This window comes from Neolamprologus brichardi, chromosome 14 (assembly GCF_056152115.1).
Source record: "Neolamprologus brichardi isolate AB-2024 chromosome 14, ASM5615211v1, whole genome shotgun sequence".
Lineage (NCBI taxonomy): Eukaryota > Metazoa > Chordata > Actinopteri > Cichliformes > Cichlidae > Neolamprologus > Neolamprologus brichardi.
In genome coordinates this window covers 5,256,768-5,328,856 of record NC_142117.1, presented here as the reverse complement: position 1 = coordinate 5,328,856, position 72,089 = coordinate 5,256,768, and the positions used below count along the sequence as shown (strand labels likewise).

The window sequence follows — 72,089 nt, the reverse complement described above, 5'->3', positions numbered from 1 at the left end:
TACCCAACTTCATGAGTTCATGTTCAGTTCATGTCCACTTCAGGACATGAACTGATTGCCGGCCATTCTCCTTCAGGATTTTCTGGTAGAGAGCAGAAGTCATGGTTCCATCAATTACAGCAAGGTGTCATGAAGCAAAGCAGTTCCAGACCATCACATAACACCACCATGTGTGACTGTTGCTATATGTTCTTTTTATGAAATGTTGTGTTAGTTTGATAAAAGATGTAACGGGATTCAAAGCTTCCAAAATGTTCATCTTTTGTCTTGTCAGTCAACAGAATATTTTCCCAAAAGTCTTCAGGATCATTAAGATTTTTTTTGGCACATATGAGAGGAGCCCTTGTGTTCTTTTTGGTCAATGGTAGTTTTTTCCTTGGACCTCTCCCATGGATGCCATTTTTGCCCAGACTTTTTCTTATTGTTGAATAATGAACTCTGATCTTAACTGAGACAAGTGAGGTCTGCAGTTCTTTAGATGCTGTTCTGGCTGTTCTCTTGTGACCTCCTTGATGAGTCGGCAGTGCGCTCTTAGAGTAATTTTGGTAGGCAGGCTGCTCCTGGGAAGGTTCAGCACTGTTTTAAGTCTTCTCCATTTGTGGATAATGACTCTCTGCAGTGCCAAAGCGATGGAAATGTCTTTGTAACCCTTCCCAGATGGATAGATGTCAATGACTTTGTTTCTCATATTGTTTTTGTAGATTGTGAAGCTCTTTGGCTTTTTGAGATCTTTTAGCCTTCTTCACTTTGTCAGACAGGTTCTCTTTAAGTGATTTCTTCATTCAGCAGGTCTGTAATAATCAGGTATGGGTGTGGCCAGTGAAACTGAACTCAGCTTTACAAAAACTGTTAATTGATGATTTAACAAGAGGGGGCAGTTACTATTTCACACTGGACCGGGTAGGTATGGATAGCTTATTTCCCTTAGTAAATTTTGTATTTACTCATATTATCTTTGTGTAATATGAAAACGTGTTTGATGATCTGAAACATGTGAGTGTGATAAATATGCAAAAAAATAAAATAAAAAAAACTAAGAAATTAGGAAGGGGGCAAATACTTTTTCACACCACTGCATGTGTTTTATGATCCAGGTGGGAGAGGGCAATATGCTGAGCTAATGCTATTGCATCATCTGTGGATCTTTCTGGCCTGTAGGTAAACTGAAACTGGTCGAGCAGGCATTGAAGATGTGATGTGAACTTTGACTATATGCTCAAAGCACTTCATAACAATGGGCGTAAGTGCTCTTGGGTGACAGTCACTGAGTCAGCTCACATTAGGTTTCTTCAGGACGGTGGTCCTCTTGAAGCATGAGGGGACTATAAACAAGAGAAAAGTCATCACTTTACCCAGCTGACTTATCTAATTATAGGCTAATCTCAAACCTTACTTTTACATTCTTTAAAGAGTACCAGAATGCTGAATCTGTTCATCTGGACATACTATTTTTAGTGATTTTTAGAAATGTTTCATCCCCAACTGGTGAATTCTTCAGTCTCAGCCTACTGCAGGTTTCCCCAACCTTATAAACAGTACATTTACATAATGACAGAAACTAGCATCAACAATGGGCTGTGAGGTCAGTTCCATGATCATTAGTATCCAATTTGTCATGACCATTGATCAGTGGCCATGAGAACTGATGAGGCCAGGGTGTATGTTTAAGAACAATTGTTTGGATGATCAATTTGGTCACCTATAACATCTCAACATTTCTGTCTTCTGTCCACAACCCATTTATATGCAGCTCCAAACACCACATCCAGAACCCTTTGGATTTTGTTGAGAAGGTGAGAGATCATATATGGCAGGCATCTTTGCACAGACTGGATCTAGGGTCCTGCCTGGTGTGGTAAACACCAGCCTCTACTGGTCTTGCACTTGGAGCCCTGATTAGTGCTTCATCCTACAAGGGTTTGTCCTTCCATGATGCTTCCTGCTCCACCTCCTCCTCCTGAGGTTTCAGCTGCTTGAACTATTTACTAAGCACCTAATCACTTGTGTTTATCTTCCTGATGCACTGATGATTAGGGATGGGTATCGTTTAGGTTTTATCCGATACCAGTACCAAACCGGTACTTTTGAAATGGTGCCGGTGCTTAAACGGTGCTTGAACCGGTGCTTAAAGAATGGAGAACACACACTTTGTCCAAAACCCTCTCATGTTTAGCTGTTTTTTTGTAAAAAGATAAGAATGTTAGCCGTTTCTGCAGCTATAGGGGATTTATGGCATTACTCTTGGCTGGAAGCAGTGCTTAAACAATGGAAAAAAACACAAACTTTATCCAAAAACCTCTCATGTTTAGCTGTTTCCCTCTTTTTCTTTGGTCATTTTAGCCTTTGGCCAGGGTGAAGGGAGTATCTGCCATCAAACAAGAAGACAGCCGCATGTAAATATGATGGTGTTTGCTAGTTCACCTTACGTGCATTAATTTTATAACGTGGTTAGCGTACTCAACGTAAATTACACACGAACAACAACAAGGCAACGAGTGTTGCCCAGCCATGACAGATGGTGTCATAAAGCAGCTGATTTCATGCAGGATAGGACCCAAACGCAAACTCACTAGGGTGAAATGTGAACTTAAAATACAGCTTTATTACTGAGCACAAAAAAGTCATACAAAACCGAAACTGGGAAAAATAACATGAACTATAATGGGAGCCCTAAATACATGAGGAAGGACACAGGGACACGCACATAGTAAGGAGGGAGGAAGCAACACAGGACTGAGGGAGACACTGACCTAAATACACAGAAGGATAAGAAGGAAGTGAGAACACACAAGGAACACAGTAACACGAATAACCATAACGAGACAGGGGGAGCAAAACTGAACAGAATGAACATGGAAACACAGGACCTTCACAATAAAATAGGAAAACTGCTCTTGACGAAGGCGGTCGCACTTTTCTCCTCTCCTCTATTATAATAGATAATAATACATATAATATATATAATATAAAGGATTCCTAGAGCAAAATATGAAAAAAGAAATGCTTAAAAAATTAACCATCACACAGTCAAGAGTTAATAAAGCATAACTACAGTATATATTAAGTGCTAGATTAAGTAGTTTAGTCATCTCAGTATCACTGAAAGTGGAGTTTTAAATTTAACAGAGTTTTAAGGATTTATCTATGGTCATGTTTTGAAACACTATTTTTAATAAAAACTACAACAATGGGTACCTTCCAACTGTCAGCCAGTCAGAATACAGAACTTTGTTATGTAACACACAATCTTTTTAAAAAAAAAACCGTAATTATAAGGACCTTCTGCCTGCCAGCCAATCAGAACACAGAATTGTTTTATGTAACACACACTATCTGACAAAAACCGTAATTATAGGGACCTTCCGGCTGTTAGCCAATCAGAAGCCTTAAAAAATACACGTTGTGTGAATATTCATGACCAGGTGCAGTACCCAAACCGGTCTACAGGGGAGCTGTGTTGATACACAGATTATACACAAAAGTTGGGTAATTGTGAATAGTAAGGACTTTTTTTCGATTTCGCTGAAATTTTGAATTTAGGCTTTTGACACCTATTTAAGCACCCTCACATCGAGTTTTCATTCCATGAATTGTGAGGACATCGGCCCTGTCCTCATAATTCCAAATGTCCGGACAGTGTGGCGTGTATTCTTGTGAAATGTCCTCATAAACCACCTTTGCGCACACACACACACACACACACACACACACACACACACACACACACACACACACAGCAGATGTTTTGCAAATATTCTTTTTTTTCCACTCTTAAAGTGATTTAAAGAATAGGAGATTTTGGCTTATAGGTAAATGATTCAGTGTATTTCTGTTAAATTTAACAAGCTTCCCAAATATTTCAGCAATTACAGGATTTCAGCTCAAAATCAGCATTCGCACTGCCTTTTCATCAGGAAATGCATTCTCCAGTTATATTATGGTTTACATTTGGGATAAACCTATTTACATGGCCTTTTCTTCACTTTACTGTTTGTGTAATTACTGCTTTCTGCCTTTGTAGGGCAGCATTTTCATTTTCTGAACTCTAACTTTGGACTACATGAACATGCTAGATGCCTTAAACTGAATACTTTAAAGGCTTCAGTGACTGTGAACCGAAATTGCCCTGGAAATACCGTACTTATATTGAAATCGAGTCGGCATCAGCTTCCATCTGCTAAGTTCAAAACTGTATTATTGTTAGCTCAACTTTAATCATTAAAATGCATCTACGCTATTTGGATTTAGATAATTTCTCTTCTAAATTGCTTCTCAAAGCACTCGGTATATATATTCTGAAATGTAGAAAGTAAAGGTAACTGAATACGCCTTGATGTGTCGGTCGGGCTTCTTGCAGACACGCAGGACTAACATTCTTTCCCGCACAGACTCTTACATTCTCTCTCATTCTTTCATCAATCCATTCATTCTTGTTTCCTCTCCTGCTCCGTGTTTGTATGAATAAGCCTCCGGGGGATCCATGCTTCGTTGTTGAATATGTTACAGCTCTCTGCTTTTCAGCACCTTTCCACTCTTTGCATTACTTTGTGTAAGTCAGAATACAAACAGCCCCCCAAAAGGACAAACCCTCCACCCCACACAACACGTCCAAGGTAGGAAGACAGACATGAGAGTGACAAATGTAAAACTTCCTCCTAGATAGGGCGAGGAAATGTGCACGAGTGTGTCTGCCATTACAACTGTACACTCACATTCACATCATGAGAGACAAAAAGAAAACATTAACGGCCTCAAAGAATCTACCAACTTTGTGAGACACAAGCACAGGAAATGTGTCTCTGTGTTTTTAGCATGGAGAGTGGTGATAAAGACCACATCCAACCTGTTATGCAGTGTGCTTCTGTGTAAAAGAAGGAAAACATTTTGGTGACTAAACCAAACATGAAAATGAAAGTAACTTAAGACACAATACTGTGCATGCTATTTGATATTAGTCAAAATCCTGTGAGTACCATGCCACTAAAAAAACCCTCATCTGGGCATAGCGTTTTCAGTGGGAGAAGCGTTTTCTCATCATCCCAGTGAATTCTTCAGACTCACCTCACTACAGGTTTCCCTAACCTTATAAACAGTATATTTGCATATACTGCATATACTGAAACCAGCACCACTACCCAACAATGGGCTGTGAGGTCAGTTTTTCAACTTAAAGAAGTAAACATAGTTCAGTAGAGTCATGCTTGCCACAACAGAGAATGTTACACGTGAATAAATGTCAGATTTAATGAAAGAAAATGTAGCTACATGTCTTATCAATGCAAGTTCTTACTGATAATGTGAGTTCTATTAAATTAACCTGTAAGACCCAACCCATCAAAAAATAGCCAGCAAATTATTATTTTTTTGGAACTGAGATGTTTATTAACCCTTATAACAAAATCCACATTTTTTGGTATATCATTTTGTGTATAATATAGTTTTATTGTATATTTATTATATATTTTTTGTATCACATTTGATACATTGGGCGTTTTTGGCAAGTTTTTGTTAACAACAATGTTAATTTTAGACAAAAAAGAGTTTTGTCCATAACAAGTATTGATCATATTGATGAGATAGAGGTCTCAGAAACTCATGTATCAAATATGATACAAAGGGCGTTATAGGGTTAAAGAACATAAAATTGGTCTTCATAACAGGATATAATGCTTTAAGACCCCTCAAGAAAATTTCTTGTTTTAAACAGATTGACTCAAATGGGGGTGCAGAAGACCAGCGTTGGGTTTAAGCTACCAAAAGATATTAATTTGATCCAGGGGAGCATGTGGTTGTGTTGACAGGCAAGCAAGAGTAGAAGGGCTGGCAGACCGGACAGGATCAGTAGATAGTGGACCCAGAAAAGGGAATCTGGAGTCCAAACAAAATAAGAGAGCACTGGCAAATACAGGCTTTGAGTGTGACGAATGAAAAATTAGCAGACGTCTCACTGTTTTAGCTGAAGTCTTACCATTAAGAGTCTTCTTGAGTTCAAAAGGCCTAATGTACAGGGAGCACTTTTTTTGGAATTAGTTTTAAATGTAGGGTTGTTTTGTTGTCCATTGTTCAGTGGTGGTTGGAAAATGTTTTATTACTGTTGGCAGTGTGGAGCAGAGCGACTCTGGTTTTCCAGAACTCTGAGCAGCGGCTGAAGGTCTGCTTAAGCGTACATTAAACTCTATTAGAGACACTGATTGCTGAAGACCCAACGGCCGAATACTCATTCCTGTTCTGCTTCCTTGACACCTACTTGATATCCGTCATCCGTGTAGTTGTTACATTGTAATTTAAATTCTGTGGCTACACTTGATGTACACCTAATGGGCTCTGGGTTTGTTTGCTAACATTATCATGCTAACAGTCTGATGACAAAATTTATATGACTGGGATCTGAGCTGACGTAGGGGACTGTGGATGTGGAAAGCATATATGCTTTAATTTGACCAGGCTGAGTGTAGGAAGCTTCCGAAAGTGAGCAACTTCAGAAGAGTGGTCAAAATGGATAAAAATAGTCATATCGGTGTCCAAGGGAGGAAAGTACACACACACACACACACACACACACACACACACACACACACACACACACACACACACAGCTCTACTGAAAAAGTGATCTGTGCTAGATCACATGAACCACAGTGAGTGTGTGTCAGATCTAATTACTGTAGCACAGCCACAGAAACGAAAGCTATTTCCTGTCTTTTATGTCTGACTGTTTGCACATTTATTTATTACAATGGAAATGGTTTAACAGTGAAGATTAAAGGATTTAGAGACTTTCCTGTGACCTTTTTTTCCCCTTCAAAGTGCTTGGACACACCGACATCCTTCATGTATGAGCAGCAGATAAGCGAGTTAGTAACACAATATAATGGATTCAATGCTAACGATCAGATTTTATTTTTATGTCAGCGTTTGTGTCACTGACAACATGCTGACAACAAGCTCTGCAGGTTTATTTTGAAAGGTCAAAGTAAGCGACTATGAGTCACACACACACACACACACACACACACACACACACACACACACACACACACACACACACACACGCACACAGATATTCCTTTGGGGCAAACCGCAGAAAGCTTTATAAACTAAAAGAACAATTTTAAAGGGAATTTTGTATCAAACTGGGAGCTGGTGACAAGACTTCAATGTTGGGGTAATATGTTCAGTAAATGTAGTAAATGTCAGAACTCTGGCTGTTGCATTCGGAACAAACTGAAGTCGTCCTACTGAATGCTCAACAACAAATACAGAAAATAAAAAATCAGAGACATGTAATTACTTCATAAATATCAGCATATATTTAATTTGAAACCTGTTTTTCTTTTCCTGACGCTTTTTGTGACGCTAAACTCAGTTTTCAAAATTTTGTAAGTGCTTAGCTGGTCACTATAATGCATCTTTTCCTGCAAGGATCTTAAAGTTAAAACAGGCTGAATTCAAGTATGTTAGTAGCAAGATCAGACATATCTGCTCTGAGGACATCAGAGAATGCAGGGCGGGCTGAGGTCTTATTGGGATTACCTCTACAAACGTTGGTCATGTTTAATATTAAACACATAATATGCCCACTTGATTTAAATGACCATAAACTAAAAACATGTTTGTTTTGTTAGAATTCCTGAGCCTCATTTTTTACACTGCAGTCTGAGCACCTTTAACTGTTACGTTTCCTCTTCATAAAGATCTGTGCAGAACATGCAACGACTAACTCATCTCACTCACTCGGTTTGATTCAACAAATTCAACAAAGAGTTTTGACCTTTGGTGCACACACACACACACACACACACACACACACACACACACACACACACACACACATGCGCACACACACACATGCGCACACACACACACACACACACACACACACACACACACACACACACACACACACACACACACATGCGCACACACACACACACAAACCAAGACTACACAAGTCTGTAATGATTTCATCATGTAGCAGGATATCCTACCACCATTATATAAACACTCCAAGAAGGTGCAGAGGTCTCCTCTTACTTCCCTACCCTTCCTCACCCCTCTGTATCCCACTCTCCTCATTCACTCTCTCCACATATCCCTTACCTCCTGAACCCAGACCTTTTGGGGGAGGTGGCAGCACGGCAGCAGTAGCTGTCTGGTACCTTTGTTTCTTCATTTTGGTTACACAAGGTGATGTTTTACTTTAGTCCAAATGGGTGAGGAAATTCCAACATCTCTTGACACCACTTTACTGTTTCCTTTACAGCGTCCATTGTCATGTAGTAAATAGTTTTTTTTTTTATAAAACTTAAACCCTGTAACGTAATGTAATAAGACCTCTACATCATCAGTGTGGTTTTTTCCTGAACAACCTGAATAAATTGCATGATACATTTTCAAGCAATAAATTACAGAAAAAAGATACAAATTAAAAGTCACATGTACAAATTAAGATTTAATTTCTTTCAACGAATTGTCAAAATGTTCATCAACAGCTCAGTTAAAACAATTAAAATTTTCTGGAAATTATTTTATGGTTCAGGTTTTTCAGGGTTTGGGAGTTTTTTGTTTTGTTTTCTCCCGGTCACCAAGTAGTGACTGGTGGTCACAAAAACAGTAGATTTCTATAAGAAAAAAGATCTCAGCTTATATGATGGGATCTCTAACGAGGTTATGTTCTTGGTCACTGGAGTCTTTTTTTTTTTTTTTTTTATAAAACTTGATATTCATTCAGTAATTAATAATTAAGAAATCAGTTCACAATCAGAATAAAACAGGCATTAACCTCCTAAGACCTGAACTCTTCCACTGCATGCATTTTTAATTTCTCTTTGATATTCGGGCATATTGGGGCCCGATGAATGTAAAAACAAAGAATTACCAGATTATTATTATTATTTTTTTACCTTATTTTTGTTTTTAAGAAAAATAAAAATAAAATAAAATAATAAAAATAAAACAATTTGTTTAAAATTTTTCATAGAACAGTAGCAGTATAATGTCCTTGTAAGTGGATATCAGGCCCTTGTAGAGCAAAATTGAGTATTTTGGTCTAAATAACCCAAAATGTGATGTCCACATATGTGGACGCCAGGTCCTAGGATTGAGATTGAGATTCTTTTTAACTAACAGAAGTTAGTTAAAAACAATTACGAGATTGGAGGTGCAGTGTTTTATATAATAAGATGAAATGTGATTTAGGAGCCACTGATTCTCGATTTGAGTTGGATGTTGACATGAACTGTGATTTATAAACCGTGCTGGATGAATCTAAGTTGCAGATAAAGTAAAGCTAGCATTAGCAAGCTTGCAGTTATTTTTATAGGCATATGCTTGCGCCAACTAAAAGGTGAAAATGAAACAAAATCTGTTCACATTAATAGCGATGTTGGTTGCAAAGCTACTGTAATTGTATTTATGAGGACTATTTTTAATGCTTTTTGGTTGGAGCATCTCATTGGTTGCTGTAACAGCTGTGTAACTAACAAAACTTAAATGCACATTAAAGTGAAAGGAATTCTACCTGCAACAATATATGTGTCCAAGCCATCAAATCATTATTTTCTCACCTAAACAGAATGGCAATGGCAGTTTTATTTATTAGCACATTTGCTTACATGCAAACTCAATGTGCTTATCACAGAAGATAAAAACATTAAAACCAGTCTAGATTTAAATTACTTTAAGGCACAGTTTGCATATTCTTCTGCAAAGGGCTGAGATGTAAATTCCACACAATTGTGGGCAGTGAATGGTTCTTACAAATTTCAGGTCTTAGTGTAGCTCTTGGTGTGTAGGATCACAGACTTGTTGCATGCTTAGATCTAACAGTGTAATGTTAGGAGATGGTTTGTATTGGCCACCAGTGTGAATAAATTACTAAGTGGTCCCATTCCTTGAAGAGAATCATCTTCCACTCTGCCAGACAGAGAGGGCCTCACACACTTCCTTTGTGTGAGTGTGTGTCCCTCTTGGATTAACACCTCCAGGCAGAGACAGGATATTGATGTCAGTTTCATTTTTTAAAGATTGACAGTCTGTTTCTTTTCTCTTTTTTGTGTGTTTGTGACAGCTGGTGTGATTTTTAGCATTTGATTTTGGAAATAATGGCACTAACATTCTGTCTTAAAGAGTGGAAAAACTGTAAATACGAGTGCAAATAATATGTTTAATGTAACAGCAAAATGTTCTGGTCTTCCTGGACCTGGAAAAGGCATTCGATCTGGTCCCTCACGAGCTGATTTGGCGATCGCTACAAACCCACGGTGCCCCAGAAGCTTATGTGAATCGGAATCTAACTGCTCTATTGCAACGTTACAAGCGTGGTCCCATGATCGCCAGCCTTCCCAATCACTGTCAGCATCCACCAGGCCTCGGCCCTCTCACCCCTATTGTTCATCTTCTGTATGGACACTGTGATGGCTGACTTGCAATCACCACACCCATGGAGCCTCATGTATGCAAATGACGTGAGCCTATCGGAAACAGAAGACCACCCAGCCCTGCAAACTCGAACACAAGTGTGGAAAGATCGGCTCCTCGAATGCGGCCCCCAGACTGACGGCACTATCACCATCAAGGGCGAGCCACTGACCAAAGTCACCAATTCAAATACCTTGGGTCCCTCATCACCTCGGACTGCGAAACTTTACCAGATACAGCGTGGATGAAGTGGCGTCAGGTCACTGGAGTCCTGTGTGACAATGTCAATCTACCTCAAGGGGAAAGTCAACAAATCGATTGTGCGCCCAGTGGCACTCTACTGCTCAGAGTGCTGGCCAGCGATGACCAAGCACGGGCAAGTTCTTCGCACCATGAAGATGACGATGAAGAGGTGGCCCCTGGGTCTCACATGACTCGACCGAGTGATGAACGAAGACGTCAGGAAATGATGAGGAGTGGCGCCGATCACGGAAAAGATGCGAGTGTTGAGTCTCCGATGATACGGCCATGTTGTCCGTTGCGATGATAACGCCGTTGCGAAAACAGGCCAACGATTAGACCGGGGGCAACAACAGGCCACGAGGAAGACCAAAAAAGCGCTGGATGGACCAAATCAAAGACGATATGAGGGCTGCGAACATCACACCGGAAGATGCTCTGGATAGGAAGAAGTGGAGGAATGTGTGCAAAAGAGCGGACCCTGCATCCAGCAGGACATGAACCGCTAGGAAAGAAGAAAAAGAAGAATATAACAGTAAAATGTACAGTAGGAGGCTTGGCATTGGAAAATGCAGGGACCTCTGTATCTCCAGAACCGCTGTATCTCTTTTAGCATGTGGCATGTGCACTAATGCACAGCCATTTTGTCATGACTCCCACCCTGCTCTTTAGATCAGAAGTTGGTCATATGATGAGGAACTGCTGATGACAGCAGTTGCCTAAAGAAAGACTGAGTTATGTGTTTAAGAGTGCAACATAAAGGGACACCACAGGGATAATTGCTCTTTGACCCCTTGAAGTCGACTCTTATTATCATTGTGAAACAGAATTCATCAAGCAAAGCATTGCTCATCCACTAATAATATAAATAACATAAAGTGTGTTTAGGACAGGGGTATCAAACATAAGGCCTGGAGGCCAGATTTGGCCTGGCAAAGACTCCAATCTGGCCGACTGCATGACATTGGTAAATGTGAAGGGAACTATTTTCACATATTTTACACATTTTCTCACCATACACCAAAGTAATTAAATGATAGATTTCTGTAATTTCCAACTTTACTTCTTACAATTTAAACCCCAAATGTCATGCTGACAGCATCTGCCAGCCTCAAGGACTGCTGCACACTGGCTGTACAAGCACTGACAGCAGCCCATTCACTTATTTTCATTACTGACACTGGATTGCCCAATCAGACCAACCCCTCCGCTACCTTCAATGTGCGCTCACGGAGCTTGTAGAATAAATTTAGTGTAGATCAAGTGGTGAAAAGTTGGAGCTGAAAATCTGAAAATAGATGCAGCAGAATGTGTCAAATTAACCAACATGTTAACTGCTGCACTGTGAGCAATAGTACCAGCAACAACTAGTAACAACTAGTAACCAGGCCTCTCAGTCACAGGAGGCTGTTGCTGCTAGCACAAGCTAGCAGTGAGGAAGAAACAGAGGAAGATGAAATTCATGTGGTAAGAAAATTCAAGAGATTCAAGGATTCAGGCAAAATGAAAGGCTACTTTGTAGCTTTTAATTGTCGGAACAACTAACTAACCGAACAACAGTATCAATATGAAACATATGACTGTGACTTGATCCACTACGACTTGATCGCGATGCTACTGCTGTCGTGAAGCAATAGCATCATTAATCAGGGTGGTCTGAGGGATTGAGGTCACAGTTTTACATTTCACTCTCGTTGCCTTGTTGAAAAACAATGGATAGTTTGACGAGAAAGCAAAAATGTGTGACTGTTTAAATAAATGTTGCCATTTATCTGAACTGAGAATATCTAGCCCAGAAGAACAGATGAAACCTCTTGCCGTGGCTTTGCTGTAAGCACTGCTAGTACATGTTGTCTGCTTCTCTTTATCTTCAGCATCTCCACTAACTCTCCATCTCTGAGAGCACCCAGCCATAACATGGAGACGTCCCACATGAAAACTATGTTTTTGTGTGGTTGCTAGAGTGTGCGTGTACACACAGAATGCTTATTGCACAGACAGCCGTACCACACACACATAAAATTACACACGTGACCCCTATTTACCTTTCAAATGTAGCAGTTTGACTTCTGAGCCTGCAGATTGACTTTATCTTCACCAGAACAGGATGGCAGGTCAACAAATGCAACGGAAATCTGGGGAAAAAATAACAACAAAAACCAAAAAGATGAGGTAATTCAATTCAATTCAATTTTATTTATACAGCGCCAAATCACAACAAAAGTCGCCTCAAGGCGCTTCATAGATACAGAGAAAAACCCAACAATCATATGACCCCCTATGAGCAGCACTTTGGCGACAGTGGGAAGGAAAAACTCCCTTTTAACAGGAAGAAACCTCCGGCAGAACCAGGCTCAGGGAGGGGCGGCCATCTGCTGTGACTGGTTGGGGTGAGAGAAGAAAAACAGGATAAAGACATGCTGTGGAAGAGAGACAGAGGTTAATAACAGATATGATTCAACACAGAGAGGTCTGTTAATACATAGTGAGTGAGAAAGGTGACTGAAAAGGAAAAACTCAATGCATCATGGGAATCCCCCGGCAGCCTACGTCTATTGCAGCATAACTAAGGGAGGATTCAGGGTCACCTGGTCCAGCCCTAACTATATGCTTTAGCAAAAAGGAAAGTTTGAAGCCTAATCTTAAAAGTAGAGATAGTGTCTGTCTCCCGAATCCAAACTGGAAGCTGGTTCCACAGAAGAGGGGCCTGAAAACTGAAGGCTCTCCCTCCCATTCTACTTTTAAAGCAGGTAACTGTCTCTTATTTAATAATAGTAAGAATAATAAATAGATTAGGGGCCGATCCCAGCTGCTACTGTGAGGTCAAACTACAGAAACAACAGCAACCCCTACCTGCTATGTTCTTTGATCCAGCATCCTGTGAAAGAAAAGCAGACTGCCACATACGTAACCTGAAGATTTTTTTAAATATATAATTTAGTTGTGCATGTAAGAAACTATCTTGTTGTACATGAACTCCCTTATATTAGCATTCATCTATAATATCAAGTTTTATTTTAACCACTTTGGTGGCTTGGATAAAATCCTTTTTACAAAAAGTTACAGTTAGTGAAATTAAACGACCACCACAAAACAGCACTGAAGTATTAATTGTACAGGAAATGATTTTGGTTTTTTGTTTTTGTTGTTGTCTTGTTTAAGTTTGTTATAGGTAATCAGGTTTACATGGATGCCCTTCCTGACACCAGGCCAAAGGGATTTGGGTATCTGGCTGGAACCAGCGACCTTTCACTTGGCAAGTAAACATGTAAACACGGCACTATAAACCACTCTGCAGTAGTCTCTGATAACCATCATGAAGAACTAATAGGCTAAAATGTGACAAGTTGGGAGTGAGACTAGTTTCACTAAAGCAAACTAGTCAAAGCTGTTGGTGTGTCTGCATATCCCTGACACACCAACAGTTTTGACTGAATGGACTCATCGATCACGAATCAATAAGCTGAAATACCATACATAATACCATATATTAGGGATGCACCGATACCGATACTGGTATCGGGTATCGGGGCCGATACTGTAAAATGTGTGTGTACTCATACTCATAAAAGTTAACCGATACCAACTTATTTCATTAATCAGAGGGTGGCTTGTCATTTCTGTTGTAGTTTTTTAGATTGGCCACTAGGGGGCCAATTATTATTTTATTTATTATTTATTTTATAATAATTATTTTGTTTGTTTGTTTACAATATGGACACTCTGCAATAATTTAAAAGTTTAATTTATTCGCAAACCTAATTTGTATTTATTTTATTCCAAACAGAAGTGTTTATTTATTATTCTGAAAGCTGGAGACAGTGCCAATAGTTCAGTGATATTTTGTAAAATTACAATGTGGAGACTCTGCAATAATTTAACAGAAGTGCTTATTTTTCACTTGAAATTTTTTTGTGGTCATTTTTATTAAGATTTTATTTTTTATCGGCAGAGAATATGATAAAACCTGTCTTCCAATTAATTGCATTTGTGTGTGTGTGTGTGTGTGTGTGTGGTAGAAGTATCGTTTTTTGTACTCCGTATCTGCAAGTACTCAGATCCAAGTATCGGTATCGTATCGGTTTGAAAAAATTGGTATCGTTGCATCCCTACCATATATACTTTTTAACACAATTACTTTTTTGTTTCACAAACTACTACTACTAATAACAATAGCTAATAAGTACAATATTACTACTGATTTACATATTATTTATAAATGTAGCATAATTGTTTAAATATGTTCTAAGGTTTAAATGACGACCAATTTAGTGGTAAATGGTAAATTGGTTGAAGATAAATTATTAGCCTACAATCCATAATTGCCTTTTCAAATAGAATCTGGTTGGTTAGATTTTTTATCCTTGGAATATCAAAGTCTATAAATAAACCTTATTACCGGGTCCTTAGTCTGACCTTTCCACATTTTTGAACTTTGAGAAACTATTAATAAAAAATAAATGAAAAATTACATTGCCAGTTTGGACAAGGCGATTCACTAAAGTGTTTTGCTATGATATGAAAATAAGAATTTTGCAGTTAGTTGTGGAAGAGTAGACTAGATTCATTTAGTTTGTGTGAGTTTTCTGGCCCACCAGACAATCCGGACTGTGTCACTGCCCAACCAGAACCTACTGGCCTATTGTTTGTATACCACCCAGCCAACTGACCGGACGTTTACCTCCATTACCTCGAGATGTTTACCTCCACAGTCGGACCAGAATAACCTGTCACTCAGCGCTTACTATTCACCCGTTTCCTCCAATAGCGTGACTCTGTCCTAAGAGGGGGGGGCTGGATTAAAACAGGATAGAACGAGGAAAACAAGATGTGACAGAGAGGAGGGTTTCACAAAGGACAGGAAACACAAAGACATGTCAGAGAGAGCAGGATGGAGAGATGGAAGGACAGATAGAAAGAGGATGGCTGAGAGGGAAATAAGGGAGAAATGGTGAATGTGGGCTTAAGGAGTTAAATGTATGAGACAGAGGTAGAATATAAGAGAGGAGGAGGAAGGAAACTGGAAGGAAAGATCAAGAAAAAAGAGGAAGAAGGTCCAGATGATTTAATGAAGAAAGAAATAAAGAAAGGATAAAGGCAGCCAAAAATATTTTCCTACAGCTTTGAAGTCCACTTTTAGTTCCAAAGCGGTTTGTTGTGATTATGATATGATTCGATAAACAGCGGTGGCTTGCGGTGCGTGCCCCGGCAGATAAAGCGATGAAAGTTTTCTAAAACAGAAGTGACTCAGAGGTTATGGTTTTTAGCAGCGTTAGTCAGCAGACTGACAGACGCAGCTTTGATCAGCATCCAGGTCTGATGAAAAACGTCAGAATATTACACCCTTAAAAAACAACTGGAAGTAAACAAATGTGTCATTATCTGAATATTTCTTTAGAAGAATTAAAAAGAAAATAATAATTTAAAGATTTGACTTTTGACTTTAGGATTTTGTAGATGTATGTTTCATAGTAAGTATAAAAGGCAGGCAGGTTCACTGTGAGAAAAGAGAATTTATTTAAAATATAACCAACAAAAGACAAACGAAAAACATTGTCTCAATGATGTTTTGTGACTGATACCCTGCTAGTGTCTCAGTAAGGTGCGTCTGTGTTCTTTCTCTTTGATTCTTACTGATTTTTCTCATTGTTGATAATAGTGATGGACGTAACTGATTTTGGGGGTTTCTTTCATCATCTTTACGACTGAAGTACAATTGGGTTGTAAGGATAAGTAAACAATTATTTCTGCATGATCTGGTCTCACTATAAATTTGAAAACATGGGAGATCACTGTCCAAGACAATGTTCCAAAAATCAGACATTCGGTGAGCCCGAATGCTCTACCGATGGGGGCGACTGTGATCCCAGGAGAGAACAGTTCCAAAGATAGGAATGCTTCATCACAGAGGTCACTGAGACCTGACAGCAAAACACCCTGCACAGTGTTCTTTTCCTTTATTCTGTCACACTGCAGAACCATTGATCTGCAACACTGGAGTGGCCACAAATATCAAAAAAAGAAAACACTTAAACTGAACTTATTACACCAATTTTCATTTCAAATCATACATGATTCCAAACATTTTTTTTACAAATAAATAACTGCAAAGTGGGTGTGCATAATTATTCAGCCCCCTGAGTCAATACTTTGTAGAACCACCTTTTGCTGCAATTCCAGCAGCCAGTCTTTTAGGGTCTGTCTCTACCAGCTTTGCACATCTAGAGACTGAAATCTTTGCTCATTCTTCTTTGCAAAACAGCTCCAGCTCAGTCAGATTAGATGGACAGCGTTTTTGAACAGAAGTTTTCAGATCTTGCCACAGATTCTCTTGGTTTTAGATCTGGACTTTGACTGGGCCGTTCTAACACATGGATATGTTTTGTTTTAAACCATTCCATTGTTGCCCTGGCTTTATGTTTAGGGTCGTTGTCCTGCTGGAAGGTGAACCTCCGCCCCAGTCTCAAGTCTTTTGCAGACTCTTGGAAGAGGTTTTCTTCCAAGATTGCCCTGTATTTGGCTCCATCCATCTTCCCATCAACTCTGACCAGCTTCCCTGTCCCTGCTGAAGAGAAGCACCCCCAGAGCATGATGTTGCCACCACCATATTTGACAGTGGGGATGGTGTGTTCAGAGTCATGTGCAGTGTTAGTTTTCCGCCACAGGGTGGGCCATTTATATGGATACACCGTAATAACATGGGAATGGTTGGTGATATTAAAGTCCTGTTTGTGGCACATTAGTATATGTGAGGGGACAAACTCCTCAAGATGGGTGGTGACCATGGTGGCCATTTAGAAGTCGGCCATCTTGGATGCAACTTTTGTTTTTTCAATAGGAAGAGGGCCATGTGACACATCAAACTTATTGGTAATGTCACAAGAAAAACAATGGTGTGCTTGGTTTCAACGTAATTTTATTCTTTCATGAGTTATTTACAAGTTTCTCTTTGTGCACAGCCATCCAGCTTGATAGGAATCCAACATTCTGTCCAACATACGCACACACAGCAGGGTGTTTTACTCAAAGCGCTCCACAGCAACATATCTGTGTGTGCCAGTGGAGGGATACAGAAATGGGATGAAAATGTTCTGTCAGCACCAGCAATAGGCTTTCAGTGAGTTTGGAGTTTGTTTGTTCGCTGTGTCAGCCAGTCAGCTGACAGACAGAGCTTTGAAGCTGAGGTTTCAGCTCTCAGCATCAGAGTGAGGCCTCAAGACAGACTTGGAAAGAGAGCTGAGAAAACTTGTGCTGCTTTGCGTTTTACTTGAAGTAAAGATTGTTTTGTCTAATATTGGCTTGAAAAGGACACCATGTGACCACAGGTACACTGTAAACTCAACAAATACAGCAAGATTCTGCGTTTTAGTTCAAGGTAACAGCAATAACCTTTAAAGTGGGCAAACTGTGGAACAAAACGGTGACAGGAGTAGTACAGTGTTAAATGTACTGTAATAATAATAATCATATGAATTATTATTATTAATATTATTATTATTATTATAGTAAGATATACAAATGAGATTTCAATATTATTAATATGCTAACCACGCATGAAAAGCTTTTTTATTTAGAGGTATACAAGTAGAAAAAAATAGTCACTGTGCAATAGCAATGTGAATAAATGTACTGTTATACTGGTCAGGACCTGTAAAAAAAATCTGAAAAATAATGGATAAAGTGTGGTGTTTAAACTTTAAGGACCTATATGAACCCTATAGCTCAATAAAATGCATCTAGATGTTTGCAGTAATTTGCCATTTATTCCTTGAACTTATCAGTAAATGTGGTGCATATCTTGCTGTCGCCACACACCATGCAAGTTCACGGTGCTGCATGCAGAAATGTTCAGCATATGCAGGTGATGATGGTAGTGCAGGTTACCATCATCAGGTAAAAAGCAGGGAACAGCAGACAGAGACACAGTGGCACAGAAATAGTAAAAGAAAGGAAGGGGGAAGACAGACGACAGGAGAAGACAAGGATACAAAACGCAGTGGAGCAGGAAGGAGAAAAAAAACTTTTAACCATGAAGGACCTTTAAACACCTTAATAAATAATATAGACTGTTGGAATTACTAAACAAACAAACAAACCCTTTGTCAAATATAAGAAGCAGTTTGCACCCAAAAGGCTCACAAACACAGCAAACATTTTAGTAAATCTTTTACTGGAAATCTAACATCACAGTAAGAGCCGAAAACTGAAACTCCAGCTTCACAAAACGGATGGTTGATGGCCAGAGTGAGCTGTGAGGTTATTATAGAAAAAGCACAACTGGTAGCTTATCTTGTGTAGTACAAAACTCGTTGTATTACAGTCCAGTGACATGCATCTGAGGTTAACAGGTGATTCTAAATGGTTGTCTGTCTCTGCATGTCTGACACACTGTGTATCCTGCCTCACAACTGCAGGGCGACACTCCAGTCTTCATTCCTAAAAACAACAGACAACTTTTTACAGTCTGTAGTTGTGACCTTAATATTTTTTATGTGTTTTTAATACAAAACATTTATTTAATGCCTATATATAATCCATCAAAAATATGATGATGGACATGCTTCAGTTTAACCTTACACTGCTGTGTCTAAAGTGGCAACAAATAAAATAAAATAAAATAAAATAAAATAAAATAAAATAAAATAAAATAAAATAAAATAAATAAATAAAAATGCAGCTCTAGCATATAAAAAGACTTTGGGGCAAAAATACTTTCTTTTTTTTTTACACACAAAGCCTGGTAAAACTTTACTAATGCAGTAGTGTAGTAATGCAGAACTTCTTTCAGTTCTTAACCTTTTAACCAAATGCATAAATAAATCTGGGGGATCAGGAGGAGACAGTTCAGCTAGAAATGTAATATTTTCTTCCATTTGTTCTTTATTCTGATCTGTGCTATTTAATTAAATATTGAATAATTTTTCTTCTTCTGACTTCAGAGAAAGGCACTGAAATGTGCTGTTTACATTGCAGACATCTGACAAATGACAGTGGAAAACCAACCACAGATGTGATGTTTGTCTTTGAGCAACACCCCAAAATATTCATACCTGCTGGTTTAATCTTCAGAAATAACAAGAATTTTATAGGGTTATTTAAAATCTGACCAAGCAGGTAGTACTCATAGTGTAGTGGTTTAAACTCAACAAGCATAAAATCCCTGGTTTGCTTCCAGAAGGAGATACAAATCTCTAACCCTAACCCCATAAGGAAGTGTCAAAATCTGCCAAATAAATTTGCTGAGTTAGCCACCACAGTGATCCCAACACAGTGAATAAGGGAGCAGCCAAAAGAAACTTTAAAAAGCACAGTAACTATTTGCTGCTGCAGAAAATGCAGTGCTCTAAAGCAGCGGTCCCCAACCTTTTTTGCGCCACGGACCGGTTTATGCCCGACAATATTTTCATGGACCGGCCTTTAAGGTGTCGCGGATAAATACAACAAAATAAAACTAGTACCGGTACCGAAAAAAAGAAGATTTATTCATAACACACGTGAAAAGACCAAGGAAAACCGAGTAAACGATAAAAACGATAACAAAATAACGCTGAAAACCGATAAAAACCCTGAAAACTATACATTTCACACCTGAGCCTCAACTCTCGCGGCCCGGTACCAAACGACTCACGGACCAGTACCGGTCCGAGGCCCGGGGGTTGGGGACTGCTGCTCTAAAGTAAAGCGAATCAACGAGTATGTGAAAATTCTTCTTAAGTACATTTTGAATAACAAGCTAACGTTACTTTGTTTCTGCTATTCGTGTTTGCTTTTGGCCAGAACCATGTTTACCACTATGTAGCATCCTGTTATCTATACAGCAGTCAAAATAAGTTTAAAAAGACAGCACAGTCACAAGAGTGCAAGTAAGACAACACAACTTTTGTGAATCACTCCTATTAGCGCTATTTGGGGATTGCTCTCATTTGCCATTTTGCCCTGTTTAGGAAATCTGGCCCATTGTGCGGATGGCAGCATGTATTTACCTTTCAGCGCTGGTGATAAAATATTACACATTATTTTCAGCCTATAGCACCACTTAGTCTTCTGGCCTTTTGTTGTCCCTCTCCCAACTTTTGAGATATGTTGCTGCCATCAAATTCAAAATTTGTAATAACATGTTTCAGTTTAAACACTTCTATGTACTATTGTATATAAAATATGGTTTTATGAAATTTGCAAGTCATTGCATTGTTTTGTTTTTTTAACATTTCACACACTGCCCATTTTCACAGGTTGTTGGCGTGTCGTTACAGAGGGATACTATAAAAACAAAGAATTCAGGTCTTTTTAACCTCCCCAGATGCATTACAGCATTCTCCATTTCAATATGTGAGTGCCGACATCAAAGAGACTGTTGTTCGTTTCCACTGCAATACAGCCACTGAAAATCAGAGGCGACGACTGACTGCACTAATCTCAGTAGAGCACTAGCACGTTAGCTAGCCTCTGAGGAGAGCACACTGTTTCCTTTGGGGAGCTTTGAAAACTCCACAGGCTGAAACGGAGATTCAGTGAGCTTGATGTGAATGACGGGTAAGCAAAACATCTCAGCTAAACTGAAGCCAAGAGAACACATGCAGACTCACGCTTGTAACACAGCAGGAGACAAAGTTAACCTCTTAATTCAGTCCGTTGCATTGTTTTCATCTCCTTTTTGCCACCTGAGAACTTTCGACTGGTAATTATCAATTTTATCAACATCTCTGTACAGTGTTCAGCACAACATCACTCCCTTTCAGCTAAAGATAGTGTACTGAACTGGAATACAGCAGCATAATGAATTGTATGCATCCATCCTCTTCCACTTATCCAGTTCTCATTTGCAGAGTGTGGGGGCTAGAGCCTATCCCAGCTGACGTGGCTGAAAGGCGGGGTACCCCCTGGACAGGTTGCCACAGAGATTTATAAAATTTTTATCTTTATTAATTTTAATAACAAACAAAACTATAGAAAGACTTGATGAGAATAAGAAATTCTTTGATCGTTACATTAGTCTTTAAAATATTTTCAGTCTCACAATTGAGAACAAGATGCAACACAAACCTTACGACCACATCAATATTCAGACCAGTCTTCTTCCTCCCGAGCAGTTCATATCCCGCGATGCAGGGTCCGCTGTTTTGCATGCCTTCCTCCACTTCTTCCTATCCAGGGCGTCTTCTGGTGTAACATTCGCAGCCTTCATATCATCTTTGATTCGGTCCATCCAGCACTTTTTTGGTCTTCCTCGTGGCCTGTTGCCACCCAGATCTAATTGCTGGGCTGTCTTTGCGATGGAGTTCTTATCGCTATGGGCAACATGGACGTACCATCGGAGCCTCGCCTCCCGCATCTTGTCTGTGATCGATGTCACTCCCCATCGTTTCCTGACATCTTCGTTCCTCGCTCGGTCTAGTCGTGTGAGACCCAGAGGCCACCTCAGCATCTTCATCTCCATGGTGTGAAGAGCTTGTTCGTGCTTGGTCGTCGCTGGCCAGCACTCTGAGCCGTAGAGTGCCACTGGGCGCACAATCGACTTATAAACTTTTGCCTTGAGATAGATTGGCATTCTCTTGTCACATAAGACTCCACTTACCTGACGCCACTTCATCCACGCTGTGCTGACTCGGAGTCTGGCGTCTGGTTGAGTTTCGCAGTCCGAGGTGACAAGGGACCCGATGTACTTGAATTGGGCAGCTTTAGTCAGCGGCTCGCCGTTGATAGTGATGGTACTGTTGGTCTGGCGGCCGCATTCAAGGTACTCAGTCATCTTGATGTTCAGGCGCATGCCGTTTTTGGAGAGCTGATCTTTCCGCGCTTCTGTTTGGGTTTGCAGGGCTATCAATATTCAGACCAGTACTCCCTAGAATGTACTTAGAGCCCTTGCACATGCAATCTGTCTACAGAAAAACACCTGCATCGTGGTTGGCTCAGTCAGATATACTCGCGATCCTTACAACATGATCACATACACTACCACCCAATTTTTTTGGAACCTTTTTTTCTCTTATCACTAAAGTGATAAAAATGAGTGTTAGAATTGTCAATTCAATTTTATTTATACAGCGCCAAATCACAACAACAGTCACCTCAAGGGGCTTTATATTGTAAGGTAGACCCTACAATAATATATACAGAGAAAAAGCCAACAATCATATGACCCCCTATGAGCAAGCACTTTGGCGACAGTGGGAAGGAAAAACTCCCTTTTAACAGGAAGAAACCTCCGACAGAACCAGGCTCAGGGAGGGGCGGGGCCAATCCTAAATCCCCTTAATGATTAATTTGTCTGTGTACGTCCCTTTTCAGCATCTATTAATTGTGTTCTGTTACCAAATTTGTCCTGGTAAAGGACTGAAGGATCAGTAGAAAATTTTTTCTGCCTTAGTGTCTGGTACCTCAGCCCTTGAGAATTAGTTTAAAGGCAAAAGAAAAAAGAAAAGATGAACTCGTCCTAAACTCATGTGAATATTCTTGTACATTGCAGCTCTTCCTTGTGGGAAATTGTAAAACAAAAAATCAACAACAAACAGACCAACAAACAAACAGACACACAGGACAAGTAGCTCAGGCTTTTAGAGAAACAGATGCCTTGTAGCTCCTCCACAGGCGGCTGCGGTATCCATACCGTCAGACTGTGCTGGTCTTTGAAGTGAAGTGATGCACGAAAGCAGCTCATCATGCTTGTGTCAATGTTACTTTACTTTACCCATGTCTAGAAAGTTCTAATGCATTTCCTACAATGTTCTCTTTACACAATTTAACTTTTTACAGACACTGTAATTTAAATCTGCAATCTCATACATTTCCATTTTTGAAAGGGAATGCATGAAGGAGGAAGAAAATAGCAAAATGATGAACGAGAGGAGGAGCATTCATTCATTCACACATTTATGCACACGGGTGTATTTGATCCTCTGAAATACAAGAAATACAACAAGGACCTAGCTCAGGACCGCAGTGAGACTCTCTTTACTGTATCAGTTAATGACAATCCCAATAAAATGAAACTTAATGAAATGCCTTTAGACCAGAAATGGCTCCCCGAGGCCCAGGAATCATCATCATTTCTCTGCATGATGTCATTTCCCTCTGTCAGAATACACCTCTACCCAGCCCCAAGCTGTGTCGCCCGGCAGAATACAACTCATCTGTCACTAGATAATGAGGCCCAGATGTGGTACTCCTCTGGTTACCCCGGCCCCTACCAACTTATCCTTGTTAGAGCAATACAGTACCCAGAATCATGCTGTTTATTGTACTTGTCCCAGTGTCCTGGAGACTTTTTGGAGCTGAAATAAAATAAGAGAAGGTAATGATGTAGAGATGGACAAACATTATTTGCTTATAGACTATACGGCTGGCTGTCACTTACATTAGCTGGCAGTAGGGCTGGACCATATCATACCATTCACGGTAATACCGGTATAATGTTGGGCAACAATAGAAAAATGAAATATCGTGATAGAATATGGGTAAAACGTGCATGCGCAGTGCCTTTGTTTTTATACGCACACGGCGGAAAAAGCATGGCGGCGAAAGCAGATCGTTTAATGAAGCGGATGGACCAGAATCGGTTTGTAAAAATGCTGCAAATTCAGTGGTGTGGAACTGGTTTAGCTTTCATCAGATACACAACAAAGCACTATTTTTGGTAGCGCATGCTAGCGGGCCGTCGTTATTACCGTGTTTTTGGAAAATACGGCACACTTATAATCAACCCTTTGATTTTTCTGAAAATCAACAGTGCCCCTTATAATCCCGTGTGCCTTATGTATGAATTCTGGTTGTGTTTACTGACCTCGAAACGATTTTATGTCGTACACGGTGCTCGAAAATCTGTCAGATGTTTTAGTACGACTTTGCTAAGCTACAAACCCGCACAGCTTGATGGATTGTCGGAGCATTACGGCTATCGTAGTCAGGAGCCTCACGGAGTGATACGTACTGTGCTTCAACATAATGTTACCATATTGTGTGTGTATAAGCTCTTTTTCAGTTTTGTGGATATTATACATGGTTATGCTGAGGATATGTCGGCCAATTTCCACTGGAAATGCCTTTTGGTTAAACTGTCAGTGAGGAATTTGCATTTGCACTGTTAAATTTTTATATAACTTTAATGCACATAAAAAACAGCTGCTTGTTTAAGTAAAAATACATTGATGGTTTGTGGGTTTTTTTTCCACTAATAAAGTTGTGGAGTTGTAAAGTATTTTGTCTAGTGTCAGTTATATCGTTATCGCAAATTTTTAAATGTATATCATGATAAATATTTTTGGTCATATCGCCCTGCCCTAGCTGGCAGTCTTTATTACTAAATTGTTTTATCCTATCATGTTTTTTGGTATCATTTTGCATATTATTTCCTTTATAGTCTTTTTGATTTTACACTGAACAAGTTGGGGGTTCCTCTTGCATGTTTTTAGACCTAGTACCTCACTTCTAGATGAAATCTGGGTGTTTGGCCCTCTTGTATTCACTCGAGTCGAGTATCCACCAGGACTAAACCAATGTTTGAAAGCATGTTTACATTCTAGTAGATATGGAAAAACAACTTCCTAACAACCTTAACGTGTGTGAATTGTTTTATATCATTGATCTCAGTGCTAGAGTTAGTGGTGTGCCTGATTTAATTATCAGGTTTTCCTGAAATAATGCAACCTGCTGTCCACTAAACTTATTGACTGTGATTCTCCCGTCAGTGCCGGTTGGAGCATTTTTAGTGGAATTACCTGGAAAATAAAAAATCTGGCTCGCTATGTGGAGCAGACATTTCAGACATTTGGTCCAAAAGTAAAAAAGTGGACTTGAGACATTTGAAGAAAACCGTATAGTGATGTTCACACTAAATGACAAGCGAGGTTTCACCACCCATTACTGATTTGAATACAGTCATGTTGGAAACCCATGAACATTCAGCTCAGCAGCCAACAGAACAAGGAGGTTGTAGTAATGTATTTGTTTTAACTTATGATGAATCCTATGAATCTGCTCACTTCTCTCTAACTCCCACCTTGAGAGCTACGCAGATTTTTCACCCAAGTTGAAAAGGTTTGACACGCACAAGTTTGTGTCATACTAATAAGCCATATTTCACAGACTGTGTATGCAATCACGTGTCACAAAAACTTTGCATTTGGTGAACATACCAAGAACCTCGTGCTCTGAACGTTAGATAGCTGTTGTGTGGCTTCAAAACTATCACATCACTTGTTAATTTCATACTGTTAATGTATGTCAGCGACCTTACCCCCATGATTAATGTTTTTCATGGAAACATGACAAAACATCAATGCTTGTGGGGAAGAGAAGAGTAGACGTACGGACACATTTTGCATTTGATGTCAAGGAAAATAAGAGGCTTTGTAAACACTTCATATTTAAGTAAACTGAATCAACTTTAGATTCAGTCAACAATAATCTTGTGATACTAAATCAACTAAAACTTAAAGAATTTAAAAACCAACGTCAGCCATTACCCTAAACTAAACTAAAATGTTCAAAACCTCTCAGCGGATCAAAATGAGAGCATATTTCTCCCGTTCTATTGCCGCATTCTCTTCATAGGCTCTCTGTTAAATCCAGAATTGAATTTAAAATCCTTCTCAATGCACACTAGGTCTGGAATAATCATGCCCGATCTTATCTTAAAGACCTAATATTATCATATTGATCAAATAAAGAACTTCAATTCAATTCAATTCAATTTTATTCATATAGCGCCAAATCACAACAAAAGTTGCCTCAAGGCGCTTCATAGGTACAGAGAAAAACCCAACAATCATATGACCCCCTATGAGCAGCACTTTGGCAACAGTGGGAAGGAAAAACTCCCTTTTAACAGGAAGAAACCTCCGGCAGAACTCAGGGAGGGGCGGGGCCATCTGCTGTGATTGGTTGGGGTGAGAGAAGGAAGACAGGATAAAGACATGCTGTGGAAGAGAGACAGAGGTTAATAACAGATATGATTCAATACAGAGAGGTCTATTAACACATAGTGAGTGAGAAAGGTGACTGGAAAGGAAAAACTCAATGCATCATGGGAATCCCCCGGCAGCCTACGTCTATTGCAGCATAACTAAGGGAGGATTCAGGGTCACCTGGTCCAGCCCTAACTATATGCTTTAGCAAAAAGGAAAGTTTTAAGCCTAATCTTAAAAGTAGAGATAGTGTCTGTCTCCCGAATCCAAACTGGAAGCTGGTTCCACAGAAGAGGGGCCTGAAAACTGAAGGCTCTGCCTCCCATTCTACTTTTAAATACTCTAGGAACAACAAGTAGACCTGCAGAGCGAGAGCGAAGTGCTCTAATAGGGTGATATGGTACTACAAGGTCATTAAGATAAGATGGGGCCTGATTATTTAAGACCTTGTATGTGAGGAGCAGGATTTTGAATTCAATTCTGGATTTAACAGGAAGCCAATGAAGGGAAGCCAAAACAGGAGAAATATGCTCTCTCTTTCTAGTCCCTGTCAGGACTCTTGCTGCAGCATTTTGGATTAGCTGAAGGCTTTTCAGTGAGTTTTTTGGACATCCTGATGATAATGAATTGCATTCTTCACTCTCAGACTGCGGCCTTACTTGTTGTTGCTAGAATATTTAAAAGTTGAATGGGAGGCAGAGCCTTCAGCTTTCCGGCTGTCTGTGGAATCAGCTCCCAGTTTGGATTCAGGAGACAGACATCCTCTCTATTTTTAAGATCAGGCTTAAAACTTTCCTTTTTGATAAAGCATATAGTTAGAGCTGGATCACGTGATCCTGAATCCTCCCTTAGTTACACTTCAGTGGGCTTAGACTGCTGCTTCATATTAAGCATCCACCATCTCCAAGTGCTTGCTCATATGGGGTCATCTGATTGTTGGCGTTCTCTAAGCATTATTGAAGGGTCTTTATCTTAAAATATAAAGCGCCTTGAGGCAACTGTTGCTGTCACTCTCTGTCACACACACACACACACACACACTCATTTTTATATCTTAGTGAGGATATGTAATTGACATAATGTTTATCCTAACCATCAAAAATGAAGGATTAACCCTAACCCTTAGCCTAAACCATAACCTAACTGTAACCCTGACACTAAAACCACATTTTGACTTTCAAAAATGCTTCAAACTCACGAGGACAGGCACTTTTGTCCTCAAAGTGACCTTTGGTCCCCACAAGTATAGTAACATTCCAGTTTTTGGTCCCCACAAAGATTTCTAAAGAGGTATACACACACACATATATATATCCACGCACACACAAAGTGCTGCTCTGCCTAATTGTAACCGTCTGTCGAGTTTCCAGTGTACAGAATGAAAGGACCACCGTCTTCCAGTCATGTTCTTCCATCCATACCTGTCACAACACTTCCTGCCAGGGGTCAGATAACCTATGGAAACCTAGTTGGCGAGGAAGGTGGTCTCCTCTCTCAACCACACGTTCAGTGAGCAGACGTGATGCACGCAGTCCCAGCCGATCTTTCAGCAGCAACTCTCTGACATTCAGCTAAATCATCTCAGATAAACTTGCACACAAACACACAAAGATGTACGGAGACACACCCGTACTGAGAAAACTTCCAAGCAGCGAGATAAGTCATAGCATGTCACGGGCAAATTGAAAGCAAAAGCTGCCTTAAACCAAAAATAACTGTGTGTTTTTATGATGCTGGGATGTTTATGACCAAAGAGGGAAACCAAGCCCATTGACAAACACTGCCACTGCTCACGAACTCTGACGTAATGACAGTAAACCTGCCACTGTGTAGGGGAGGGGGACGGGGCACTGGGCTTCTGTTCCTGCACAGAGGCCAGTAGTTATTAGAATATTTTACAGTGACATTAAGACAAATAAAACATTTGCTTGCATAGTGTTGATGCAGTATTGCAGTAAATCATTGTATGTATGAGTATAAATGTTTGAGAACATCTCACATGTCCTCAACTGGAAGCTTCATTGACATGAGATTAATGCATATTGCTGCAAATAAAATAAATAAAGCCTGAAGAAAGCTGTAGTAGGTGCAGTGGGTAACTCTTTTGCAAAAACAGTGTTTTCTGTTTAAGAATGACTTAGCATGGAACACACTGTAGTTTTACTAAATGTTCATTAGCCTGAGCTTATTTTGGCAAAACATTTAAACTGGATATTTAAAGTGAAAGGAAAGAAAAGCAAGATCAAACTAATTCTGCTACAAAGAGTTACCACATGCTGACTGTCCGACTATAAATTTTCAAATTTAATGTCAGATGTCATGCAAATGCAAACAGGGCAGTTTTTGGTTTGTTTTTTGAAGGAGCTGAACCATTCAGTTCCATTCAGATTAGTAGAGAAGAAGCAAGTAAGGGTTTGCATGTCTGTAATCAGCATCACTGGGAGATAAACATCCTCTTACATCAGCTTCAGTGTGTGTGTTTAAGAGAGAGAGATGAGTTACAGGAGAGTTATGTTTGCCCAAGGGAAACTACATCTTAGAGAGGCATTTTGGGTCTCTACATTGGGTGCTGATAGGGCGGTTAGGCCATTTTTCAAGAGTTTGTCTAATTACAATTACTCCCAGAGATTTTCTGGTAAAATTTAAAATCTTTTTATGTAAAACTCCATGAATATTCTAGAGACAAAAAGACAGGAACTTTATTAGATTTAACCTTTTACAACATTATCTGTCATTTTGGTGTACTCTGAAGTTATAATGATATGATGATAAGTTCCATCCATCCATCCAGGCTGGAGGCTGTCTCAGTTACCATAGGGCAAGAGGCAGGGTACAGCCCGGAGAGGTCAGTCTGTCAAAGGGCTAACACAGTCACACTCACATTCACACCTATGGGCAATTTAGAATCACAAAGTAGCTCTGCCTCCCATTCAACTTTTTGGTTGTTGTTGGAATGTGTGAGGAAGCCAGACCACCTGGATGGAACCCACTCAGACACGGGGAGAGCATGCGAACTCCACACAGAAAGGGCCCAGACACATGGTGGATTTGAGAACCTTCTTGCCGGGAGACAAAAGTGCTAACCACTGCACAAATGTAACTCGCCATTCCTCCAGTAGGGCAAAAAAAATATCAGAAATGCCTGTTTCATTGAAAAAGTTATTATGTTCATTTTAATGACAAAGATACAATACTCCGTCTGTCAGACAGTTTAACAAGTTTATGTTCCTAGAAAGTGCTGACAAAGACCGTCCCATTTAATATGTTCATAATTCTTATAGCTATTTCAGAAAAAGTCCAGATGACATCCATTAATAACTGAATGTTTTGTGGTGCTGCTACTTTCATATTTCACATTATAGTTTTTAAAGCAGACTTTTCTGTTCAGGGTTAAGTACACATCAAGCCATTAAATTCCACGTCAAAGATACCGTTTTAGAAGTCTGAGGGGGCTGCGGTATTGGGTTGCATATGCAGATAAGACCCGAAGGAATTCTTGACCTGCTTCTTGATTCTCCATTCAGAAAGTGCCCTCTGAGAATGTTTTCATTCATGCTTTTTCGACCCCAATCTTTGGTCAGCCTTCATCTTTACTTAATGTCTCATAAGGTAATCGTCAAAGAATGGATGTGTGTGGGGGGGGGGGGCACATCTCTTTTTTAAAGGGGACAATAAAAGGTACGTGAAAAGTCATGAAAGTGTTATGATAATATTGCAATAAATAGCTTAACTTTCAATATTTATTTGTAGTTATAAATATAGACACACTGTATTTCAATGCTGCACAGCAAAAGAACAGCAGGGTCACTTAATTTAATTCATTAAAACTGTTGTTCTAATGTACTGTGAGCAGTTTTGAAGGATTAAATCAACAACTTTAGCTGCTGCTCAGATGGTGTGGATGTCTAAATAAATATAATTCAGCGCCCAAACACAACCTGTGATGTTTTCTTTAGGTCCCTAATGACAAGGAAGGAAAAGATGAAGAGTGGTGATAAAGTCTGTCTAAAGTGTCTCTCACAAGAAAAGATTTATGAAAGTTCATTTTTTAAGAAGATTTTCTCGAAGTGTTGCAGTATGTTTTTTTCCAGGTTATGAGAAATAAACTAAATGTTATAAACCGAAATTTTGTGATTCCATATAAAATCCTGGGTTAGATGTTTTCGACTGAAAAGCTGTCTGCTGTAAATTCACTTTCTACACTGTCAGCGTGCAAATATTAACATTTTTCCCAAGTACAATACTGTAAAGTCGTTTTCCAGTAAATAACTGTATATTACATTGCGTCATGGGAATTTTCCAAATCAAATTCGTTTTACTGGACCTATTACTATATTTTAAGCAAAAATGGGGAAAAAATGTCTTCTAAAAATTAAATTTTGGCTCATTTCTTTGTAATTTCAGTCAACAATTTGTGATTTTTCACTGACTGATATTGATAATTAAAGTTTTGAGGCCTTTAAGCTCACAATTCAACAAAGTATTTTTGTTCTTAATTTAACAATAACGATTTAAACCAATCTACCCGAAATGGAGTTCTTGCTACAGCGGGCGGTCTCAGACTAACGCAGTGGGAGGTGCGCCGGTCTTTCTCTGTCGTTTTTTTTTTTTTTTTTTTGCAACAAGTGGTAAGAAGAGAAACAAACCTCTGTCCGTCACAATAAAGCAGGCGAGTCGGCAGAAGCGCGGTGGACTAATAAAACAAGGAGGGTAAAACAGCGACCGCTGCTGCTGTGAACATCTGGCTGAACGGGGATGCTTCATGAAAATGTTTAACTGTGTGTCCAACAGCGTGGTGAGTACAAATCTATCATTAAGTCATATTCTGTAAGTTAATCACAGGTAAAACAAACTTCATACGAGCTTATAGTTATTTATTATTATCATCATCATTATTATTATTATGTTTATTTCGGAAAATTAGTTACATAATATTTTCAAACAGACTCGTTACATTTCAGCTGCCCTGTATCCCAGTGCTCATTTACAACGAACAATTGACGAATGTGGGCCAGCAACCTAAATTAGCTTAGTGAAATTTTAAGATACCCCAAATATAATGCAATATTTGAAGTTAGAGGGTTCAGCGAGCTTTTTGCCGGTAAAATATTTTGTTTTCGATAAAGTCAGGTACAGGCTTCTAAAAAAGTGACACATTTTCTTCTATTTGCATAAGTTCCGCATCACAGTACATAAATAAAATAATTTAAAACGAAATATAAATATTTATTCATGCAGACGTTAGCAATATAAATACAAAATAAAGACGGGCACCTTCACGTTTCATATTTTCGTAGCCTACGCCATGTAGCTACACTTTCAAAAAGGTAATAGAAAGGGGGGGCCTGATTTGTGACCTGACTCTGGAAGACTGTAGCCAAGTGCAGACTGTAGCGTGACAAGCATACAGTGGTCTTTAGCCTGTGCACGTGCGTTACTAAACACACAATTAGTCAGAATTAAATTCAGCTGTGCGCGAGGCCGCTCTACAAGCGGTCCCACGAGCTGCTAATTGAACATATACGTCCTCTTTTCCCCACAATGCTAATAGAATATTTTAAGTCATGTGTGGGCTTCCGTAATAAAAATAATATTTAGCTCGACACCATGACTGGACCCATGTCTACTTAAATAAAATAAATGCACACTCATACCTATAGAAAGCGAAGGCTAATCTCGGTGGTTGTCATATGAGGACGACAGAAGTTTTACTAGGTGCCAGTCAGGCTAGTGCGTCACTCCAGACTTATGGCTGACACCATGTCAGAAGAAGAAAGGCCATCGACGGAGGTTGTTTTCACTCAGCTACAACAAGGACATATTTATAGCGACACAGTAGGTGTTTCACTGTCAAATTAACTGCGTTTTCTTTTTCCCGTGGGGATAACAGCTTGAGACAGACACAGAAATTGCAAGGAGCACGCGTGAGTGTACGCATTTGAGTAGCAAATGTACATAAAACAAACGCAATTAATTTTTAAATTGACTTATGCTCCTAAATTTCGTGACACATTTGAGGATATTTTTAAAAGTGTAAAGTTCTTTTTTTGCTGTCCCTTTTTAATCATTTTGATTTATATTTATTTTTTTTACTCTGGGGACTGTTATTTCTAATAGGGCTCCTCTGGTCCCGATGATATTTTTGATGAGGACTCTTACTCTCCGTCCTCCCTCTCCTCGTCCTCTTCGTCTGCGGTCCCCACCGAGGCCTGTGTGCAGGGGAAACCGGTGTGCACCTCCTGCGGCCTGGAGATAGTGGACAGATACCTCCTGAAGGTCAAACTAACATACTGTGTAGCCAAAATATCACTGACAACACTTCCAAATTAGGCCAGTTTTAATACAAAGCAGTCCAGTTATCATTCTTAGAAAAGGGGGGGGGAGTAGTTCAGATATTTTCAGCACTTGTCAGCTTTCTTTTAATAGAGTTGTACAGCAAAGTTGCCTCTCTTTATAGCTAAATGTGGATTTGATTGTCCTACAAGAGGAATTAAATCATTTTGAGGGTTTATTAATTTTGAAAACTGATAAATATATGAGCTAGCCTAAGCAGAACAAGTATTTATGCAATTTTCCACAGCACATTAATGCTTCGTACTAATCTTCATCCTCAGGAAATAAAGTGTTTCATTTTGCCCGTAGGTTTATGATCGCCTTGTCATTGGGGTCACAGTTCTTAAGGTACAGCTGTTGAACCCTTGGCATGGGGTCCTCTTTGTGCTTTAGAGGGCAGTACTGATACATTGACTTTTTTTATTTTTATATTTGTGTTTGTAAAATTAAGATGCATAAATCTCATTGTATCTGTACTGTCCTTTAAAGTACTCCAAGGAATTCTATTAACACTAACTTCTAACACTAGGAACATAATTATTCTGCTTTTAAAAAAAAAAAAAAAAAAACTTTGTAGAAAATTAATTAAAGAGATCCCTTAAAAAAGTAAATAAAATGTTTTAAACACTTCTATAAGGACAGAATGGTTGAGTGTGCAGTCAAAATTCATTTGGCTCATTAAAGCTTTTCTGTCTCTGGATGTACATTTGGTATTATTTTGGAATTGGAATCACACCACAAAAGGCTTATTAATTATCAAATGAGAACAATAATATCTCATTGCATTCAGAGAAATAAAAGCATTACCAATGATTCCAGGAGCCTCTATGGTCTTTAGTAATGATGATACTTTGGAAGGGTATTTAAATAATTCTAAACTCTGTCAAAATTTGAAATCCTAGGTCAATAATCTGTGCTGGCACGTGCGCTGCCTCTCATGCAGTGTGTGTAAGACTTCACTGGGCCGACACGTGAGCTGTTACATCAGAGACAAAGAGATTTTCTGCAAACTCGACTACTTCAGGTACATCACACACGCACACCACCTGTGTCCTATATATGCAGTTAGTTCTATTCTAAATGTGAATTGTATAAAATGTCAGACTGTGGGAATCTGGGACTCAAGAATAGTTTAACATTATCGGTATATGATTTTTTTTTTTCTTTCTGTCAAGCAGTCAAAGGACACACAGGTTTGCTATTCAAAATGTAATAATAATAATAATAATAATGGATTGCATTTATATGGCGCTTTTCGGGGCCCTCAAAGCGCTTTACAATTACAAAAATGTAGCTTTCACTTCACCCCAAAAGATCATAAAGATTTTATCCAAAACATGAAGGAATGGAAAATGAGCTTAAACAAAACAATTTGGCTAGAAGAGCAAGAACACTATAACAAACTGACCTAACCAAATGCCTATCCTAACAGAGGAAACCATTCTGAATGCAAAGAGGTGGGGACTATGCCCCCAGGTAATTTTTTAATATAATTTAATGCAAGATTTTGTTGCATATATGATATTCATATTTTTATAGTACACATCTAGTCTTTAAGTAATGATATCAAAGAGCATAAAACTATCTGATCGGTGTGGTACGTGCATGAATTAATTTTAGTCAGAATCGACTGACTGCTGAAAATATTTAGCACCTCGCAATTGGGCTGCGTTTTGCTTTCAGTTGTTTAGAAACTTCCTGTCATTTCCATCCTGTTTAAATTTTGACTAATAGTTAATATTCGGCAGAGGGAGACTATTCCAACTGACTAAAACATGACTCTTAAGGAAGTCCAAATAACGTATGACACATCAACTTCTCTTGTTAGGGGATAAGAAGGGCAAGCTGCTGCAGCTTATCCCCAAATGCATCACTGGAGAAGAATATGTTTGTTTCAAATGGATTGTCTGGTCATATTCATCACATCTGCGATCAGGTACACATGCACTTTGATCTCAGATGATGATTGATATCAGCCCTCATGCAGGGTCAGGGCGGGGCTGCTACACATGCAGCACATACTGGGGCATGTAGGCAATGTGGGTACAGTGAACTGACAGGAAAGGCTAAAAATGTCAATGGATTATGCCTTAGACATTATAATCGGTAACAAAATCTTGTTTGGGTGAGGGTTTTCTTTTTTGTTTGTTTTTATTTTAAGTACAGGAAAAAATGTAAATGACTTTTTTTTTTTTTTTTTTTTTAATGGGGTATCAAGGATGGACTGAAAACCTGAAGAAAGTCTTTCATAGATAAATACAGATTTTTTTCTTTTCTTCCTTTGTTCCAGGCGGTATGGGACTCGCTGTGCTCGTTGTGGGCGTAACATCCATTCTAGTGACTGGGTGCGTCGGGCGAGAGGTAGCACCTTCCACCTGGCTTGTTTCTCCTGCACCTCGTGTAAACGCCAGCTTTCTACGGGGGAAGAATGCGGACTTCTGGAGAATCGAATCTTCTGCCGGCCACACTATGATATTATGATGGAGAACCTCAAACGAGCCAAGGAAAACAGTGAGAGTATGGATGGACAAGGGTCCGATCTGAATTACAGCAAACAGTAAAATGATTGTGAAACTAATATTACCCCCCCCCCCCCCCCCCCCCCAAAAAAAAATAAAAAATTGTAAAATTCAACTTTGAATTTTAAAGTTAAGTAAAAGACGAGCAAATGTCATGTACAGACCACATGCTCATCTTACTGAGGTATGTCATTTCTGCTGCCATGTAAACTATTTTTTGGAAGTCTTTCCAAACAAAACTATGGTTAGAATACTCCAGACATTACAGTTCAATGCCATACTTGCTTGCATTGGCATTTTAGTTTCACTCGAACATCAAATACTTGAATAAATGTCTCAAGGATAGAAATGAAAATATTAGAAGTTCTTAGTAACACCCACTTTGAAAATATATCTGTACTGCTAACACGAATGCTTCTGCCTGTCACAATATCACACCTAACCTTAACAAACTCTGCAGTGAGACAGCTGAATCCTCCTGTTACCACTATGTCACACATACTGAAGAATGATATAGCCTGACCCTGTACAAAAAGACACCTTTCTAACACATGGGTCTTCTAGATGGAACTGTGGATGTCCGCAGGGCATCTGATCTGAAATGGGACCAGTCGTTTAAAATATCCTTTAATCTTGTTTTTCTTAAAGAACAACCAAATAATGAAGAGATGGCAGACAAAGAGGACCTTAGCATTTTGCCCAAGCCAGCTAAGAGGGCCAGGACCAGCTTCACTGTGGACCAGTTACAGGTGTTGTCCACTTTTTTTTTTCTTCTTTTTCTCCTGCATTTCCATTAGACCATTTACACTTAAAAGTGTCACAACAAGTACAACCACTAGCATGAGTGACTAAAATAATAGCACTTTGTCTTTTTTCATGTCTGCATTTTTAATATCCAGTGAATACTTTGTTCTTCTGTGAGAGAACACTGTTAAGTTACTGTTCTAATATTAAAGTGATGGCTGTGTATGATTGTATGGTGACTAGTGGATGTTACTGGGGCTCTGTTTGCTGAGTGTGTTCAGAGGAAAGAACAATATAAGCCAGTGATATTTGTTCAGCTTATTTGATGTTTTTCTGCCCTCTAGTGGCATTTGAACACCATAGCACTCTGCTACCATGGTCTGTTAAAATAACAGTGAAACTCATCTTAGATTTCAGTGATGTAAACATTTACTCATCTGTCATCTCCACTTGTTTAGGTGATGCAGACCCAGTTTGCTAAAGATAACAACCCAGATGCACAGACGCTGCAGAAGCTGGCAGAGAGAACTGGACTCAGCCGCAGGGTTATTCAGGTAAAGCAGACCTGAACGACAATACTAAACGACTGCAGGGAGGTCCTGCAATAAGGTGTCACAGGATTAAGTGAGCAAATTTAGCAGTCCCTTTGAAATAATGCATGCTTAGTTGGTTGGAGTGAACAAATTTTGGGTCATAATTAAATTCTGTGGGTGGCAATTTTTGTAAGAATTTTAAAGTTTGCAGTAACTGTCAGATTTCTTCATAACTGGTCATAACATAGGTGTAACTTTTGGTGCATTGCTTTGCGCTAATTGTTGGATTAATGTAAACAGTTAGAATCTGGAGCTAAATCCAGAATTTAAAATGCCAGCAAGTAACATAATGAACTTGCAATGTTCGAGTTTTCCCTCAAGTTGAGAATAGTGAGAAATCCAGGGTATTTGCACAGTTGATGTCTGGACATTTTTCTGTGTGAAGAAAAACAATCCCCTGCGCTTTCAAGGGAAACCATCACTCCAAGACCAGCGATTAATCCAGGCTTCTTTCATACAGGTTTGGTTTCAGAACTGCCGAGCTCGTCAAAAGAAGCACATTAACCCAAATCCTGCCCAGTCAACAATGATGACATCACTTGCTCCTGGTCAGCTGTCTCCACCGTTGATGGATGATCTCCAGTATACCACCTATATTTCTCCAGATGCACCTCTCCTCACCACACTGACCTATATGGATGGTAAGCAGTGTTGTGAGGGTTACTTTTAAAATGTATTCTGTAACGTATTCCGTTACGTTACTCAATGAGAGTAACATATTCTGAATATTTTGGATTACTTAATATATTCTCATGCTTTTTACAACTACATGAATGTACTATTGCTGTGTGATTTTATTACTTTTTCAGAAGATTTTTTGCCATACCAATACCAACTAGATTTTAAATCTTAATATAAAATGAGTAACAGTAGGTTGACATTAGGTAAGGGTGCACTTTTTGCAGCGATCTCGTATAGAAAACTATTCCACACTTGTAAAACAGGTTCGCGGCTCTGAGCTGTAAAGGCATAAAACCGTAAAGGGACCTCTGGCTAATATGTCGGGTTCGTGTCGGGCTGGTAGCTGAAAACTAGCTTTACTTTGTTGTCTGGGTCACTTTGCTAGCGAGAGACAGAGAGAGGCGTTTAAAGGCTGCTCCAACAGAACTTATTGTTTCGGAGGAAAACACGAACACATTGTACAGTCGAGTCTTAAAAGCTTACTTACAACAGGGCTCGTCAGGCACTCTTTTTGGCTGCAGTGGTTATTATTATATTTACATGCTTCCATCTCCGCTTTCTGGTCGGTGACAACTCGTACTTTTCGACTCTCCTTTTTCTCCCTCCCTCGCTCACAGACACATAACAGGTATGGCAGTCCATTCTCCCTGCAGCACGGACTACACTGCCTATGAGGCTACATTCTTTAAGGCGATCCCTGTAACACGCTGCCTAATGCTTTCATATTAAATCATTTTTGTGAATAATTTTTTTTAAAAATATTTCTTCACGTCATTATGCGGTCCGCAAGTAGAGGTGACATGAGCCGCGAGATTGAGACACAGACATTAGAGCCTCTTAATGCGTGTTTTGTTTGGGTGTCCACCGGCATGGAAACTAAAAATAGAGAGGGCATAGCCTAACATATGAAACAGGAAAATATCACCGTGTAATCCATTTATTTGAACAAAGTAACTGTATTCTGAATACCACCTTCTTAAACAGTAACTGTAACGGAATACAGTTGCGTATTTAAAATACAAAATATGAGTAATGGCGGTACATGTATTCCGTTACTCCCCAACACTGATGGTAATATGGTCATTGCTATGCTGATCAGTCTTTGAATCTACCAATACGCAGCAAACTCAGAGCTAAGGTAATCTCTGCATCACTTGCTGATAGTTTGGAGGAATCCCATTTTCAGTACTGGGAATCAATTATTGTTGTTAAAATCAAAGTCTGAGATCTTGTCAGAAACCATGCTTATTTACCGACATCTATGATCATTGAATAACTTTGAGTTTGTTACTTCCACAGTGCAAACTCCAGACCCACTTCTGCTGCAGCCACACATGTCCCATTCACTGACACAACTGCCAGTCAGCCATGCCTGAGCTTCAACCTGCTGCCTGAAAAATAAAGCCACTGGTTCCTTCATGGTTGGATGATGAGCAAATAGAGAGTGAGAGGAGTTGGTTTAAAATGAATTCGTAAGGACTGGATGGGTTAAATTCATTGTCCAGCATATGAAGAGTACTGAATTTACACTGCTGCCTAATGTAAGCAGACACTTCATCAGCTCAAGTTACTGCATTAATTTCATGAAATGAAATGGATGAGAATTAATGTGAAAACTGATGTATGTAAGATGAGACTTTTGTTAATGTGTTAAATTTAATTTATTTGAAGGATTTGATGAGATAAGGCACTTTGTTTGAAAATGATGTAAAATTGCTTGTTTGCTCTTTTTTTTTTTTTTTTTTGAGTGATGTTTTTGTTAAGGTTAAAGAACAACTGGGGATGGGATTTAAAATGCTTTTTTTCCTGTCTTATGACTACTAGAAAAGTCAGGATTGAGTTACACTACTAACAGTCTTTTTTTTTTTTTGTTGCAAAGATAAACATGTAGAATACATGTTTTGTATATTAAAAAGCAAATGTAAACAAAACGTCAGTATTCTCCAGCTGACACTGAAAGTGTTATTGACTAAAATTAAATAAACACTTGTTGCTCAGTAGTGATATTCTTTTAAAAAAAGTAATACAGTAAATGTGTTTAATAAATGAACGCTAGATTCTAATGGAATCTGTATGAACTACACACTGAGTGAGTGTATACATATCCATGCACATATCAAATACCACAAATATACAGAAAGCCAATCAAAAGTCTACACTGCACTCTTGTAGGATACAGAAACTATGATTTGATCATTTGAGTGATGGCTGTTGGAACAAAGTTGTTTTTATACCGCTGCGTTCTTTGGGAGTATGAGCTTTTATAAAGAAGAACGAATATGAAACTATATAAAGGGTGTGTGTTGTAAAGCAGCTAACTGCTGTAACTGATATACCAGGGATATTCAAAAAACCCTTAATGGACCACACACACACATACGTATATATATACATATATATTAGGGGTGCAACGATACTCGTATCGATATTGAACCGTTTGATACAGTTCTTTCGGTTCAGTACGCATATGTATCGAACAATACAAATTTTTAAATTTATTTTATCAACTTTTCTTCTGACGATGCTGTTTGTGTTGAGCGCTCAGTCACTGCACCTAGTGCTCCGATTACCACGGGGACCACCGTTACCTTCAGCCTCCACATCCTCTCGAGCTCTTCTCTGAGCCCTTGGTATTTCTCCAGCTTCTCGTGTTCCTTCTTTCTGATGTTGCTGTCATTCGGAACCGCTACATCGATCAGCACGATCAGCACTGGCATTGTCCTGTTGGACTTGGACAGGCTGTGTTGTAGAAAAAAGATGCTCAAACAAAATGTTGACTTTCAAGCTCGTTGGAATAGTACAAACTACCTTTTAGACCCTTACACTAGACTTTTGCACAGTACTTCAGGTACATTTTATTTTTATTATTTATCTTTACGTGCGATGACATAGTCCCCTACTTTTATTTTGAAATCAGATTATCAGGAAGTGGCGCTTGACATTCGGCATGCGCATATTACCGAGGAAGAAAAGCTGCGGAGTTAAACAACCGACGGCTTAAAACTGTAAACATTAAGAGCCTGGCTGACTAATGTCTGTGGTTGGGATGGAACTCTAAGGTAAAAGCCGTTTCGTACACTCTTGCTTTTTTCCTACGTAGTTGTCATTGCTTATAGTATCGGTATATACCGCTCACTACTGATTTAATTAATGTTAGCACTACAGTTTATAATATTCAATCCGTGGCTTGTGGGCTGATGCTAAAACAGCATCTCTGACGACCAGAAATACTCTAAACGCTTTGGATTATTCTCGAATGTCGTTTATAGTTTAAATTTGTTGTCTCTGCTTGTATTAGGTTGTTTTAACGTTTGTATTGTGAAGGGAATTCCTATCTCAGTGCTAGCTGTAGCACTAGCTTTCCCACATATCCTCGGGAAGTTAAGTAGCGTTAAGAAGCTAGTCCCGATTTTCAGTTTTTTGGAACGCATTTAGCCTCGGAAGACGTTACTTCTCCTTTTATCTCCTCTTTGGCTAAGTCACATACTAACACAACTCTTACCACAGCACTGGAAATCATTAATCGCCAACTAGTCTGGTAACTGCTAATGCAGCTATCAGCCAACAATTAGCGTGTCTTAGCTAAGCTACATGTCGAAGAGCTAAAAATAAATAACTCATAGAGAGCTGCCTTGTGTTAATGTAGACCTATGGAGTAATATCGGGGATATTTTTGAAATAAAGCTTACGTTAAAACGAGCCTTCCAAGCCCGCTACTGTCTGGATGAACCCACACAGCGCTTTCCATTTTGGGGTCTTGTTTTCTGACTTCTCTCTGAATAGGTTAATCTAATGTATATCTTTGATTAGGTTAATTTAATCTAGTGCAGCAGCAGCTGGCTGAAACACTTGACACCTCAGTGTAACCATATGACAAAAACGAGAAGTGTGAGTGTGTGTGTGTGTGTGTGTGAAGGAGGGACTCCAGGTTTTGAATGAGTGGCATCAACTGGAAGTAAGGCCAGTTGTTGTTGTGTGGGGGTTTTTATTTTATTTTTTGAAGAGGTTTGCTTTTAGACAAAAGGTGCAAGCGTTAAACTATGTAATGGATTAGCTTACTTTTTTTAGTTAACTGTTATTTACATACATAAAAAATCTTGATATTTAACTTCAGCTGTTCAGCTCATTTCTGTCCACTGATCTTCAATAATTACAGTAGGCTTAAGCATTTACTGCTGTCTCTTTCCATCTCACTGCGATGGTAGCAGTGTGTTTGAAGTTTGAAACAGTGAGAGCTACTTGTAGTATGATGTTTGGAGATAGATAGCAGTCTGTTAACTCAACAGTTGGTGGAAGCCAGCTTAGCATTCTGTGCCACTCGTGAGACAGAGAGCTGCTGGCAGTGCTGAGATATTTATTTTCATTTACACTATTGATATTTTATTTTTAGAATCAAGTGTGTGATTTTTATGAAATGGATAAGCAGAAGAAAATGAATGAATGCTTGGATGGATTCATTCATATACGGAAATTTAGAATGGTCATTGATGGTTGACCAGTTAGAACATAATTTTAATAATGTTAAAATCACTGAGGATAAGAATTTGATCATAATTTGGAGTGAAATATGATAACTTCTTGGGTAAAACATTGTTTGGCCTAGGTGGACTGTAAAATATTGAAATCATTCCAGGGTCTTCAGAGTTTTCTGGTAAAGCCAAGATGTTTGAATGAAGTTATACTACACAGTAAAATGGGAATGCATTAAATTAAAAAGAAAAATGACAGCAATCCCCCACCAGCCAGGGTTGGTGTAGGTGTGCCTCAGGTAAGAGGAAAAGAGGGCTATGATTGCCTACAGAGAGCCATGCTTTAGTGAGTATCAAAAAAGTTATTGGATGTGAAAAAAACCTTAAATTAAGACCGGCAGCAGAGGGGTGATACTGGTTGATATGATGATAAAAGTGTTTGATAGGAAATAATTGATGGAATGGAAGAAGGCTATAAGAATTTGTTATAGTGGAGTGAGATGTGAAGGAAGCAGAAAGACATTGTGAGTCACCAGTTCCTGAACATTTACAGAGAGAAGGCTGCACACACATAGTGTCAGCAAAACACACACAAAGGTAGGTTTTATTGCAGGATCATAATTTGATAGCAGTAGATTGTTTGGTCTCAGTCTTGCTGACAGAAGTGGTTAATTTGGTAGGTAGGATTGTGGTGTGGAGTAAATTACAGGAAAAAATGATTATTCTGCTGTCACAAGAGGTTGTAATCTTTTTCCCACCAGCAGGCAGGAATCATAAATCAGATATAAAGAAATACTAGTTTTTATCTTATATTTGTGGGGGTCAGACTAACTGCAGGAAATGCTGATTTGTGTCGTTTTTCTTCACAGGTTAACTTGAAAGTATAGGACCGAACATTGTTCTTCAGTGCATGGATGCAAAGCCAATGCGCAGGTAAGTGTGGTAGTTTTCTGGGAAGAATGGCAAAAATATGTGGCTGTTAATTCCAGATTCTTTGGTTACTGTTTACCAATTTTCTTTTTAGCGGCAGTATTATATCAGATGTGGTAGTCACGGAAATCCTCAATCAAATTCCTTCAGTGTGAGAGTTAAAGGTCCTCCATGGCTCATTGACACCTTGTTATGTCACCACATAAGCTTAACACTTGGTGGTACTGACCTTAGCTCTGCTGCTTTGTTGGGCTTTTAAATTTAGGTTTGATGGCCCACTGGAGAAGATAGGTGGTGTCACGATGCAGAGCAGGAGTCTGTGAAACAAGACTGGCTAAAAATAAACTTTTCACAGTAAGGGGAAACACCAGAGCCACTATGAGTCTGTTGTGCATGTTACAGGTGAAACGGGATGGACATTAGGTTTTTTTTTTTTCTCTTTTGGGTGGGGGAAGAATGATCAACATTAGCATTTTTGTATAATGTAACATAATAGTGTATAAGGGCTGAGGTCCCATCCAGATTATAAACATGAGCTGTTTCATGCATGTGTTGCAGCCATGAACTCGTGCAGTCCAAGCAGAAACCACACCGAATATTGGAAATGTGACTGAGGTGAACTCTTTTCTCTGTTCTGTCTGAGGAAAGAAAATATCCTGACCCGATTTTAAGGAAGTTTAATTGTAAAGGCAGTTTTAGTGTCATTAATGTGAAATGAAACGGCGTAATTCTACATTTGTCATATAAAACAAAAATAGCAGCGTGTAATTGGGTAGGTAGGACCTAATTTAAGACGTTAACACTAAGACAATCTAATTATTGTTTTATGCTTTATAGTTAAAAGTTGCCTGTGTTGTGCAACCAGCAGCTTTAAAGGATACTTGTTAGGTCAATTTTCAGGTCCATAATTGTAATCTTTGGCTACTGGAGTAGTTTTGTATGAGTCATTGTTCAAAATGATGCTTATTTATGTTATACTACCTTGTTGTGGCCCCTCAGTTCATCTTCTGTCTGAAATGAGCTATTTTAGCCCTCTAAAGACCACCCACATTTTAAGACACTTTGATCTGATTGGCTGCCACTTATAAACATAAGGTTTGAACATCAGATCGGTGGGGTGTCGCCAGAGCCAAAGCTAATCGTGTAGGAATGGCGCCTACTCTGACATCATCCAGTTACAGGAGTAGAAAAAATTTCCCGAATGTCTCTGATTAGAGTCTGGAGCAGTTTAAATTTAAATCAAAGTCTCTACAGGTGCAGCATTTATGTCTCCTCATTTACCCCACTACTTTGACTCCAGTCTTTAAAACGTTACACCTACTTAATCTTTTTAATTTTGTACTTTTACTACTGTTACTGTTAGGTCAATTCATATGACATAATGAAAGGTCAGAATGTTTTGAGTGAAAGCATTAGAGGCTCAGTGTATCATGACCTTTTCTCCTCAGGCCAACAGTTCCTGTGAATGCTGGCTAGATGAAGTTCCTTTTTTAAAAATATCACAGCTGCTTTGTGTTGTCGCTGAGTTGCCCTGGATTACATTGCATTTTATTTTCAGATTATTATGTGAAAATATGTCACTCAAAGGATATTTATTTGCTGATTTTTTTATTGACTAAGATTTGAAACTTTACATTATGTATTAAATACAATCCACAAAACGTCTTTAACAAAGCTCATGTATGTACAATGATGTAATTTCCCCCATCTGTAATGGTAAAGACACAAAGTGAAGAGGATGCGTTCAGGTGTTAGGAATTCTTGGCCAGTACTGGGAACATGAGCTGAAGTAAATCCCAAACCCAAAGTCATCCTGGGATTTAAAAAGATGCAGGGGTACACCAAGTCAACCGACCGGTGTGGATAAGTTTACACTGGCTGAGGCACATGCAGGGTACTGACCTTGCTATATTAGGTTCAGCTGATGGCCATAGACTGACACTGTATTCAGTTCAATTCAATTTTATTAATATAGCATGAAATCACAACAACAGTCGCCTCAAGGCACTTTATATTGTAAGGTAAAGAGCCGACAATAACACAGAGAAAACCCCAACAACTAGACGGCCCCCTATGAGCGAGCATTTGTCAACAGAGGGAAGAGAAAAACGCCCTTATAGCAGGAAGAAACCTCTGACAGAACTGCGGCGGCTACGATCTAGCCACTTTTTACCGGTATTATATTGATAATCCTGCACAGAAGCTCAGAGACACACAGACGCAAAGGGGGAGGAGTTTCAGCTGTTTGAAAGTTAGAGTTTGTGCAAATAACTTTGCAAAAAAACCCCAAAACCACTCAACAAAGTCTTGGCTTCATGTTTTGACCTATTCTCCTCCTTTTCATTGTGAGCAAAGCCACCCTTGGCGCCTTAAGCCTATTGCAGCATAACTAAAGAAGGATTTAAGGTCACCTAATTCAAGCCTAACTGTAATCTTTATCAAAAAGTAAAGTTTTAATCTTAATCCTAAAAGTAGGTGTCCGTATCCCGAATCCAAACTAGGAGCTAGGCCCACAGAAGAGGGGCCTGAAAGCTGAAGGCTCTGCATCACATTCTACTTTTAAATATCCTAGGAACCACAAGTAAGCCTGCAGTTTGAGAGTGAAGTGCTTTTTTTTGGAGGGGGGGTGATATAGTGATATGAGGTCCTTGTACATGCAGTGCTGCCGTCTTCTGTTTCAGTCCGTTATTACACTCTTAAATCCTACTACTTATTCCTGCGTCTTTCGGGATCTTACAAAGCTTCAAACGACGCGTCGACTATTAAATTAGTCGTCGACGATTTTAATAGTTGACGTAATCGTGACTACTCGACTAATCGTGGCAGCCCTAGCATGTACTCGAAACACTTTTCTTGTAAAGTAATGCACTAGAGGTGGGAATCACCATAAATCCCACGATACGATATTATCACAATACTTAACGCACGATACGATATTATTGCAATTTTTAAAAATATTTTGCGATATTCAGATTCTGTACATAAAGGTAAACTTTATCAATATTCATTTTATCTAATATCAAAGTCTCACACTCAGTCTTTCTCTCATTTCAGTTTTATTGTTGACAAACTGAACGGTTTGTATTACAGTCTAGTCCAACTTAACTGAATCAACCATCTGGTACAATTATAGCTATTCTGAACTATGCAGTTTATGAAAACTATGCAGCCCCTTCAGCAACTGAAGAGTTTGAAAGTAAACTAAAACAAAATATAATTTTACATTAAATAAAAAAGAAAAGAAACACGATTGGTAGAAATGGAGGGTGCAGCCTGACTGCTCATCACCTTTGTTACCTGTTAAAGTTCGTGGTCCGACTGCCTGGCTGGGGTCAGCATTCTCTCAGCATTACATCACTGTGGGTTCTTGGCTAGCTTATTCTAATTTAAATTAATTTAATGTAACTAAGAGTATATTGATATGTACTAATGTCAGGGCCACCAGCGCACGTCAGGACGCCACTGGAATGGACATCACCAGCCGCTGTACTCTGGGGGACCCCAACAAGCTCCCTGAAGGGGTCCCCCAGCCTGCACGCATGCCCTACGTCTCAGACAAACACCCGAGGCAGACCCTGGAGGTGATCAACCTGCTGAGAAAACACCGGGAGCTCTGTGACGTGGTGCTGGTGGTGGGTGCCAAGAAGATCTACGCGCACCGTGTGATCCTCTCTGCCTGCAGCCCCTATTTCAGGTATGAGGAGACACTGTGTGATCCCACATCAGGCTAGTTTATTTACAGCTTAATTCCTGGTCTCCAGTGATTGCTGTGACACAAAAAATAATGTCATCTTTCTTTTTCCCGTTCTTCTTCAGGGCCATGTTTACTGGAGAGCTGGCAGAGAGCAGGCAGACGGAAGTGGTTATTCGTGACATTGATGAGAGAGCCATGGAGCTGCTGATTGACTTTGCTTATACATCACAGGTAGGGATGGTAGCATGCTATTAGAATTAACCACAGGTGCACATTAAGTTAAAAAAACTGATGAAACTGCATATTGAATTAAAAAAAACTCTTTCCAAACAAGTCTATGGCAAAGTTTTCAAAAAGTACGAATCAGGAGAGCAAAACCTTTGCAAGCGGCTTTATTTCCTGCAGAGTACAGTAAGGTCTATGTTTCTTGGCTATAACCTTGACTATAGCAGAACTTTCTCAAAAGATGTGAGGAGACTGACATGGAGCCACAGTTTGAATGCATAAAAACGGAGGAGCTGTGGAGACCGCACATTGTGATCAATCAGTTGCTAAAGCTAAAAAACTCAGTGTATCTGATGTCCTGATCTGCACCCTTTCAGGTGACTGTAGAGGAGGGGAATGTCCAGACGCTGCTCCCTGCAGCCTGCCTCCTCCAGCTTGCTGAGATCCAGGAGGCGTGCTGCGAGTTCCTTAAGAGGCAGCTGGATCCATCTAACTGCCTGGGCATCAGGGCCTTTGCTGACACACACTCCTGCCGCGAGCTGCTCCGCATTGCAGATAAGTTCACCCAGCACAATTTTCAGGAGGTAAGAACCCACATACAAGTGTTCACGGTCGTTTATAATCGCTGTATAGTGCTACATGTTACAATGCTTCTACATGTTGCTTTGGATTGAATGCGCAAAATTTACATTTAGGATATAAAGATTTATTTCTGTCGTGCCATATGCGTCTGTTATAAAAATGGTTTACATTTTTAAATGATCTAAAAGTGCTATATCATGGTGTTGTTGGTATAGTAAGGCCATACATTTACGTTCTGTGGTGCGCACAACAAGAAGACAAATGCAGGTAAAGACGACAGTTGGAGCTACTTCAAAGCTTCAGACTTTAAACCAACAAATCACAGTACATAAAATAGAAATCGGTTCCTGCTAAAGGTGAAAGCATCACTTTCTCCACTTCAAGCAAAAACACACTGTCAAGTACAAACAGGCTGTGAAGGTGCAGATACTAACAGCTGGTGATGTGCAACCCAGATGTAACTGCATCAAAAACAATTTTTTCAGATATCAGTGACTTAGTTAACTGGTTTAATAATATATGCTAGGGCTGTTCGATATAACGATATATATCGAATGACGATATAAAAACGTCTATCGTTTCATTTTACGCTATCGTTTGTTTCATGGTGTCGCAAAATAAACTGTTTACGGCAATATTTTTTCATGGTTTTGATGGTCACTGTAGTGGCTACATTAATTTCTTAAAGTTCTCTCTTTCTCTTATATTTTATATAACCACACTACAGACAGACAAGCGCCTGTTTTATGCGTTGTAGTTAGCAACAACGACGGTAACACCATCGCGTGTCCGCTTGTTTATGTTCCACATAAACCTTTCACAATAAAGCTCAAGATCCTGTTGAGACTTTTCAAAATAAACTGAATCAAGTGAAAGAGCAGATTATTTACGGATGAGAAGTAAAAAAGAGCCGCCACGTGCTAAAAAATAAACCTTAGACTCAAACGTTAGAACAGGCTTTCCCCCAAAGCACGCCGTGCAATAAATACTCACAAAGAAAACGGCGGCCTTTACAACTTATGTCTAAAAATGTATAGTTTCATGCATCAGTTAAAACACTCGACTCCAGCTACATGACGCCCAGCTGGAAACACTTCCCGCAAGTCGAGCTGTCCGAGATTCACAGAATTTACAGAAAATGTTAAATCTTTGTGATTTATATCGTTATCGGACGATAGATGTCTTAATATCGGGATATGAGATTTTGGTCATATCGCACAGCCCTAATATATGCTCTTTAATTCAGCATCATGTCGCACTGTTAAAAGTCAGATTAGCCCCTGTTACCAATTCCTCCGTGGGTCAGTGATCGTATCTGCCACCAAAGAAGAGAATGAAGAAAGGCTGAACAGAGACGGAAAAAGACTGCTCTCCATATTCCAAGTCTCTCTCAAATAATCTCTTCAACAGATATTTTGAATATAGTCTCACACTTGTGCACTTCACCCTGCCTGTCAGTCGGTCCCTTTCATCTGGCTGGATTCCAGCCAGCGTCGTCCCTCTACTAAAAAACAAACCTCCTTAGATCCCACTGATTTAAATACTTACAGGCCAATTTCCAATCAGTTTCTTTTCAAAATCTTTAGGAAAGTTGTTGGTCGTCAACTTATTCGGATCTTAGAGTAAATAATATTTTCTGTAAATTCCAGTCTGGTTAGAGACACAGCACTGAAACAGCGTTATTGAAAATTATTAATGATGTCCTTATGCACTCGGATAAAGGTGAGCATTCCATTTATGTCCTGCTTGACTTATCTGCAGCCTTTGATACTGTTGATAATGCTACTCTTATTAGCATACTATGAAGCTGGGTTGGGATCACCGGTACTGCTCTTAAATAGTTTTTTTTTTCATACTTATCAAACAGATATTTTAGAATTCATATTAATCAAAGTATGCTCTAATCTGCACCGCTCATATGTGGAGTGCCTAGGGTTCAAGCCTTGGGCCAATTCTGTTTCTTTTTATATATTACCCCTGGGTCACCTAGTTAATGGTTTTAATGGAATCTCTTACCACTGCTTTGCAGATGAAACACAGTTATATTTTTCTGTCATGCCCAACAACTTCAACAGCCTCTCCTGCCTCAAGGAACATTTCTCTGCCGTTACTAATTGGATGTATTCTAATTTCCTCTCTCAGTTTCGGTAAAACTGAGGTTCTAGTGCTCAGCCCAGACAGTTTTTCTAAGTTTTTCTTTTAAGCGAATGCCGAAAACTCTTTTTTTATTCCTTCCTCTTCATTTGTTTGAAACCACACATGCATGTATGATGGAGTGAATGTCAAGAAAAGAAGATTATCACAACATAACCTTCATATGAGACATGGTTGCTATAAAATTTGACATTTTATTTATTTATTTATTTTTTAATATATATATATTGCCAGATCAGTCATGTGGTTGGAACAGAGTTCAGCCATCTAAAGTTAGTTTAACAAATACAGTGTAGGGAAGTGTCCAGCGGAAGCACATGTGGTACTGTTTTGGATACTGAAGCTATACATACCAGTGCGTAAGGAGTGTGAGCAGATAAAAGATGAAACTAGAAAACAGAAACTGAAGCGCCAGTGTTATCAAAGAAGACTCCCCAGTGGAATTAGCCCAAGGCTTCAAAGACGAGGAAAATACTGAAAAAGATGGTGAAGATATTTCGGCTGTTTGAAGGGCCAACATATCACAGGGCACAAGAGCCTTCAGGCAACCGGTGTTGTGATTTGGTGCTATATAAATAAAATTGAATTTGAAAGTCTGAAAAAGAAGCTGAATAGCATGCACTGCAAACTCAATACCATGTTTCCACAAAGGCAACGAACACCACAAATATACCCGCACGGTGCAAAGCATGCATGATGCAAGACCTTACCGTCCTTTGAAAATGGTGGCTTTAAACAGCTGATTAAAGTAATTTAACCTAATTACCAAATCCCTGACCATAAACCTTTCTCTCAGTAGGCAAGTATTGTCCCTTCTAGAGACATATTTGAACAGCTGTGTCATCATCCTTTACTTGATCCAGCTGTCTTGGCTAATTATAGACCAATCTTTTCCCCGTCCTTTTATTAAAAAAATCTTTATCAGTTATCTGTTTTACATCTGCAGAGGAATTTCAGTCGGGTTTCAGATCTCATCACAGTACTAGTGAGGGTTACAGATGATCTTACTCCTATTCTCTGTGCTGCTAGACCGCAGTGCAGTATTCAGTACTGTTGACCACAATGTTTTACTACAGTGGTTTGTATCTTATCTTATTAAATAGGGAGTCTTGTTCACACACAAAAGGGTTCTGTGCTAAGGCCATTTCGATACGCAATATTATTGTAAGTTATAGCTTGCATTTTCATTGCTATGCAACGATACCCAGCTTTATCTATCCATGAAACCAGAATACACAAACTAATTAAACTGTAGGATGTCTTAAAGATAAAGAATGACCTTTAATTTCCTGCTAAATTCAGACACTGAGGTTATTGTACTCTTTCCCATTTAAAAAAATGTCTAACCATATACTTACTCTAGGTGGCATTACCTTAGTCCACAGTAACACTTTGAGAAAGTGTTATAGCAGTGCTGTAGGTCTCCTTTAAGACTTCCCTCTTAAGGTGAATTTTCTGTTTTCAGTACAGCCATTATGTTAAAATAGCACTTTGCTACCTCAAGGCCCAGATTCCTTCCAGTCCATGTTCACGCAATGATTTCAAAGTTGTGCCAACACATTTCACAGAGCAATGGCAATGCAGGCATCAACAGGGCGATGATCTTAAGTGGAGAAAGTCAGGATGCTAGCCCAACCAAAATATTGTGAAATGAACTGATGAGAGCTATTCAGTCAGCTCACCTCAGTTATTTTTAATGTCATCAGCTAAAAGCCAATTTGTCTTTGGAAAACAAAGAACAGAGAGAAGAAAAGACAGAGCGAGATTATTCCCCGTGACAGGTTTTGCTTTTGTTAGTGTAGAAATGAGATTTCACGTCATGCTTTTGTGAGAAAGGCGAATTGCTTTAAAAAGTGTGAATACAATTTATTTGACGTTGATGGTAATGAAAATTGATTTGCTGACTGATGTGCTGAGACCTTTAATGAGCAGTTCTCTCTTTGACTGTCTGTTGCACTTCATTTTTTTTAGGTAATGGAAAGTGAGGAGTTCATGCTCCTGCCTGCCAACCAGCTCATTGACATCATCTCCAGTGATGAGTTGAACGTGCGGAGTGAGGAGCAGGTTTTCAATGCCGTGATGGCCTGGGTGAAATACAGCATCCAGGAGCGAAGACCTCAGCTACCCCAGGTTTGTCGCTAGAAGCCTGCAGTACATTCAACATCTCCTTTTGGTTTAATTCTCTTAGTCCATTTTTCCTTGTTAGTTTAGTTTGAGTGTTTTTTCTGATAGTTTGTGAACTACATTTTTAGTTAGTTGTCCTATTCTGACTAATGTTTCGAGCTTGACTTCTTTAATTGTATTTGCTCTGCAGGTCCTACAGCATGTCCGCCTGCCACTCCTCAGCCCCAAGTTCCTCGTGGGCACAGTGGGTTCAGATCCACTCATCAAGAGTGACGAGGAGTGCAGGTGAGTGCTGTTTGTAAGCGGAGTGGTGGTAAAAGTCCTGCTTGTGCACATATAATCGAGGAAATTTATGCTATTGTGGTTAATATGAAACTGTTTACTTTGGGGTTAATGTTACAGAGACTTGGTGGATGAGGCCAAGAATTACCTGCTGCTACCACAGGAGAGACCGCTAATGCAGGGTCCCAGAACCCGACCCAGGAAACCCATCCGATGTGGAGAGGTCCTTTTTGCAGGTCAGTATCTTAGGCACAGAAATTAAAACCTTGATTTCCTAATATTGCATTTTTATTTGTTTTTAATTTAAATCCTTACCAGTCAACTGTTGGTATTTTGTAGGAAAAGCCTGACTTTTATTTTTTACTTTTTCTTCTTTCTTTCTCTTGCAGTTGGAGGTTGGTGCAGCGGTGACGCTATTTCCAGCGTGGAGCGCTATGATCCGCAGACTAATGAGTGGCGGATGGTAGCTTCAATGAGTAAGCGGCGATGTGGAGTTGGTGTCAGTGTCCTGGATGATCTATTGTATGCAGTGGGAGGTCACGATGGCTCGTCATATCTCAACTCTGTGGAGAGGTCAGCGGCGGTCCCTGAGGCTTTCACTGTAGATATTCTCAGCTTTCCAACAGTCTGTTTGTGTGTGTGTGTCTTATTCTACTGACGTGATTACCTCCACTTTAGATACGATCCTAAAACCAACCAGTGGAGCAGCGATGTGGCCCCCACCAGTACTTGTCGCACCAGTGTTGGCGTCGCTGTACTTGGAGGATATCTGTATGCAGTGGGAGGGCAGGATGGAGTTTCCTGTCTCAACATAGTTGAAAGGTAGCAGATGTCCTGTACTGTACTATTTGGGTTTCCAGTTCCATCGGTGGCTACTAGATAAAAGTTAGTTTAATGCAAAAATGATTCTTTGGAATTAAATGACCAACCTGGCTGTTTTCAGGTATGATCCCAAGGAGAACAAATGGACTCGTGTCGCATCCATGAGCACCAGGCGACTGGGTGTAGCTGTGGCTGTACTGGGAGGATTTCTATATGCTGTAGGAGGATCTGATGGGACATCTCCATTAAACACAGGTGTGCACTGAATCATGTGTAAGCATGGACTGTATAAAAAAGATGGAGAAATACTAAGTCATCTGCTAACCTTAGCAAGATTTGGTTATCAGGTACCTGCTAATTGGTGCCAAGTAATAGACTAATCTCAAATAGTGGCATTTCACTCACCAAATGAGAACATGGATTGTCTGTAACAAACAGCAAGCAGATGCAGCTCCATATGGCAGCACAAAAAATGATCGCTAAAATGTTTAAAGGGGGGGAAATCCATAGGAGTGTAAACAACTTCTTTGTTTTTATGCACTTTATTTTAACATTTTAACAGTCATTGATGGACAAATGTTTGGAAAAGGCTCAAATGGCCACTTCAGGAACTGCAGTTTTTGGCACTTCAGAATTGCCTTCAGTTTTCTCCCTGGAGGTTGTTCAAGTCTTAATGTCTGAAGTAGAACAGCTCACAGAGCAGGCGAGCCACATTTAGATAGACTGCTGCAGGGGCCTGGGTTCTAGTTTGGCTCTGGACATTTCCTGTGTCATTCACTGCTCTCTGTTCCTGTCCTCTATAGTGTCAAAAAGGCCTAAAAATAAATATTTTAAATGTCAAAAATACACAGAAACTAATACAAATGACAAACATGCCTCAGTTTGGATGGGTGTCAAATGTCTTAAATCTTTCTTTTTTTTTTTTTTCCTTTAGTTGAATCGCTGTAACAATTTCCAGTGTACAGTGTCACATTTTGACTACTATAATTACTAAACATAACTAGACAGATTGTAGTTGAAAAGCTGAGGATTAAAAAATGCAACATTTTTAAAATACTTAGATTAAAAGAATTTGTTGAATTATATTTGTATGTAAAAACTGATACTTTATCTCACAAAATGCTGTAACTTATGTCTAAAAGCAGTGTAATAAAAACTGAAACTTTTTCAGTTAAGTTTGACCAACAGGGAGCAGTTTAGGGGTCGCAATTTGGGGCTTGAATACAATTACAGAGGCTTGATGATGATGATCTTTAATGACCAATAGCTAAGGAGTTACACTTACTCTTATTGGTTAAAGTTAATGGTAAAGCAAACCAAACTGTATGTAAGTGGTGTTCCTTGTTTCCCATTGATAACCACATTTGAACGATGTTCTTAGTTGAACCAATGATTGAAATCTGTCTACATATTTCTGTCATTTTCTCCTGTTATTTAATCGCCTCATTCTTTCCTCTTCAGTGGAGCGCTACAACCCTCAAGAGAACCGCTGGCACACAGTGTCCCCCATGGGAACCAGAAGAAAGCACCTTGGCTGTGCGGTCTATCAGGACATGATTTACTCTGTGGGAGGTAGAGACGACACCACAGAGCTAAGCAGCGCAGAGCGATACAACCCCAGGACCAATCAATGGTCTCCTGTAGTGGCAATGACGTCCAGACGGAGTGGGGTGAGTGTGTGTGTTGGAGTGTCATGATGGATGTTTATGTATTTTAATGCACACCTTAAATGATACCATATGTTGTATGAGGCATTGGAGTAACTATGTGTGTCTGTAGGTGGGCTTAGCAGTGGTTAATGGTCAACTGATGGCAGTTGGAGGCTTTGATGGCACGACGTATCTGAAAACTATAGAAGTCTATGACCCTGACGCCAACACATGGAGGTAAATGGTATTCTAGTAGGATCAGTTCTTTAGTTACTATACATCAAGTACAGCTGTCAAACACTTAGCTATGCGATGCGCGTCTACATGTGTTAAATAAATTCATAGCTGTGACACTTAACACAAATGCTAATCTTAACTCTGGTTGCAGCCACACAGACCCCTGCAGGAAACTTCAAGCTGCATGATGCAGTGAACAGCTGTGATTAGTACATGCAGACATGTGGACAGGGGCTGAGTTTTAGGGAGTACTTGAGTGGCTTTTTCTTTTTCAATGGCAGAGCAAGAATTTTAAATATTGCTCAAATGTGATTATATAATTGTGGGAAGCAAAAATGGTGATGGAGATTACATTTGGATTAATTGTGCAGCCCTGTGTTTGCACTGTTGACATTCTTTGACTTGTCTCCTGTTTCTAGGTTGTACGGAGGAATGAACTACCGCCGGTTAGGTGGAGGAGTGGGCGTCATTAAAATGACTCACTGTGAATCCCATATTTGGTAATGCCACCACCGCCCCTCTCCTTCCACACACACTTCTCATCAGCTGGTGCGTCTTCTGGCTGACTCTTGTGCCTCCAAAAGAGACATTGTGAACCGGGTGGACATGTGAGAACCACGAGGAGGACGGGGAGATGAGATGACAATAGAAGGACAAACTTTTGAACTTTACTTCACCCCCAACCCTCAAATTCAAAGTCATTAACTGACTGACCACGGTCGCCATGAAGTGCACTGAGAGCGGAAGTCTACCAAGTACCATTAAGCTTCTAGTTCAGAGAGGACGAACCTTTTCAAAGTTATTTTCCAAGCGTTGTGGTCTGGATTTAAACCGGTGCTTACCTTTGGTCAAGAAAGCTGCTGGCAGTGAGTGTCCTCTGAAGAAGTTTAACAGCAGCCGAAAGCCTTGCTCACCTTCCTTTTGCTTTATATGGCAGCCCCCCCTAAACTGCTGCTGCTGACCACCCACCGCCTTCAGTAAGTTTAAAGAACAGACACCCAGTGGGCAAACATACTTTCTCTTCATTGTGAGATTTCCTGGTGATACAACATTGCATACTGACTGTAAGAGCTCAAACTCCCTCATTCCGTTTGGCATAGGCTTTGAACCGTACAGCTTTCCTCTGGGCCTCATGTGTAGCATTAATCAGTAACAGTCAGGCAGCTTGCTTCTGAAGGCATCTGCATGTGTACTATGGACACACAGAGGAAAACCATACTTTGGTACTGTAGCTGTTTTTGTTGATTGAGGTCTTTAAAGATTTTATTTGTTTTATTTAGAAGAATGTAATTCACCCCAAGTGGACCGAGACATCAAAAATCAACCTCGAATGTTACTTCAGCACTTCAAATGATTAGATTTGTGCCATGAAAGGAACTTCTTCTGTTTTTCCCATAATGCTCTCCATCTTGGACCGTATTTTCTGGTTAGAGTCGAGTCGAGCTTGTGACAGTTGTCCAGAGTAGAACAAGAACTCGTGCTGTCCAAGATGGTATATTTGGATGAGCTTGTTTTTTGGAAGTTGCCTGACATCAAAGACTAGAACAGCTGCACAGCTATGGACCAAACTACTGGGTCACCTACCATAATACCTGTAGGAGCTGCTCAGCCAGAGACCTGTGCTATGATCTCCTGTTGTGCCGAGTGTTGGTAACACACCATGTACCTCAGCACCTGGTGACCTCACTCTGTAGCTTGATGTGGTCTAACACTCTGAGGCTGCAGTTCCTAAATGCTTCCAGTTGATTGTGGAATATCTGGGAGGGAAGAAACATTAAACTGGCTTATTGCAGTGTCATGCTTAAATTCAATAAGCTCTTTAGGAAATGTTTGTGAAGTCAGAAAAAAAATCAAGCATCTGCATGGCTAGATGCTTGATTTTTACAACTGCAGCACTAGAACTGGAAACGGCTGAATTCAGAGTTTAAAAAGTGTGGCCCAATACTTTTGTCCATGCAGTCTATTTGACCAGGAAGTAGGAAAACCAGAAATAGGAATAGCCAAGGCTAGCTGATTAGCAATGGTTTTCAAGAGTCTTTTGCCAAGAATTCCATCTTGTTTGAATTTATTTAAGGTTTAAGAACATGCATACAATTTCAGGAAGTTTCCTTGATTTTGTTCAATGTGCAGTGTAGAAAGAAAGAAATGAAGATCATTTTAAATTGCACACACAGAATGATGTTGGAGAGCGCTCTGCACAGCAAACAGGGTTGCTTGACTGTACTGGACACTGAGGCCACTGATCAAATGTGGACACAGCTGATTGGCGTGTCTGCGTGTCATTACAGTAAAGCTCACAGAGAAATCTGTTCTTCTTAGCCATAGCCAGTGCAATTAAAAAAAGAAAAAAAAGAATAAAATTAGTTCATTTTAAAATGTTCATTGAAATATTACAAACATTGGATAGCTTACAGATGGACCTGTTTGTAAGCCATCCAACTGATTCTGTGTGACAGCTTTACCACAACCTATGCTGCACCTCGCATAAGATTTTGTAATTAATTCAAAATCAGAAAGGACTCTGGTTCTGTAGCCATACTGTCCCTAATCACAGAAATCAGGCATCTCTCATGGAAGTGGAGGAAAAACAAATTGGAGTTCTGTTACCTTCTTTGCAGTCTCTGTTTCAAAACTTCAGAGGGAGCCCTGTTGTGTGAATAGCCTTTTTAAAAATGCAGTAAAACAGGATGGACCACATGAATAGAACTGTTAACTATAAAGTAATTGCTACGTGCGTAGTAGTGTGACAATATATATTTGTTTACAGAGCCATAGGTCCATTTTTTGTTCTGCTTTCAGTTCCCACACCCTTGCTTTTGTTCTGTCATCATACAGTGTAACAGCACCGCCTGCTGGTGGACGCTCATAATGCAGCACTTATACAGAAAAGGGTGATACAGATGAGGAGTGGTACATGGTTGTACAACTGATCTCTCACAGAGTTTAAATAGATGGTGAAATTTAGTTTTGAATGAATCTTCTCCGAATTTATTGCACTGTGATTGGTAATGTATTTTAGATTTTATCTTTTCTTTTGTTTGTTTCTTAATTATATTTTATAAAGGTGTTTCCAGACATTGGGATGGAAAAAAAAGAATCACAGGTCAGCTGGGGAATCATACATTTCAGGCATCGCTGCCTTGATGCTGTGCAGAAGCAGTTTTCTTTTCCCACATGCAACACTACATGTTTTGACTCACTCTGTGTCACATGCAGCTCATTACAGCAGCTCTGCACTTTAAACTATGGAATCTGATACATCCTTTTTTCCTTCTCTTTTCTTTCTTTTTTTTTTATAAACTAAAATGTCATAAGAGAGTGAGTCACAACCTGAATGTTGGTGTTTTTTTTATTTACATTTTTTTTGGGTAGTTTTTGGATTATGTTCTCTCTGCTAGCACAGGGGAGGATTTCAAGAGGCAGAACTGCTGTCTGTTTGTGTAGTTACTCTTTGCAGAGCTCCACTTTAAAACAAAATGAATGTTTATGCTTCAGAAATGCTCACTTGAAAAGATGAATCGTTGACCATTTCATTCTTTTTTTCTTTTTTTTTTTTGATGTTGAAGAATTGTGACACATACGCAGTTGCTGAACAAAAACTGTTTGCCTGCTTCTTGAAGACTCTTCCAAAAACATTTTGCTATTTTCAACTGCCACAGAATTACAAGGAAATGCCACTCAGTTTAAGAGTCCATGCATCTTATTACTTTGGTTGTCATAATTTTGTTGTAAGAAGCATGTTTTATTATTTAAACCACCCAATTTTTCAGCTGTGTGACAGCATGCTTATTCTAATGAGTCTTAAGTTCTTGATTTATAAACAACTGTGATTTTCAACCTTTTAACGGAGCAGTTATTGATGGAATTAAAAGTACAGAAGGCAGACCAAACCTAATTTTTCGGAAAGATTTTAGACCAAAGCAAGAGAAATATGGTTCCCAGACTGAGTGGTATTTCTGTCATGTGTTCTACTAATGATGCATTGTATTATAATTGTCAGCCAGCCTTCAGTCGGTAGCCTTTTGAGAAGCCTCACCCAAAACGTGGTTGTAATTGCAGATGTTTGTTTTTGTGTATCAGCGAGCTGTCTTAGCTCACCATGTTCACTATGACAACGATTAAACTTTTTCCTGGAAGAGTTTCTCTCTTTTTCTTTTTTTTTTTCTGTTAAAAGTAATATAAGTCTAAGTTTTTTAAGTAAGTTTAATTACCCCTCAGCCTCCTTTAGCAATAATGATACTTCAATGTAGCCTGTTTGCAGCTCTGGAGGCCAGGATCACTGAACTGGAGACTCTGCTTTGCACCCTCAAAAGAGCCAGGTCCCTGTAGCCTGTGGAGCCGAAGGTAGCGTAGGCTCCCCTAGCTGTCCCCCTGCAGACTGTCCCGAGCAGCTGGGGAAACCGGATGGCTGGGTGACAGTGAGGAGGAAATGTAGTTTAAACAGAAGCCTGGTACACCAACCAGTTCATGTGTCTAATTCTTTCTCCCCACTCAGAGACACCTCCCGGCAATCAAACTAATTGGCGATTCTATTCTGAGACATGCAAAGCTATGCCACCAAACACAGGTAGTTGTCTTCCAGGGGCCAGAGCAGGCGACATTAGGGAGAATTGAAAACTGTTGGTTAAGCATTTCTAGAAATCTGTTCAAATGTATGATCAACTTATCTCTAATAATAGGCTATGTACAACAGGCCTTCAAGCTAGCAGTAGTTAAACCGTTACTTAAAAAGCATCTCTAGACCCAGCAGTCTTAGCTAATTATAGGCCAATCTCCAACCTTCCTTTCATATCAAAAATCCTTGAAAGAGTAGTTGTCAAACAGCTAACTGATCATCTGCAGAGGAATGGCTTATTTGAAGAGTTTCAGTCAGGTTTCAGAGCTCATCACAGCACAGAAACAGCTTTAGTGAAGGTTACAAATGTTGACCAAAATATCTTATTAGAGCATGCAGTAGGTATTACAGGTACTGCGCTGCACTGAGTTGTAGTAATCTATCTAATAGACTCCAATTTGTGCATGTAAATGGAGAGTCCTCTTCACACACTGAAGTTAATAATGGAGTTCCACAGGATTCAGTGCTAGGGCCAATTCTGTTTGCATTACTTAGGCAGTATCATTAGACATGGCATACATTTACACTGCTATGCAGATGACACCCAGCTCTATCTGTCCATGAAGCCAGATAACACACACCAATTAGTTAAACTGCAGGAATGTCTTCCAACCTCCAAAGACCCCTAGCTTTCTGCTTCTAAATCCAGATAAAACTGACGTTACTGTACTTGGCCCTAAAAATCTTAGAATATCTAACCAGATACTTAATCTGGAGTCATTTTTGAGCAGGATAAGTCCTTCAATGCACATATTAAACAAATATCTAGGACTGCTTTCTTTCATTTGCGCCAAATCTCTAAAATTAGAAATATCCTGTCTCAGAGTGACGCTGAAAAACTAGTTCATGCATTTATTACTTCCAAGCTGGACTACTGCAATTCATTATTATCAGGATGTCCAAAAACTCACTGAAAAGCCTTCAGCTAATCCAAAATGCTGCAGCAAGAGTCCTGACAGGGACTAGAAAGAGAGAGCATATTTCTCCTGTTTTGGCTTCCCTTCATTGGCTTCCTGTTAAATCCAGAATTCAATTCAAAATCCTGCTCCTCACATACAAGGTCTTAAATAATCAGGAACCACCTTATCTTAATGACCTTGTAGTACCATATCACCCTATTAGAGCACTTCGCTCTCGCTCTGCAGGCCTACTTGTTGTTCCTAGAGTATTTAAAAGGAGAATGGGAGGGAGAGCCTTCAGTTTTCAGGCCCCTCTTCTGTGGAACCAGCTTCCAGTTTAGATTCAGGAGACAGACACTATCTCTACTTTCAAGATTAGGCTTCAAATTGTCCTTTTTGCTAAAGCATATAGTTAGGGCTGGACCAGGTGACCCTGAATCCTCCCTTGGTTATGCTGCAATAGGTGTAGGCTGCCGGGGGATTCCCATGATGCATTGAGTTTTTCCTTTCCAGTCACCTTTCTCACTCACTATGTGTTAATAGACCTCTCTGTATTGAATCATATCTGTTTCCTCTGTCTCTCTTCCACAGCATGTCTTTTATCCTGTCTTCCTTCTCTCTCCCCAACCGGTCGCAGCAGATGGCCCCGCCCCTCCCTGAGCCTGGTTCTGTTGGAGGTTTCTTCCTGTTAAAAGGGCGTTCATATGATTGTTGGGGTTTTCTCTAGTGCATTATTCTCATACTCTACAAACTTATAAATAACAAGAAGGTTTTTAAAAACAATTCAGGCTTAAGGGACTTCCACATTGACTTCTCTTTTCAGAGCTAGAAGCTGCGTCCATCTTTGATATCATCTATAATTTAACCTTTTGCAGGGCACTTATTGAAATACATGGAAAATCAAAATCTCAATCTTACTGTTATTGGAGCATATTAGAGGACTTTTGTGTGACACATTTTTCAAAACATTCAGATTTATAGTGCAAGTTGTGGTCAATGAAGAGATTTAAGTTCATTCACTGAACTGAGCACAAGCATACACCCTTATACAGGGTTGTGCAGTTCTATGGTGTGATACTTAATGGACTGGTTTCCATAAAAGAGCCAAGCAGACAACTGCAAAAAAAAGAGTCACTATCTGGCAAAATTTGAAGGAAAACTTTAAGAGTGAAATGTAGATCTGAAAACAAGCTATATTAACACAGAAGAAGTAAAAAAATAGCATAACTACTGGTGATACCCTTTTTTCTTATACCTAATTCAATCAAATCAAAATTGAATACATTACAGATATTGAATTACTAACTGTACTGGTTGCACAAGACAACTGGTGCATGTCTAAAATTGGACTTACCATCACTTGCATTAGTTTTGTGGTGCCACTCCTTGTATGCCACAAATTTCTAAAGAATCCAACACAAACAATACCCATCTTATTATTAGAACAACATCTGTACTATAAGATGCATGTTTGTTTGTTTTTCAATCAACTTACCACTGTTAGCTTTTTTAAGTTATAACCAGAAGCTTAGGATTAGGTATAAAGAAATTTTGGAAGAACACAGAAGTTTGACATGCTCCAGGCCATTACTGATTGGTCAGGTGCTATCATGTGGTTTCAAAAACAAGACTGGTTTCCCATTAAATTACAGCTCCATATGGTTGCTAATGTCCAAGGTTTCACAGTTGAACCCTGGTCTCTGCTCCGCATCCCTCGCAGTTTAGTTTTGGTGATTCTGATTCTCTTTATTGTTGAGAAGATAAGAGGTAACCACTGAGGATCAAGAACTGGTTAAGGATCAGCAGCCTGCTCTTTGTCTCCCAACTAATGAAAGGATTTTTTTAATGAGAGAAGAGAAGTAAAATGATGTTTAGTCACAGCGGCACAACAGACGGTGGTGGTGTTTCTTTTAACTTTCTTGTTGTTGTCAGAGAAAAGATCAGAGAAGAATTTGCTTTTGTTGTCACAGAAGTTGCTCATATAATGATCTTTTTTATTTCTCTGTTTTAATCCAGGGGTGTGGCTAAAGGTAGAGTCTGGTGTGGCACTGGCCCCACTGGAGTTCCCATCAAAGCTGTGGGTTCATGTCAATCGGCGTAAATTATGGGTGGAAGAGGGGGATTACACATCCTGTTTTTATTGGGAAAACAAACAAACAGAGTCTGAGTGGAGTCTGAATCTTCATAGCAAGTGATCTCAACTGTGATGTCCCATTTTGTGCCACCTCAAAATTCACTCAGAATGCAGAGGTTTTTTGCCAACACTAACTCAGAACTCACTGCGTCTCCATCTACTTCACTAAAAGCTGAATAATCACTGTATGGTACTGTAACATGGGTTGTATTCAGTGGTTGAGAGGAGGCGATGGTCAAAAACTCACAACCACACTGGTACTGTGTATTCCACAGTCAGTGTTGGGGAGTAACGGAATACATGTACCGCCGTTACGTATTTAAAATACAAAATATGAGTAACTGTATTCCGTTACAGTTACCGTTTAAAAAGGTGGTATTTAGAATACAGTTACTTTGTTGAAATAAATGGATTACACGGCGGTACTTCCCTGTTTCATATTGTGGCGGGTCAGGACTGTTTGGGTTTTGTGTGACAGCTACGTTCTGTTGTTCCAGGCAGCAGCGTTACGGTTGCCATGGTTACAGGGTGACGCTCTCTCTCTGCGTGTTTCCTGGGTGAGAGAGGCCTTTTTGTTGTTGTTGTGCTAAGCTAATAGGCAGAATGCTACAGGTATAGCTCTAAAGAATGTAGCATCATGGGCAGTGTAGTCCGTGCTGCAGGGAGAATGGACTGCCATACCCGTTATGTGTCTGCGAGCGAGGGAGGGAGAAAAAGGAAAAGTACGAGCTGTCATCGAGCAAAAACGGGAGCTGGAAGCATGTAAATATAATAATAACCACTGCAGCCAAGAAGAGAGCCTGACGAGCCCAGTTGTAAGTAAGCTATTAAGACTCGACTGTACACCGTGTTCGTGTTTTCCTCTGAAACAATAAGTTCTGTTGGAGCAGCCTTTCAACGCCTCTCTCTGTCTCTCGCTAGCTAAGTTGACCCAGACAACAAAGTAAAGCTAGTTTTCAGCTACGAGCCGACACAGAACCCACCGTATTAGCCAGAGGTCCCTTTACTACGGTTCAGAGCCGCAGACCTTCAGTAACAGTAATAAATCACAGCAATAGTACATTCATGTAGTTGTAAACAGCATGATAATATATTAAGTAATCCAAAGTATTCAGAATACGTTACTCTCATTGAGTAACGTAACAGAATACGTTACAGAATACATTTTGGGGCATGTATTCTGTATTCTGTAATGGAATACATTTTAAAAGTAACCTTCCCAACACTGTCCACAGTGCTTGTGCTTTAATAAACACACTCTTCACAAACCTTACAAGGCCCGATTGAACGGCTGCTGTTTTATCATACGAGGCGAGCAGTGTTCATACAACCTGTAACGCTACATTGAGTTTGGGAAGTAAAGATATGAGGGCCATCTCAGTCCACGTGTCCATATTCAAGCACGTTTCTTCCATACTCACCAGAGGGCAGTGGCGCACATCACTAAACATTAACTTAGGTTGTCTTAAAGAGACACCGCTCAATTGCGACTGTTACAGTACGCTGAAGAACAGTGTCCACGGCAGAGGCACAGGTACGAGGAGACGTCTGCTGAGATATCTAAAACAAGCAGCTGTGATGGAATCTGTCAGTACTTGCTCAAGAAGATAGTCTTAAAAGGGGGATATGCCAGAAATCAGCCCATCTGCACAAAAATTTAATAAAACTTCATATAATATGCACTGAATGCATTTGAAAAATTGTACTTCACGTGCCTTACAGTGAGTTGGTTTACTCCCTTTCATTCTTTTGCCCATTAATTTGCAAAATTATACTTAAAAATCATGAAACATGTTTACTGAGGTACCCACACTGTGTTTTGTTAGGGCTATTTTTCTGAATTTTGTATTTTAAAAAATGAATTTTTAATCAATTTTCAAGCAGTTTGATTTGTTAAAAAGCCTCATTTATGGGCAAATTATTGATTAATGAAAATGCATTTCATAGAGGTTGCAGTCATATTTTAGTAATGTCATATGACAGAATTTGTGACATGTATCTGCCAATCATTAGTGAATTTCTTGTGGTAGCCCTTCCAATAGCTAGTGACTGACTCAGTGGTTCCAACTTTGGACCCAGCAATTATATGGTGTCATGCTGGTGCCTGTATCTTTGTCACCTGCACCAGTTCGGTGGAAAAAAAAGAGTAAATGTGTGAAACTGCCTCTGGATTAGACACCCAACACCCTGTGGAAAAGGGTCATATGAGACGAACTACTGCAAGAATTTCACAGATGATTCACAGGAAAGGGAAGATTAAATGAAATTGCTTTCCCCTCCAAGCAATCTACTCACAGAAACTGCGAGGTAGCTTTATTCTATAGCAGAAGTACTGCTAGACATTTTCATTTGCAGGACAATTAACTTGCTAATAGTTTATTTGGTGATTGGCTGAAAACACTACATCTGTGTTATTGCTAAATCAGTAATCACTCAAAAAATCATTTTTGTTCCAGGACTAACCACTCACGGAGACACAGCTCAGCTTTTTCACCTGCCAGACTCGAGCCCTCTCTTTGCTGAAATTTAATTGCAGGCCTGGCCTCAGGATGGTCATTACCTCTTGTGCCAGACTATTTAGTTCTTTAGAGTTTTAAAATGCAACAAAAACACTGATTTTATTTTAAATGATATATTTCCCAAATGTGGAGTATTGTCATGCATTTAATGCAATGAGATAAAAATGATAGGAAGCTGGACTTTCTGGCCTATTTTAATTAGTCAGGATTGATGACGACCCCGTCTAATCCTAAACCAAGGATTTTGGAGATAAGCAAAAAAGAAGGTTTTGGAAAAAATGGAAATAGTTTTTGATGCCTGTAAGAATGATTATTTTATTGACGGAGAGATCAAAAAAAATAATAGACAGCAGCAGTCTGTTGAATCCCCCCCTTCCCCCCACCAGATGAGCTGTGACTGAATCAGGTACATTCAGTGTTCGGCTTTAAAGTCTGATATGGTTAAAGGAAAATACACAGGTATGAAAGTGGCATCGAATTTATTAAAATTATGTATTAAATTATAAAAATATAACATATTGATATGTAATTTATCAATCAGGTGAATAAAATATATTAAACTCAACTAACTTTATTGAACCATGACAATTTTTTCATTGGACACTTTTCATGGAGGTTTTGCAGGAAAATAACTTTATGCAAGAATCCAGTTTATATAACAGAGACCTTAGTGGATGTTACAACATCAGATAACTTTGCTGTGCTTTGTTCTAAAACTATCCTAAAGTTTTGCAAGCATTTCCACAACACTACTGCTAGAAACCTTGGTTTGTAAAGCAGCATCCATGGAAATGTATGGGTACAGTGCCCAGACACATGTCTACTGCTTATCTATAAAAATCAAATCCTACATCCTACAGGACTGCACACACCCAGGACACCGGGTGTTTAAGCTGCTGCCGTCTGGCAGGAGGTTCAGGCTGCTGAGGTCCCGAACAAATAGACTCAAGGACAGCAACAGCCCTGATCAATGCAAACAGCTGACCTGATTGGCTACCTCCCTGGACTTTTTTAGGGGGGAGGTAACAATGTTTAAAACAATAACAATAATAATATTTATATTTATAACAAGGTGGAATAATAATTAATGTGCAATAATAACAGTGTGCAATACAAATACACTTCTTCTTCTTTTTTTATTACTAAGTTAATATACTGTGTTGTGTTGTTTGTGTTGCGTTGTGATGTGTCATATCGTGTCGTGTTGTGTTATATGTAGTGCCGACGTAGGACAGTTTTCCAATTTCATTGTACTACTGTTCTATGTATGACTGTGCAATGACAATAAAGAGTTATCTTATCTTATCTTAAATATAAAATACAACAAATGAATTGCTTAAGCAAATGCTTGTTAGAGCGTCATACAGCTGCATAGCAGGCTGCATTACTTGTGAGTTAAAGGCACAAACATGCTCATGAGGTCTAACTTGAGTTAGAGGAGCTGAAGTGCAGCAGACGGCTGCTGTCTGTGTCAGCACACCTGTCTCATTTGAGCCCCATTAAGGAAAATTTATATTCAAGAAATAAAATATTTATCAGCTGGTGGGTAGCTCTTCTTTGTGGGGAAGCAGACTGGGAGAACAACAACAACAAAAAGTTTGCTCCTCAGCGAGATTCCAATTTAACTTCACTGCAGGTAACAAAATATTTTCAAGGTTTGCAGACTGTGTTCTTACTGTCTGGCCTTCAAAGAGTATTGATTTGTTTTTTAAGCCTAAAATTGCCATATGTGAAAAATATCTTGGAGAGGAAATTCATTGAGTTGCTCTCTATAGAACTCAGTACATTTATAATAATATTTCTGACATTAAAACTCATTTTGGCAGCTTTGAGTACAGATCCATTACTGAAGGCATCTGAAGGAAAGTTTCCCAGCAGGCTGCCGGATTAACTTCTCTCCTGTCAAGCATGAAAATACATATTCACTGCAGTGAAACTGAGCATGTGCTTTCACTCAAACGCTGTTGCATTGAACCTAAAATCAGCTGATAGGATGATGGGGATGATGTGATACTAGTGAAGCCTACACACCTGCAAATGTGAAGAACATGTTTTATGTTCATTTACTGTTCATCCTTCCCCTATTTTGAGTTGAAGTAATAAAATCCAGAGTGCTTTTCTCTTCTACAGAAATACACTTTAAAGTTCATGTAATGAGACTTCCTATTAGTGTGTACCAAAGGTTACTGAGTTATTTGAATATAAAGGTTCCTCTTTTGTTGTGCAACCATATTGCAGTACAAATATTGTAGGTAGATATGTGAGTGAAAAGGAAAAGCATGCAACACAGAAGCAACACCATGCCAGGGAGAGCTAAAGATGGACAGATAGCTGACACCCCTACAAGCACACAGTCAGACAGAACTGTACACACATCACTGCTCCTCGCTTCTCCTTTTGTTACAGTATTGCTTTTTTTTTCTTCCTCTTTCTCCTTTTACTGTCTCATAAATGTATACAGGGCCAGTGGCTGCAGGCTATTCTTTACTGAATCATCTTTGGTTCACTGCTTCTGTCCCAGAAGACACACCCAAACTCTAAAATATACACTTACCACGAAACCTTTGCTCTGGGCACAATGCCAAACAATCTCAATTGCACTTATGTTGTTTTGTGGTTCACTTCGATGTGGTTTCTGCTCCAGTGTATATACTGTATATGTTTGTGTCACAGGGGTTTTACAGCATTGTGTTGGCAGATATAACCTAAACATTGAGCCAGAATTACAATCCACAGCCTAGTTTTTCCCGTTTCTGATCACCTCTGCCACAGAGAATATCTGAATAGAAGACGAACTCTTGAGGGTGTAAAAGTTAAGTTTATTTTTCTGGCTGTGTAAACAGTATATTCCCATATCATAAATTAGGCATTACACAAGTCTCTTCTTGCTTTGTTTGCTATGTGCCATTCTTCATAATTTAAGCTATTTCTTAAAAAAAGAAAGAAGAAAATCCAGTTTACTAAAACTTTGCAATGCAAAGAACAACTTGGGTTTTGGATTAATGTGAATTTAAAAAATTATCAAAAGTCTTCATCATGAGTGTAGCATTAGTCTGTGTTACTGTCTTGCTGCGACATTTAAAATGAAGATGATTTCCACATCTTTGGAGGCTGTGATCAGAAAGCAACAAAAAGCTCCCATTAAAAAGCACAAATCATACTTCATTTAAATCTGGCTGATTCCCCCTTCAAAGTTCTCTCCATTTTAGGGTTTAGTACCCAGTATTCTCTCTCAACTGCACCAAGACACTATACAGCAGGAAGGAACATTGCAGTTGGTAAAAAGGCATCCGGAGACTGAACATGATTCATTGAGATACAGAATTTGATTAATAAGATATTTGGCAATTAGATAAATGTACGTACTGTAGCAGAGCATGGCCTCCTGAAGTCTAGACACTGGTGGTGGAGATAAAGATGGAGGCTTGAATGGTGAAAACCAGCATGACCAAGGTGAAGCACTGAGATTTTCAACACGCAGAGGGAGGAAAGAAGACAGAGAAGCCACACAAACATAGGGAGACCGTGCAAACTCCACACAGAAAGGAGTTTCTGTGTATCCCCAGGCAGATGGTGAAGTCAAACGTAGGGCCAACTTGCTGTGAGGCAACAATACTAACCACCAGGCCAAACAAACAATATATGAAACACATCATGGATATAGGAAACCTCTGTTCTATAACCTACCACACTAGATCTGCTAAAATACATTACACACTAAGTGGCAGATCAGTGGTGGAAACAAATGAGACATCACTACCCAACAGTGTCACGAGAAAGACTGAAGCATTAGCTTAGTTACAGCCATTTAACACTTTGATTACTTAAATTTTTTTGAAGTTTTTAAGTAATCAGCTTTTTATTCTACCTGGCCTTGGTAGTCATTCAGTCCACAGTAAAATTATTCAAACTTTTGAAATGGCTCTTATTTAAGAAAAATTAGAGACGCCAAGCAGGTTAGCACTATATAATATTGGCTATTTAAAGGACCTCAGAAAAAAATAGATTAAACTTATAATTAGCTGACTTATACTGATTCTGAGGTTATCCAAAAAAAAACCCAGAGTGTGCAGAGGTTGCCAACTTTCTGCAGAATCAATCGCTACAGACCTCCAAATTTCACGTGGTCTACAGGTTAGGTCAAGAACAGTGCATGGTGAGCCTCATGGAATGGGTTTCCATGGCCCAGCAGCTTTACATCAACAAGCACAATGTAAAGCTTGGAGGCAGCTATATAAAGCATGCCGCCATTTGGGTAATTTCATGCTTCCAACTTTGTGGGAACAGTTTGGGAATGGTCCCTTCCTGTTCTAACGTGGCTGTGAACCAGTGCACAAGCAAGGTCCATAGAGACATGTGCGGGGTGTCCCGTGACTTCCGGCGCCCAAACAGACACAGCCACAGCATCGGACCTTTAACAATAGTTTATTGACAACAATGGCACTCACGGTAGTGGGAGTGTATAATTTCGGGGTGAGCTAAGGCCAACACAACAAACAAAACTCAACCTAGGTTTCGGTTCCTCTCTGACCTGTTTAAGGAAAAGAAAAGAAAGAAATAACACAGTCTGACCTCCCTGGTCTAAAAACACAGGAGAAAAGAAGGCTTCCCAAAATAATCGGCAGCTCACCCCTACTTGCTCCGCACTTCACACACATGCCCGACCTTTTAACCAAATAGCTATTGCTACGGCTGCTCCGTCTGGACCTGAGGCAAGTGCACGGGAAGTCTGCCACACCCCCCTGCACCGCAGCTCTTCGGTCGCCCTTTTATAGTTCATGTCCACAGCAGGAACCAGTTACATCAGGCCGTTCCTTAGGTCCACCAATCACAGCCGAGCCCGTGCACAGGTGAATTTGCATACACACATTAAGAAACAGATAACCCACCAACACAGGCACGTAACACATGGATGAGTGAGTTTGGTGTGGGAGAACTTGACTGGCCTGCACAGACTCCTGACCTCAACCCAAAATAACTCCTTCAGGATGAATTAGAGCAGAGACTGTGAGCCAGACCTTCTTCTCTAATATGCTGCAATGGTGAAACATTCTCATAAACACTCCTAAACCTTGTGAAAAATCTTCCAAAAGAACTGAAACTGTTACAGATGCAGAAGGTGGGCCTACATCATATTACATTATGGATTATGAATGGTATACCACTCAAATTCATGTGTGTGAGGGTGGATGAGCAAATTCCTTTGAGAACACATTGTGTATATTCAATTTGACAAACTTTTTCCTTGATACGGTTTTATCTTCTTTCATTACCAAATATGAAAATATAAGTTTTTTATCCAATGCAAAAGTTAGCTGCAGACAAGCTCCTGGGATTTTGGCTTCTCCTTCTCAAAAACATCATGAAGGTCACTGAGTGATGAGTGCTGATTATACTGACATGCTGATTATGGAGTGGGCTCTCCTCAGGGTTTAGAGAGAGTCTGCTGCAAATTGGTCTGGGTCAGCGTTGATGATAAGAAGAAAGGAACGCCCTCTGAAGGGTCCCATTGTAAAAAAAAGAAAAGAAAAGAAAAGCATGACCTGGAGCTGCTAAGTCTAAAAAACAGTGGTTAATAAGGCTCTCTGTTCTAATAGTTAAAACTGCTATAATAAAATTCTGTCTCACACAGATGATTACATTTGTTTTTTTTACTGACTTTTCATATGATGCTTTTTTGGATTACAACCATATGCACTAACATCCTCTAGACGAGGAACGCACTGACTAATGCAAAGTGAGTCAGCCCTTCAGATGTTCACTCAAAGGTTTATTATTAAACGAGTGAAAGGAACAATATGCAGCACTTCACCTTGAGGCTTTCTGCCAACACTCTGTCATCTTGATAAGCTGTCTACCTTGAAGTGCTATCCAGAGTGAGGTAACTCTCAGAAATCAAGGAAGCACAGATGTGGAAGGAACAAACAGCAAATGCAGACAATCTGTTGCCGTGTTGATCTTCCCGAGTTCCACTCAACTCATTCTGTAGTTTTTAAAATACATTTCTAAAAAAAAACAAAATTATGGAGACAAAGCAAAATACACAGGAGAGCAGCTGTGATTTATAAACTGTGTTTCCCCAGAATAAAGCATAACTCTACATGTCTGTAACAACAGCAGAATATCAGCTCCAGCTTTTTCTACACGTTTCTACACAGATAATTGGGTCTCTTTTAGCTCCGAGTTTTGGTTTAAACTTTTCACCAAAACAAATGGTTGGGGGTTACGGGTGGTCACTGTTCCAAAAAACAAGAACTTGGCCCTTCTTGCTTGGATTTATTGATGATGATGAGGATTGACAGTGTTGGGGAGTAACGGAATACATGTACCGCCGTTACGTATTTAAAATACAAAATATGAGTAACTGTATTCCATTACAGTTACCGTTTAAAAAGGTGGTATTTAGAATACAGTTACTTTGTTGAAATAAATGGATTACACGGCGGTACTTCCCTGTTTCATATTGTGGCGGGTCAGGACTGTTTGGGTTTTGTTTGACAGCTACGTTCTGTCGTTCCAGGTGGCAGCGTTACGGTTGCCATGGTTACACGGTGACGCTCTCTCTCTGCGTGTTTCCTGGGTGAGAGAGGCCTTTTTGTTGTTGTTGTGCTAAGCTAATAGGCAGAATGCTACAGGTATAGCTCTAAAGAATGTAGCATCATAGGCAGTGTAGTCCGTGCTGCAGGGAGAATGGACTGCCATACCCGTTATGTGTCTGTGAGCGAGGGAGGGAGAAAAAGGAAAAGTACGAGCTGTCATCCAGCAAAAACAGGAGCTGGAAGCATGTAAATATAATAATAACCACTGCAGCCAAGAAGAGTGCCTGACGAGCCCAGTTGTAAGTAAGCTATTAAGACTCGACTGTACACCATGTTCGTGTTTTCCTCTGAAACAATAAGCTCCGTTGGAGCAGCCTTTCAACGCCTCTCTCTGTCTCTGCTAGCAAAGTTGACCCAGACAACAAAGTAAAGCTAGTTTTCGGCTACGAGCCGACACAGAACCCACCGTATTAGCCAGAGGTCCCTTTACTACGGTTCGGAGCCGCGGACCTTCAGTAACAGTAATAAATCACAGCAATAGTACATTCACGTAGTTGTAAACAGCATGATAATATATTAAGTAATCCAAAGTATTCAGAATACGTTACTCTCATTGAGTAACGTAAAGGAATATGTTACAGAATACATTTTGGGGCATGTATTCTGTATTCTGTAATGGAATACATTTTAAAAGTAACCTTCCCAACACTGGTTACGGGTGGTCAATGTTCCAAAAAACAAGAACTTGGCCCTTCTTGCTTGGATTTATTGATGATGATGACGA

At 39.6% G+C, this 72,089-nt stretch overlaps 3 protein-coding genes across 3 annotated transcripts; 2 read left to right on the top strand and 1 right to left on the bottom strand.

The window, feature by feature from the left end:
• Nucleotides 1-21,721: 21,721 nt before the first annotated feature.
• Nucleotides 21,722-22,426, bottom strand: LOC148098753 (uncharacterized). The gene has a single exon (XM_087851418.1). The coding sequence runs from the start codon at nucleotides 22,424-22,426 to the stop codon at nucleotides 21,722-21,724; it is 705 nt and encodes a 234-aa protein (XP_087707544.1).
• Nucleotides 22,427-31,229: 8,803 nt separating this feature from the next.
• On the top strand, nucleotides 31,230-38,985 carry LOC102786600 (LIM/homeobox protein Lhx8-like). The gene is made up of 8 exons (XM_087851458.1): nucleotides 31,230-31,356; nucleotides 32,679-32,837; nucleotides 33,797-33,918; nucleotides 35,185-35,411; nucleotides 36,062-36,162; nucleotides 36,616-36,711; nucleotides 37,211-37,391; nucleotides 38,731-38,985. The coding sequence occupies exons 1-8, from the start codon at nucleotides 31,324-31,326 to the stop codon at nucleotides 38,805-38,807; spliced, it is 996 nt and encodes a 331-aa protein (XP_087707584.1). The 5' UTR covers nucleotides 31,230-31,323; the 3' UTR covers nucleotides 38,808-38,985.
• Nucleotides 38,986-40,385: 1,400 nt separating this feature from the next.
• On the top strand, nucleotides 40,386-58,729 carry klhl20 (kelch-like family member 20). Its single transcript, XM_006803549.2, has 14 exons — nucleotides 40,386-40,490; nucleotides 42,770-42,833; nucleotides 46,267-46,524; nucleotides 46,647-46,755; nucleotides 47,127-47,333; nucleotides 51,457-51,615; nucleotides 51,800-51,894; nucleotides 52,012-52,127; nucleotides 52,281-52,464; nucleotides 52,570-52,713; nucleotides 52,835-52,968; nucleotides 54,175-54,383; nucleotides 54,493-54,599; nucleotides 55,019-58,729. The coding sequence occupies exons 2-14, from the start codon at nucleotides 42,811-42,813 to the stop codon at nucleotides 55,101-55,103; spliced, it is 1,830 nt and encodes a 609-aa protein (XP_006803612.1). The 5' UTR covers nucleotides 40,386-40,490; nucleotides 42,770-42,810; the 3' UTR covers nucleotides 55,104-58,729.
• The last annotated feature ends 13,360 nt before the right edge of the window (nucleotides 58,730-72,089 follow it).

Bases quoted from the DNA above. Each gene is read 5' to 3' on its own strand.
- LOC102786600 (XM_087851458.1), top strand. From the start codon at position 31,324: ATGAAAATGTTTAACTGTGTGTCCAACAGCGTG. The intron at 33,919-35,184 runs GTACATCACACA...CCTTTGTTCCAG, and splicing joins TGCAAACTCGACTACTTCAG to GCGGTATGGGACTCGCTGTG. The intron at 36,163-36,615 runs GTGTTGTCCACT...CCACTTGTTTAG, and splicing joins TCACTGTGGACCAGTTACAG to GTGATGCAGACCCAGTTTGC.
- klhl20 (XM_006803549.2), top strand. From the start codon at position 42,811: ATGGATGCAAAGCCAATGCGCAG. The intron at 42,834-46,266 runs GTAAGTGTGGTA...TACTAATGTCAG, and splicing joins GATGCAAAGCCAATGCGCAG to GGCCACCAGCGCACGTCAGG. The intron at 54,384-54,492 runs GTGAGTGTGTGT...GTGTGTCTGTAG, and splicing joins TGACGTCCAGACGGAGTGGG to GTGGGCTTAGCAGTGGTTAA.
- LOC148098753 (XM_087851418.1), bottom strand. From the start codon at position 22,426: ATGCGCCTGAACATCAAGATGACTGAGTACCTTGAATGCGGCCGCCAG.